This window comes from Medicago truncatula, chromosome 2 (genome assembly GCF_003473485.1).
Source record: "Medicago truncatula cultivar Jemalong A17 chromosome 2, MtrunA17r5.0-ANR, whole genome shotgun sequence".
NCBI classification, from domain to species: domain Eukaryota; kingdom Viridiplantae; phylum Streptophyta; class Magnoliopsida; order Fabales; family Fabaceae; genus Medicago; species Medicago truncatula.
This window is the reverse complement of record NC_053043.1, coordinates 35,503,471-35,573,923: the sequence shown is the minus strand read 5'-3', so window position 1 is coordinate 35,573,923 and position 70,453 is coordinate 35,503,471. Positions and strand designations below refer to the sequence as shown.

At 33.0% G+C, this 70,453-nt stretch overlaps 11 protein-coding genes and 1 long non-coding RNA gene across 12 annotated transcripts in view; 6 read left to right on the top strand and 6 right to left on the bottom strand.

Moving 5' to 3' along the window:
* LOC25487047 (probable glutathione S-transferase) overlaps positions 1-929 on the top strand; it is a 1,841-nt gene extending 912 nt beyond the window's left edge. The window contains exons 2-3 of the mRNA XM_013608897.3: positions 166-505; positions 761-929. Of these exons, the coding sequence (XP_013464351.2) occupies positions 166-505; positions 761-771 (351 nt within the window). The 3' untranslated portion in view covers positions 772-929. The remainder of the gene's footprint in view (positions 1-165; positions 506-760) is intronic.
* Positions 930-5,271: 4,342 nt separating this feature from the next.
* LOC25487046 (probable glutathione S-transferase) lies at positions 5,272-6,607 on the top strand. The gene is made up of 2 exons (XM_013608896.3): positions 5,272-5,665; positions 6,109-6,607. The coding sequence occupies exons 1-2, from the start codon at positions 5,351-5,353 to the stop codon at positions 6,445-6,447; spliced, it is 654 nt and encodes a 217-aa protein (XP_013464350.1). The 5' UTR covers positions 5,272-5,350; the 3' UTR covers positions 6,448-6,607.
* A 15,817-nt stretch (positions 6,608-22,424) lies between these two features.
* On the top strand, positions 22,425-24,569 carry LOC25487044 (probable glutathione S-transferase). Its single transcript, XM_013608894.3, has 2 exons — positions 22,425-22,907; positions 23,889-24,569. The coding sequence occupies exons 1-2, from the start codon at positions 22,593-22,595 to the stop codon at positions 24,231-24,233; spliced, it is 660 nt and encodes a 219-aa protein (XP_013464348.2). The 5' UTR covers positions 22,425-22,592; the 3' UTR covers positions 24,234-24,569.
* Positions 24,570-29,690: 5,121 nt separating this feature from the next.
* Positions 29,691-31,599, top strand: LOC25487043 (probable glutathione S-transferase). Its single transcript, XM_013608893.3, has 2 exons — positions 29,691-30,147; positions 30,899-31,599. Exons 1-2 carry the CDS (start codon positions 29,833-29,835, stop codon positions 31,241-31,243), a joined length of 660 nt encoding a protein of 219 aa, XP_013464347.3. The 5' UTR covers positions 29,691-29,832; the 3' UTR covers positions 31,244-31,599.
* A 1,875-nt stretch (positions 31,600-33,474) lies between these two features.
* On the top strand, positions 33,475-34,749 carry LOC25487042 (probable glutathione S-transferase). The gene is made up of 2 exons (XM_013608892.3): positions 33,475-33,967; positions 34,097-34,749. The coding sequence occupies exons 1-2, from the start codon at positions 33,653-33,655 to the stop codon at positions 34,439-34,441; spliced, it is 660 nt and encodes a 219-aa protein (XP_013464346.1). The 5' UTR covers positions 33,475-33,652; the 3' UTR covers positions 34,442-34,749.
* A 95-nt stretch (positions 34,750-34,844) lies between these two features.
* Positions 34,845-36,770, top strand: LOC25487041 (probable glutathione S-transferase). The gene is made up of 2 exons (XM_013608891.3): positions 34,845-35,787; positions 35,889-36,770. Exons 1-2 carry the CDS (start codon positions 35,473-35,475, stop codon positions 36,231-36,233), a joined length of 660 nt encoding a protein of 219 aa, XP_013464345.1. The 5' UTR covers positions 34,845-35,472; the 3' UTR covers positions 36,234-36,770.
* Positions 36,771-37,100: 330 nt separating this feature from the next.
* On the bottom strand, positions 37,101-38,879 carry LOC25487040 (glutathione S-transferase 3). The gene is made up of 2 exons (XM_013608890.3): positions 38,455-38,879; positions 37,101-37,704 (listed from the first exon to the last, which is right to left on the bottom strand). Exons 1-2 carry the CDS (start codon positions 38,767-38,769, stop codon positions 37,363-37,365), a joined length of 657 nt encoding a protein of 218 aa, XP_013464344.1. The 5' UTR covers positions 38,770-38,879; the 3' UTR covers positions 37,101-37,362.
* Positions 38,880-42,961: 4,082 nt separating this feature from the next.
* LOC112419419 (uncharacterized) lies at positions 42,962-43,730 on the bottom strand. Its single transcript, XM_024777079.1, has 2 exons — positions 43,721-43,730; positions 42,962-43,320 (listed from the first exon to the last, which is right to left on the bottom strand). The coding sequence occupies exons 1-2, from the start codon at positions 43,728-43,730 to the stop codon at positions 42,962-42,964; spliced, it is 369 nt and encodes a 122-aa protein (XP_024632847.1).
* Positions 43,731-49,051: 5,321 nt separating this feature from the next.
* On the bottom strand, positions 49,052-50,958 carry LOC25487039 (glutathione S-transferase 3). The gene is made up of 2 exons (XM_013608889.3): positions 50,555-50,958; positions 49,052-49,634 (listed from the first exon to the last, which is right to left on the bottom strand). Exons 1-2 carry the CDS (start codon positions 50,867-50,869, stop codon positions 49,290-49,292), a joined length of 660 nt encoding a protein of 219 aa, XP_013464343.1. The 5' UTR covers positions 50,870-50,958; the 3' UTR covers positions 49,052-49,289.
* A 606-nt stretch (positions 50,959-51,564) lies between these two features.
* LOC25487038 (glutathione S-transferase 3) lies at positions 51,565-53,089 on the bottom strand. The gene is made up of 2 exons (XM_013608888.3): positions 52,652-53,089; positions 51,565-52,160 (listed from the first exon to the last, which is right to left on the bottom strand). The coding sequence occupies exons 1-2, from the start codon at positions 52,964-52,966 to the stop codon at positions 51,816-51,818; spliced, it is 660 nt and encodes a 219-aa protein (XP_013464342.1). The 5' UTR covers positions 52,967-53,089; the 3' UTR covers positions 51,565-51,815.
* A 5,610-nt stretch (positions 53,090-58,699) lies between these two features.
* On the bottom strand, positions 58,700-59,455 carry LOC25487036 (uncharacterized). Its single transcript, XR_003009350.2, has 2 exons — positions 59,320-59,455; positions 58,700-59,206 (listed from the first exon to the last, which is right to left on the bottom strand). It is a non-coding gene; the product is annotated as an uncharacterized lncRNA (long non-coding RNA).
* A 3,008-nt stretch (positions 59,456-62,463) lies between these two features.
* On the bottom strand, positions 62,464-68,014 carry LOC25487035 (leucine-rich repeat receptor-like serine/threonine-protein kinase At1g17230). The gene is made up of 3 exons (XM_013608885.3): positions 64,301-68,014; positions 63,619-64,008; positions 62,464-62,787 (listed from the first exon to the last, which is right to left on the bottom strand). The coding sequence occupies exons 1-3, from the start codon at positions 67,242-67,244 to the stop codon at positions 62,771-62,773; spliced, it is 3,351 nt and encodes a 1,116-aa protein (XP_013464339.1). The 5' UTR covers positions 67,245-68,014; the 3' UTR covers positions 62,464-62,770.
* Between the last annotated feature and the right edge of the window lie 2,439 nt (positions 68,015-70,453).

Below are 70,453 nucleotides of genomic sequence, written 5' to 3'. Positions count from 1 at the left end.
TGTAAGTTCAGATGCAAAAGTTTGTACATCATCAGTATTTTTTACATGATCAAATCTAACATTTTACGATAAGTAGTAAGGTCGATCTTTGACTCTTATGTACGTTTCTCATTCTTGCATTTTTGTTTCCAACTTATTCGGTGTGTTAATTATCAATGTCAATAGATATATGAAGCTGGAAAGAAAGTGTATAGGACCAAAAAAGGAGAAGAACAAGAAGCAGCCAAGAAGGAATTCATAGATATGCTCAAATTGTTGGAGAAACAGCTGGGAGACAAGGCTTATTTTGGAGGAGACAGACTTGGTTTGGTAGATATAGCCCTAATCCCATTCTACAGTTGGTTTGAAACCTATGAGAAGTTTGGAAACCTTAATATAGAGATTGAGTGCCCTAAGTTCATTGCATGGGCTAATCGGTGCATGCAGATTGAGAGTGTTTCCAAGTCTCTTCTTCCTAACCAGCATAAGGTCTATGAGTTCATTGCAGATGCCCTAAAGAAATTAGGTATTAAGTAGATTGGAAATGTTTGACTACAATGAAGTATGCACTTGTCTTTTTGATTGGTTGCTTCACCTATTTTTATGGAATAATTTTGTAATAGAAGGAAGCACTTAGATGTGCTAAACTTTATGCTTTGAGGAAGAAAGGTTTTGAATAACATATGATGTAGTTTCATGTTGATCCCTTAATATGTCATTTCATATTCAAAATATCATCATGATCATTTTTCTTATGACTTGTATTTTCATTGTCAAATAGGATTTTCGTAATCATTGGTGTTGTTGTCGACAAAGGGTTTGGACCGGAGTGGGACAACATAGAAGTGGTGGTGATGGTATAGTGTGAACGTTTGGTGAAGACAGTGAGGAATACCCGTAACAATTCATATATCATTTATCGTCTAATATCTTATTTGTTTTTAATTTTCCATTTTTCCTCTCAACCATTAGATTGGTCCAAAGGATGATGTTTGCTCATAATTGAAACAGGAGAGAACCCCACACGAGAGCTCTAGATCCAAGTGACGGGCCACACAATGCTGCCCACTAAAAACAACAAAATAAAACAAGGCATCTTTTTTTATCAAAATCTATGTATTTATATCATTGCAAATCAAAATCTTTGACTTTTTTAAAGAATAACTTCTTCAATAAAAATCTTTAAAAAGTGTCACAAAGACACTTGTGAGCAAAGACTAGTAAAACAAAAGATAACAACAACACATCAACACCAAGCTAATCTTCCCAAAGAAATAAACATCTTGGCCGTAAAAGATTACTCTTTTCCGGCTTACACACATCTGATCACCTAATTTATAGTAATGTTGCTAGTATTTCTTTTTTATTTATAATTAAGAGGTTATTTTCGTATTAAAAAAATCTTCTTTTATTGGATTATTTTATTCAAAAAATATTCAGATTAGAGAAGGATATCTTTCACACAACAAGAAAGATCGAACTACCAATGATTGAGAACTTATGGTATAATTTATGAATGAGAGCTGCTATATACAGCAAAGAATATTTCCCGAATATTTGCCAAAGTATCGTGTACCGTGTACATAGGCATGAGAATTGAGATGAAGATTTAAATTCCGCATTTTATGAAATAAAGGCGGGTAGTAGTTTAATTAATAAATCACAAAAATTCGCAATGAGTTTAGGATGAGCTTCTTCGATGTTTTAGCATTTTTTTTTTTTATGAATTATATGTGAAACTGAATTTTTTTATCACTTTGTTTTATGTTTTTTGTGATTAATTGTTAGGCTTAAACGCACTTTTGACTCCAATATTTGTCATAATTGCGATTTTGGTCTTCTTTTTAAAAATGCCACATATTTATTTGATTTCATTCATAAATATATGACTTTTTTCATTTAATTTTAATTATAAATTACCTACGTGACATCCACTTCACTTAAGTGATGAGCTACGTAGGCGTTGACCAAGTCAAAATCAGAGAGGGCATATGAGTTGTAAAAGGGGTTAGGAGGTTGAAAAATGGTTTTTTTTAATAGAAGGCCAAAATTGCAACTATGACAAACATAGAGGATCAAAAATGTATTTAAGCCAAATTTTTACGTCTTATTTTTTTTACTTATAGATATTTATGCAAGCATTGTGACTGTGTCTTCAAAATATAACATTTCTCAAAATTATAATCACATTATTTGCATTGAAAAACTTAATTCTTTAGAATTTTAAAACAAGAAAAATGCTAACAACCAAATATAATAAAAATATTTAGAAATTTATGTTTTCAATCTTTTAAAAGTGTAAAAAGTACACTTGACAACTTTTTTCTTCTTCAGAATTTAGACCAATTTCCATGGTATGAAGCATGTACAAAGTTCTAACAAAAGTGTTATTTGATAGATTGAGGAAAGTAATAGGAAGTGTTATCTCAAATTCTCAGTCAGCTTTTGTCCAAGGAAGGCAGAACCTGAATGATATTTTTATCGCCAATGACATGGTGGATGATGCCTAGAAATTAAAAATAAAAATAAAAAATTGTTATTTAAGGTTGATTTTGAGAAATCTTTGGATTTGGTTGATTGGCATTATTTAGAAGCACGGATGGTTAAGATAAATTTTACTACCAATTAACGGAAATGGATCATGGAATGTGTTACTACAGCTACCGCTTCTGTTATAGTTAACACGAGTTCAACCAATGACTCCAAATTTTAAAGAGGTCTTCGTCAAAGCGATCCTTTGTCACAATTTCTTTTATTAATAGTTACCGAAGGTATTAATGTCTTGATGAAAGCAACAATTGAGGCTGATCTATTCACTGGGTACTTTGTTGCCCAGTCAGAAAACATCTTAGTCTCGCACTTATAATTCACGGTTGATGGGGGGGTTAGGAAAATATCTTGGATTAAATCGGATATTGTTTGCTTTAATAAAGATAAAAGAGGTCTGGGATTTACGAAGTTAAGGGAATCTAATATGTTATTGTTAGGTAAATGGTGATGGAGGTTGAAGGAAGAGCGTTTAGAGTGTTGGTGCCAAGGTTTAGGGAATGTAGCCTTCTTGTTCACGCTGACGGTGGGAGGGGTTTGGTGTGGTGGCATAATTTAGTAAGTAATGCTTGTGGTGTTGGAACAGTTGTAGGTAGTTAGATTGACGATAATTGTGTATGCAAGGTGGATGATGGTAATTCCTTTTTATTTTGGTGGGATCTATGGATGAAAGGTGTGACTTTGAAAGATAGGTTCAGTCGCATTTTTTATCTTTCTGATAACAGGATGGCTACGATGGCTAAAATGGAGCACTTATCGTGTGGTGAGAGTGGATAGGCTTGGAAGTGTCGTAGACCTTTACAAGTGTGGGAGAAGGAGCAGTTGAGGGAGTGCTTGTTTGAACTCTATTATTTTGCAGGATGTTGTTACTGATAGGTGGCAGTGGAATCTTTACACTTCAATACACTATTAGCAGTGCTTATAATTTTCTTCAATAAACTTCTACTAAACTTATCAATGAAGATGTCATCCATGTTTTTTGGTACAAAAATGTCCCTCTCAAATTCAAGCTTTTTGTGTGGCGCCTTCTTTTCAACAGCTTACCAATAAACGACAATTTGGTAAACGGAGGGCTACTTCCAGATACTTTTCAACAATGTGTGGGGGGGATGTGGTAATCTAAAGGACACCGCTCATCTATTTCTTCATTGCAATTTTTCCGTCAAATTTGGTTTGTGGTGTATGATTGGTTAGGCTTTGTATTAGTTGCACCATTTAATATTTCAGATCACTTAACTCAGTTTGGTTCCTTCAGAAAATTTTCTAGACGCAAGAAAGACATAATTTGTTTAGTTTGGTTTTCTTCGGCTTGGGTTTTATGGTAATTCACAAAATATTATCCACTACTTGTTTGACAACATAAAAGCACAATCTTTTGGTTGGTTGAAAGCGAAGCACGAAAATCTTGCTTTTGACTACCATTCGTAGTGTACTAATCCATTACATTTTCGGTAATGGTTCATTTTCATTCAGAGGTGTTCCTTACCTTCTGATGTAACTTGATTTTCCTCTTTACTTTTCTCTAGCACACCTTATGCGGAGCAAGTAAAGAGGTTTGATTATTGAAATTCCATTTTAACTTCTTAAAAAATAAATATTAATTTTTACTAAATTATATGTTAGATATTCCATCAAACTCATCATTTTACCATATTTTTTTTATTATTAATGAAAAATTACAATTTGTAAATTGCATAATCCAAAAACCAATTCAAATTAAACCTTGTTAAATTGTATTAGATTATATCAATTTATTTTAAATACTCATCCAAAACTTTTATTTTAAATACTCATCCAAAACTAGACCAAACCGTTTAAAAATTTATCCTTTGATGAACCTAATTTTTGCTTCAAAATCAATACAAACCGCATTGCACACACCGGAAGCAGATCCTCTCATGCCTTTTGTCCTGCTCTTTGATCTGAACCATCCATCAATTAATTGGTATTGTTGACTGAGATCAATGGTCCAGATCCAGGTCCTGCTAACATCCTAGTGAAAAACACTTCTGATTACGTCTTCCAAATAAAATTGATTCTTGTTCTTGGGGCATACGTAAAATTCATTCTTGTTCTTGGGGCATACGATGTAATCGATTGCATCACACGTCGAGTTGTTGAATTCAAATTTCAAAGTTGACTTTGTGACATTTTTTGTTTTTACTTTCTAAAGCTTTTTTTCTTTTCGACTGGTAAATATATAACTTTATATTTTTTATCTTTTGTGTTTTACCTATATTTATGTTATTGGCAAATTCATTCATTTTAAAATTAGACATTGTAATATGAGTGCTTATTTTGAATATTGAATAAAATCAAATATTTTATATATTACATAAATCAATTCTAAAAAAACAAAAGTTGGAGGGACTAAACAAAATAAAAAGGACCAAATTCTTTGTTTACAAAGACCAGAAACAAAAAGAATAACTGCATCTAAAAACTTATGAAATATTAAATACAATAATATTAAAAAGATAAATATTAAATGAAGAATAAAGAATAAAGAATAAAGAAGTTTTTGAAAAAATCTTCTTATAATATGATCAATTGGACCAACCGAATAAATTATCATAACTATTTATAACAAGATCATACACGAAACAGTCTTACACATTTTAATATTGCACTCTCTAGGAAAAAATATTTCGTATGTTGAATTGTACAATTTAGGTTGTAAAGTTAAGATTGTCTGCATCTCCTCACAGTCTCTATTCCTTCCTATAAATAATGGTTTTAACTCTTGTACTTTCTCACACACACATTTCTGCTTCCATAACAATCTATTCTATTCTCCATTCTGTGTTATTCTCTCTAACTAGCCATGGCTGATAAAGTGATTCTGCTAGATTACTGGGTAAGTCCATTTGGCATGAGGGTCAGAATAGCCCTAGCTGAAAAGGGTATCAAGTATGAGTACAGAGAAGAAGACTTAAGCAACAAAAGCCCTTTGTTGTTACAAATGAACCCTATTCACAAGAAAATCCCTGTTCTAATTCATAATGGTAAATCAATTTGTGAATCTTTAATGGCTGTTCAGTATATTGATGAGGTTTGGAATGAGAAATCTTCTTTGTTGCCTTCTGATCCTTATCAGAGATCACAAGCTAGGTTCTGGGCTGATTATGTTGATAAGAAGGTATATAAATTGGTCTACATAAATTTTTTCGTATATTTATAAAATAGGCTAAATTACACCGAATGTCCTTTAAATTTGAGGTTTGTAACAAATAATTTAACGGATCAATCTGTTACAAACCTCATATTATGTGTGACCAAAAAGTTATTTTGGTCAATAGAAGATAATTTAGAATAAAAAATGCTTATATTTTATATAATAAACATGAAAACTTTATTTTAACTTTTTTTTATAAAATTGTTATATAATTAGCTTATACCGGAGACTTATATGGTGAGTGTTTAAGCTATAATCACTTAACTAAGCTATTAAACTCTGATATTTATCATCATGCATCGTCACTATATTAGCAAGTATTAATTAGTTCTTGGTGGCTGTTGGTTTTCCTTGTTATTGCATTTTATGATCTAACTGAGTGTGTGTCAATTCTCAATGTCAAATAGATCTTTGATGTTGGAAGGAACCTTTGGGCCAAAAAGGGAGAAGAGCAAGAAGCTGCCAAGAAAGAATTCATAGAAGTCCACAAATTGTTGGAGCTAGAATTGGGAGACAAGACTTATTTTGGAGGAGATAAGCTTGGTTTTGTCGATGTAGCACTTATTCCATACTACACTTGGTTTAAAAGTTATGAGACCTTTGGCAACATCAGTCTAGAAAAGGAATGCCCTAAGTTCATTGCTTGGGCCAAGAAATGTATGCAGATTGAGAGTGTTTCAAAGTCTCTTCCTGATCAAGATAAGGTCCATGACTTAATTGTAGAGCTGAGGAAGATGAGTTATTAAGTGGGTTGGAGATGTTAAGTGCGTCTTTAGATGAACGATGAATTTGACAAAATTAGACGTTGCTTTGATTGATAATATTGTATTTGTTAAAATTATGATGGTTCATTGTGATTTAGTTATTCTTACGAATCCAAACACAAACACGTAGTAAATGATTTCACTTTTCTTTTCTCATGGAATAATTGTTATTATTATATGTAATAAAAAGGTACGTACATGTGTCCCCGTGAATTTAGCTCAGTTTGTACGAAATTTGAAGTCATTCTCAACAGTATAGTCAACTTCCATCCAAACCACCTTAAACCCTACAACACACTCGAATGAGAGCTCACAAAATACAAAAAGATGGTTCATCGACTCTTGGAGCTTTATCCAATATAAGTAGTCATGAAAAGGTGATGGCCTTTGATGTGGCCATAATCCACCATATGCTAGCAAGTATTTGTAGCTTATATCTTAAAAGGCTCCTCATTGTAGGTACGTTTTTTTTATAGCATCAAGTAGGCTTGGCTAATTGTATTGCTTCACATCTATCAAACATATCTCTCTATCAAGTCCAGACATTATACATGTCAACATGTAGCATGTGTTCGTCTACGTCAATTTCCTTGTATATATATGCAAGAACCAATTTGATATCAAATTTACTTCCCTAAAAGTTTCAACAAAATTCCAAGAATTTATTAAAAAATTGAGTCATTATAAATTTCACAACTTAATGACAGATCATCTTACGTTTTTCTAGTATGTTTTTGTGTTAATTTATTAAAAAATTTATTCATTATAAAGGAGTTTTAGAGAATTTGATCATGGTCTAAGATATATTTTATATTGTTTTCAATCAAATCATGTAATTATGTTTCTTCCCTAAAACAAACAATTTCATATGTGTTGAGTTTTTTCCTGAAAAATTATGTATTTCGACAAATAAGGCGCCTCATGGGAGTTTTGGAACACATGTAATGAAGATTATAAAGATTCAATAAGGCTTTAAAGACGTTACTAATTGAAGAAGTGATGCCCCAAGTCTCAAGACCAAGGCAGGAAGGAAAACACTATAAGAATAACAAACAAAAAAATGAAATTTTCGCACTTTAGGCCGAGGCCCTATGCCCATCGCATGACATAGAGATTGTTATACCCTGATTTTGGACCTAAAAATACTCATTCAAATTTCTTTTTCAACACTGATATTTGTCAATTTACTATTGTTTTACTCTGAATCTTTACTCTCTTTTCATCTGCCTATTTTACTGTCTCTGTCTCAAAGTATGTTCAATCATGATTTTCTTGCGTAAAACTATCCAAAGTGTCTTTCTTGCATTACAAGTCATTTGAAAAACTCTCTGAATCATTGCATTACTTTTCTTGCATTTTATTTCAAAAAATCATACAAAAAGGGTATTTTGGTCATTTCCTGCATTGGAGCCCATTTTAATCCCTGTAACTGTCTCTGAGTCTTTTTAACTTGTCTGTACAAATTATTGTTGAATCTTTGTTTAAAAAACCATTTCAAAAATTGTATCTGAGTCAGTTTAGTCCCTAGGGGCATTTTGGTCTTTTCTTGTCAAAATTTCGGCAGAGAGGTATTTTAAAATACCTCATTTTTGTAATTGGTTCGTTTTAGTCCTTTTTGTTGATTTTATTTTTGGTTTCACTTTACGTTTTGTCCAATTTTATTTTAATTGCATTTTAGTCCCTGAAACAGTTTCTAAAATTGCATTTTAGTCCAATACTTTTTAAAATTGTATTTTTAGGTCCTTTTTCTTAATTACAGTCCAGTCCTTCAATTTTTCTTTTTTTGCAGAGAGGTCCCTAAGTCCAAAAACAGGTGTCCTTCTCCCATTGGGTCTCAAGCACACATGGCAGCCTATAAAAGGCACAAATCTACAGATCCACAGAATCAGTGCCACATCACCAAAACAGAATTCCATTTTTCTCTCTCCATTCAGTTAGATCAAAATTCAGAAAATCATCAAGAACAAGCAAAAAACCCTAACTTTTCCAGAACCAGATTCATCAACAAATTCATCAATTCTCAGAGATTCATTGATGAATCTTCATCATTGAATTGATTCCTCTGCAATTCAAGGTACGAATTCCTCACCGGAGGCGAGGAACTCCAGCACCGATCACAGAGAAGAGGAAAGAGAAGAAGAAGGAAAGAAACAAAGAGGAATCAAACCACAACATCACAGTATTGAAAGTTCGTAGCGATTCATAAACACTCAAACCGAACCGGATCTTGGAGTGAGAACACAAAACTGAATCGGAATCAAGCATATGGAAGGAGTTCGAACCAGCATCTGAAGAGTGACACCAAATCCGACTCAAACAAAGCTCAATCGCGCCAGATCGAAGCCAAATCGAAGTTTTCCGAATACTATTATCTCCAGATCCAACGGAGGTAACGATTTCGTTATCCTTTTTTCGTTTCTCGCGTTTACTAGCTGCATGTGATGTGATTTTGTTTTCGAAAAAGTTTGAAAAAATTTGAATCTGAATCCTAAAGTGTAGATCTAGAGAGTTTCGCTTCGATTTTGAAAAAAAATAAGTTCAGATTCGTGATTAACACTAAAAAGGATATCTAAATCTTAAAAAAATCGAAATCGGAGAAACTTGCTCAACTCCGGCGGCGGCGCCACCACCCTTGGGCGGCCGGCCACCACGCCGGAGAAGCAAGGTTCGCCGGAGAAGATGAAGATCATCTCCCACCTTTTTCAGAATTTTTTTAGAGAGAAGTGAGAGCTTCTCTCACTAGGATGAGAGAAGAGAGAGAAAGGAGAGGAAGAAATGAAATAAACCGGTCCCCAATGCCTTTTATAAACAACTGAACCGGTCCGGTTTATTTTCGGTTCTTTCCCTTCCTTTCTGCGCCCTTAGATCTAGGGTTTGGCATCTTGGATCAATCCAACGGTTCATGTGCGTTCGGATCCAATGGACGTTGGGCTTGGGCCTTTTCCTGTGTTTTCTTGATTTTCTTGTTATGCACACCCTGTTTCTTGTTATGTGAACCCCCTGTTGTCTAATTTTTTTCTTGTAAAAAAATTCCTAAAAATTTCTATGTGTTTCTTGATGCATTTTTGATATTTTTGTGATGTTTTTTCATGTTAAAAAATGATAAAAAAAAAATATATGTGATATTTTCTTATTGATTTGTTCATTTTTTTGACTAAACTTGTGAATTTTCTTGCCATAATTTGTGCATGAGGTCTTGGCACGATATTAATGATTGATATGCAATTTCATGATGAATATGTCTCTGATCATATGTGTGTTTTACTGTTTGTGGATGTGAATTTTCATTTTTTCTTGTTTTGCAAGTAATGTGTGTTTTTGTCAAGAAATAAAGTGCAAAGTATCTCTAGAAATATGTCATAATTCTTGGCTTGAATGTGTTCTTGTTATTCTCACATTATGGTATAAAATAAAACCCTTTAAAATTGCTATGATGAGAGAATTATAGGTCATGTACATGTTTAGGTATTATGACAAGTTTTGGGCATATTTTACCACTTTATTACTCTCTTTTTTGCCATTCCATTCAATATCTCCTTACTTGTTTCCTATCATTTTATACCCTATTCTACTAACCATTTTATTTCTTGTTTCATTCACCTCATAAGCATTCTATCATTTCATCTCCATTTCTTATAGTTTAGGTCTTTTACTATTCATTTCTATGTTAAAGTTGGCATGTAATTTTAGGTAGTTTAATTTCCCTTTTTTTTAATTTCTTGCAAGACCATAGAATGTAAACTAGGGCCAATGTAACGGACAATGGACTCTCCAATGATGTACACCGACACAAGCACCGACACGCACACACGTTGTATGTTTACCGCTTTAGATGTATGCTTAGGAGACGCGATACTTAGAAAAATATCAATTTTCCAAAATAAGTAAATTCCATCACTTGAAAAAAATTTCCAAATAAACCTTGGAGTCAAAACTCCATTGAATTTTTCCTTTATTTTCTTAATCAAACTCAAATGAACTCTAATTCCAACTTAGACCCTTTTTTTAATAATAATTGAACCAACCACTCACCATTTTCTTCTCTCATGCCTTTACGGCCTCTTTCTCTTCTTCAAAACCCATTTTCAAAAAAAAACTTAAAATCAATCAAACACACCAAAAACATTTTTGAAAGAGAACTACATGGAATTTTGATCCCTTAAAAGGGTATGTAGGCAAGAGGTCAAAACCTCTCCAAGTCCAATAAAATAAAATCTCAAACATTTTCTCCCTCCATTCTTAACCTAAATAAACAACTTCTTTTTTCAATAAATAGCATTAAAAATAAAGCGTAGACATAAAATTAGGAAAACGGTTCCTATAGAGTACTATAGTCGTTACGGGTGCCTAACACCTTCCTGTAACGAAAACGACCCCCGAACTTAGAATTTCTAAGGGTTTTCTCAATTTTACCCTTCCCAAGAAAAAATAGAGAATATCAAAGATTGAAAGGTTCAAACCTAATTAATGACTTGATACCCCAAAATCGTGATAACAGAGATCATTTTCTCTCAGTCAGCTGGGGCCCTAAAAAACCACTAAAGTGGTATATAATGTTGACCTTGAATGTTTGTTTAGAGTTTTTGCAAGTTCATAGAAAGGTACATTAACATGCCGACTGGAGTGAGCAAATGGCCATGACCAACCTACTTGCTTTAGGATGATACATTATAAAAGAGTATGGTTGAAGGTATGAACTATCTTCTCTAAGCATGTCCCACTTGCGTGGAAGTGGTAAGTTAGTCAGAGCTAGGAAATGGAATCAACAATGATATGAGAACCCTTTCTGGAAAGGTACGTTCACTTAAAATTTGTTCAAATTTTAATATTATCTATTTTTGTTACTTGAGGAGAAGCAACAATTAAGTTTGGGGTTGTGATAACATGTTATCTTATGTTATTTCTAGTATTTTTTGAGTCAGTTTATTTGATAATTGGATCGTTATATGAGTTTGATAGAAGTTTTTCATGGTTTAAGAGATATTTTGCATTGTTTTTAATTGAGTCATGTAATTATGTTTCTTCCCTAAACCAGACAATTTCATACATGTTTCGAGTCTTTTATTGAAAAATCATGTAATTCGGAAAGCAAGGAAGCCCATGAAAGTTTTGGAAGACATGAAATGAAGATTATCAAGGTTCAATAAGGCTTTGAAGACATTACAAATTGGAGAATTCTGCCCCAAATCACAAGACCAAGGCGGAGAAGGAAAACATTCAAATAGCGACGAAAAAAAGGAAATTTCCGCACTTGAGGATGAGGCCCAATGTCCCGTGTATGCCTTACGTGCCCCTAAACGCATGGGAGAGAGAGAGTTTGCTATTCGTCAGCTGTCATGCGCCCATGCGCGTGCTGCCCTAAAAAATACAAATTTTTGTTCTATTTTCCCGCGAGTTGGGGAAAAAGCCATGAATTTCAACCCAAACCCAACATGAAATTTTTGTATAAGTAATGCTCCTTCCACACAAAATATTCTTTCAAAGCTTATGATCTAGAGTATGTTTCATTTCTTTTTGATTATGTATTTTTATACCATGATTAATTAATCACCTTTTAATTAAGATTCTAAGATGAACCTCTATTTATTTTTTGGATGATATTAATGAAGTCGTTTATTAAGTTATGATATGATTTAGATTTAATTTTCATATGTCTCTTGCTTAATTATTTCTTATAGTAGGGAATGTGACATTCCTAGACACTTAATTAGATTAGGGTAGACAACTTATGACTAGTCTTGGTCATAATCATTGCATATGAACTTTATTTTGATGTCTTTAATTAATCGGGGATAATTAGGGTATGCGGTTAGATTCTATGATTCGTGTGCATTGTGGTTCCTTTAGATGACAATTTAGAAATTTCAACATTTGTATCGTTTCAATTACCTATGAGAGTGTAAGTCCCCCCTTTAAAAACAGAAGAAACCTAGAAGAGTGATGACCCTTTACCATATTGCACATATGACGTTTAGGGTGATGAGGAGAAACATGACATCTTGAGGGATTCTATCCTACAAACTAATCACTTTTATATAAACCTTATTTCATAATTGATAGACATATTTGCATTAAATCAAACAAAGAGGTGGAGGGGATTCGAAGAATCCTAATCACCGCTAATCATCTGAATCAAACTCATTTTACTATTTCTGCAGACAAATTAACTCGTTTTACACAATCAAACAAAACTTGCAAACTCCTCCCATTTTACTGCTTTTATTAGTAAGTCGAGAAAAATTCTTAGTCGAAACGACAATTTATGTGGAGACAATAACTTACTACTTTTGTAGTTGTTAAGATTTGTGCATTTATCAAATTTGTAATCACAAAATGATAATCACGAAAGTGAAACTAGCAACACCATAACAAGGAGGAAGATCACCATCACCATATGATCATCTCCATCTTATGCATGCGTTATTCTCTGACATAGAAAATCTTTGATTTTGTTCAAAGTTTTAACATAAAAAAGCAATTAAAAACATCACAACGATTTCAACTCATCAAACAAAAAGACAATAACAATAACCCCACAAATAAAATCATTACCATCATGTATTCACACTGAAGTTATGTGGAGTGTGCAAGGTTGATAATTGATATGGTGAAAATGAGGGTAAGGGAATGTGAAGTAAAGAGTATCCACACTATTTTATTTCCTTTTATGTTGTAAAAATGGAAAGAAAAAAAAAATCATCTTATATATAAATTTTGAAGTATTGTTGTTGATGATTGTTAATGTTGAACTGTCTGATTTCAATTTCTCAAAATTTAGATTTGAATGAGAATGGAAGAGTGTGGAAGGAGTTTTGGTGATTGACTAATGGAATCAAAGTTTAAACTCCTCCTAAAATGAAATTTTCAAAAACTAATTCGAGAATTTTTTAGTTTGAAGAGGAAAACACATGACAATGGGATGAATGTTATTGTGTTTCTGATTTTGACTTGATGTCTTAGATAAAAGTTTGATGATTTGAATTTTTTCCTCATCTTGAAAGATTCTTTTATTGATGAAAGATGATGAAGATTTGACATTTGTTTTGGGATTTCATCTTTTTAAAATTTATGGTTAGGTTGATTTATGAGATAGAAAATAGGGAAAATGACTTTTTCATGAAGTTCTGAGATTTATTTTGATGAAGTTTCAATTTTTTCTAATGATATTTTTTTTTTTTTAATCTTTAAGATGTAAAATTTCGCAATCAAATTAGTCCTGCTTATGTGAGATCACATGGACGAACACATCAACATTTGACGGTACATGTCAGCGTATCTAAAGTTTGAGTTTGACGAAGTGACTCTATTAATAAACGTGAAACAAATTGAGAGACGGTTTGACTCTTTTGAAAAATCCAAGGACCAAATAGATGGGTTGATATGCACAAATTCAAAGACCAGCAAACATATTTCCCTTTAACAAGAAAAAATAAAATGTGTCATGCTCGTTAATGCTGCTGTGACACTTGTTAAAGAAAAATAATAATTATATACTCTTTATTTAAAAAAATACTAAAAATAATATTATTTTTAAGCTTAATTGTATGTTTAATCCCTTATGTTTATTTTAATTTTTAAGTTGGTCCATTATGTTTTAAAAGTTTTAAGTTGGTCCCTTACGTTTTAAAAGTTTCAAGTTGGTCCAAAACGTTACTCACGTTGGAATAAGTTAGTCTCTTCAGTCACGTAACGGTTAAAGATCCGGGTTGACAATATGGGTGATGGAACTTAACTTATTTAGAAAATTAGTTTAAAACGTTATTTTAATTTTTTTGTTTTATTAAACTCAATATCATGTCGTGGAATGGACTAACTTATTCCTATATAAGTAACGTTTTGGACCAACTTGAAACTTTTAAAACGTAAGAGACCAACTTGAAACTTTCAAACATAAGGGACCAAATTGAAAACTAAAATAAACATAAAGGATCCAACATGCAATTAAGTCTTATTTTTAATTAAAAGATTGACTACATCAATTTTAATATAATTCAATTATATTTGATTTCAGTATTCGCACTAGAATTTTTCAAACAAAATTCATTCTTTTTTTAAGGAAAACAAAATTCATTCTTGTTCTCCTTAAAAAAAAAATATGGAGAATGTTAACCGGTATTCTAAAAGTAATGGTTAAACATTTAAAATAAGTAGGTTTTCATAAAAAAATTGTGTAATCATTACTTTATTAAAAATAATATTTTATATTTTTAAGATTAAATTTTTATTTATAGATTCTTTAACGTGGACTTTATGATGACACGGGTTAGCCAAACCCAAAAAAATATAATTTTTGTTCTAACGGCATGCAAACGTAATTGATTGCATCACAATTCACACAAGTCGAGAGTTGTTGAATTCAAATTTCAACGTGGACTTTATGATGTAGTTGATTACATCACACTTGCACAGCACGTGAGCACGCACAACATTGTCAAAAATATGTTGCGATATGTCCTTTTTTTCGTACAAAGTTAGAATATGCTTTTAGTCAATACTATATCCTTTACTAATAATATCGACCATGGTAGTGATAACTTTTTTGAATTTTGTCAACAGGTGTCTTAAAAGTATGTTTGAATTGATAGTTTATGAGAGAAACAAGAGGGAGATTTTATTTTTCTTTTTTAAATCACGGAATATATAATATGTTTTTTTAAAATAAATTAAATGTGATTGAAGTATTATATAATACTTTTTATCATGTTAATATGTTAACTTTCCAAAAAAAAAAATTCATAGTATCAGTAATTTAAAATTGAAAAGTGAACACTCCCTATATTCCTCTCCTAAGCCCTCCATCCAAATACACCCTAAGATAATGGTTAAGAAATCTATAAATAAAAATTTTATCTCAAAAATATAAATTTTGACTTTTGATTAAGTAATAATTGAACTATTATTTTTTATAAAAGTTGTTTGTTTTGTTTGTTTAACCAATTTTCTGACTCCTTAAAAAAAAACCAATGTTATGAAGACACTGTTTGATATTCTTTTCTTTTTTTAGAAAAATGAAGTATTGTTATTTTAAGGGAAAAATCTCTATGATAAATATTTGGTGTTAATCTGTTGTTTTCTAAGAGAAGAGATTTGATGATTCAATGTTTGACTGATCGATAAATAAATAAATTTTGATCAAGAATTATTTTATTTATGAATTAAATTCAGGTTCTCTTATGTAAATTGTCTTTTGATGAAGCTTATTGACTGCTTGAACTCAATTATTTGGTTAACTGTGTCAAGCAAAAATGTAAAAATATGTTATATATTTGGTTAACTGTATCAAAATTTTAATATTAGTTAAATATGAAATTAATTTAATTTTAATTAACTATTTCAAATCAAGTAAAAAAATAGAGGTCACAACATAATTGAAGTCAAGAATTGATTAAGTATTTTAGAGAAAATAGTTAGAGATGTTCTTAAAAGAATAGAAATTAAGTAGGGACTAGTTTTAAGAAAATGAATTAATTAAGCGGAGGTTCTACCAAAAAAATAAAAAGCGGAGGATTAAAATAAATTGAAGAAAAAAATATTAATAACTAACATTTAATAAGAAAAACAGTTTTTATAAACTTAACTCATTTGGTAGAAATATTGCATTATATGTACATATGAACCGAGGTTCGAAATTCAGATACTCTGTTTAGTCCTTTTAAAAGATGAATTTTTAGATCTATCAAAAAAAAAAAAAAAGATGAATTTTTACCACTAACTTAAAAATAAGAGAAACATTTTGTATTCAATTTCTGGTGTTTTCGTATCAAATAACTTAGTTGTTAGAATTTCACCATTTTAATATGAATATGTTATATTTTGACATTATTTTAAGGAAAATGTCATATTTACATGTCAATATCATTATCAATAATTCTTTCAAAAAAAATATATCATTATCAATAATAAATAAATAGAATATGCTATGCGATTGCTGACTTAAGCCGTGACATCTAATCTCAATAAATTAAAAAGGTAGCGTGTCGGTGTCCATCATATGTGGAATAATATGGAAAGTTTCAGCTCGTGAATTTATTTGTTCGGCTAGTAGAGTTACATATAATATAGCTTGATTAATTATAAGTTTGACACCCTTTTTATACCATCTTTGTACACCCTCATATATGACACTAGAAGAAGAAAGAGTGAGAGAAAAAATTGAGGAGTGTGTGGTGATCACGTCGTCCCATGTCATTTTTTATATGGATGTACTCCCTCCGTCTTGAAATATAAGTAAAAAAAACTCATTTTCTTTGTCCCAAAATATAAGTAAAAAAGACAAACTTTTATTCTATTTAATATTGTTTTTAAAAAAATCATATTTTCCAATAAAAACTTTTTCTTATTCTCATGAAATTAAATGCAAATTACATTTAATTTTCTCTCTCTTTTATTTTTTTCATAACCAATTGCCAATGAAAATTGTTTTTACATCTTCCCATGAAACTTATTCCAAAGAAAACACAAAAAATTATGCTACAAATTCTTATGCTTTAGTTTTCATAATAAGTGTGATTTTTGTTTTTTTGCTTATAATTTAGGACGGAGGGAGTATAAGAGGCATAGTTTTAAAACTCGGCTCGGTCATCGACTCGGCGGGGGTACTGGGTCAATGGTCGAACCACTGAGTCATTGGTCGAACCGCATGACTGAATCGGAACCACTCGGATGACTCGGTTAGATAACTCGGTCCTTAGATTAAATTTATATAGTTATTTAACCGGATTAACTCGGATTGAATCGGTGACTCGGTCACTTTAGAAACTAAAATAATCTAAGAGACGCGGGTTCAACAGTTATTATATGATCAAACACAAATTAATTCTTATATATATATATATATATATATATATATATATATATATATATATATATATATATATATATGTTATGAAACATTTACTTATACAATATATTATGAAGATAAAATAAAAAGAGAATACATGTTTCTATTTTTTTATAAGAAAGACAAAATACAAGTTATGCAAAAAAATTGACAAAATTCAAATTATGCAAAAAAAATTATAAAATACAAGTTAAAATGTGAATTGAAATGAAGTAGTTTTAGTGTAACGAAAAAAAAAATGGTGTAGTTTTAGTTTATGATATTTTGAAATAATATACAATCAAAATGAATCAACAATTCATCACAACAAACAGCAGTGGTGCAGTGGATTATTAGTGCCTTTGAGAAGTTTGTGACTGTTTGGTCGCCTGTTCGATCCACAGCAAGGCCAATTTTCAATTTTTTGGTAAATTATATAATTATTCATTAAAAAAGAAATTTATAACCTGGTTGGCTCATTAAACCGCCGGTTCACCGGTTTTAACCGAGTTTGTCCGGTTCATGCCGGTTCGCACCGGTTTGATTGCATGACCGATCCAACATACCAACCGAACCGGTTACCCATCCGGTTCACGGTCGGACCGGTTCGACCAGCCGGTCCGGTCCGGTTTTCAAAACTATGATAAGAGGTATATATCATATGGGATAATCAACCTATCATTGCTCTATAGTTTGTAGTTGGAATTTAAATTTTGGAAGCTTCACTAATTCATTTTAAGAGGGGAATTGACCATTGGACACAAAAAAAGATATGTGAAAAGATTAAGAACTTCTGAACTTTTTAAAGCAAACTAACGAAATAGTATCTGAGTGTAAATTCTAGCTTTGTGATTAATATCTATGTATTGATGATCATGTCATTTTATATAATTTAGAGATTATGTTCTAATTTTTAAATTGGGTTTCTAATAACAAGAAACACCAAAACTCAAAAAGAATTATTCTTTATTAAAAAAGCTACTGGATCTATTGTCGATTCAACTCAATCGATAGATGGAACAGGGAACTAGCTCAGATGTTGCCTCCTCCTTATGGTGTTGCTCATGATTCTTGATCAACTAAATGAAATCAACACACAAGAAGGAGACCCAACAGCAGTGGCGGAGCCACGTGTGGACTGGGTATGGCCATGGCCTACCCATTTATTTTGTGAAAATACTATAATGCCCCTGGATTAATTTTAATATTACTACCATGCCACTCAAACCACTATCCCACTCTAATTCCAATATTTCTCCAGAACGGGAAAGAAACGAAGAAGCAATATTTTCTCTTCTCCTTCACGTGCGCAACCTCACCCACCACCACCCTCACCCACCGGCAATCCCGCGACCGACGAACTCTCCGGCAAACTCAAGGCCTCCATCTCTTCTCTCTGCATCAATCTCTGATTCTTCTCTTCATTGATCTCAATCTCTCTACAAACCCTAAAACTGTAAGTGTATCTAATCTCTGAATTTGATTTTTAATTTGGTTTTCAATTTCAATTTTCCCATAACCCTAATCAAAACAAAAGGGGATTTTTTATTTTTTATTTTTGTTAATAATACTGCTTAGGTAAATCAAATATTTTGCCTCAAATGTCCTCTCTTTTAATATCTTAGGTAAATCAATTGGGAAAAAAGAATGGGAACTGTTGACGTTGGACATTTGGTTAACTAATTGAGAATTAAGTATGCTTAGATAATAATTTCAAAAGATGACAAAGTTATTGCAAAGTTTTTCTTTAATGTTAGATTGGATTTTTTATGTGTGTTTTGGGGATTCTGGTTTTTAGAAGCTAGATAAAGGTTTTTAAGCTGGGAGCTAGACTTCTGTTAAAAGGGAAACACTAGTCATCTTATCAAAAGTCATTAGTATCTTGAAATTTTTATTGCTTGTGCCGATTCTAAATATTGGTAATTTAACAATCATTCAGTTCTAGTTTAATTATTTTTATGAGCAATGGAGTGGCATGTGAAAGATTGATTTATTACTTCCATTGTGTACATATGAATCTCTACTTTTATGATCACTGATTTAAGTTTGTCTTAGGATCATTGTGTTGAAGATAACTCCATTTGATCTTGTCAATGATATTGTTTCTCATTAGACATTAGCAGTAGCATTGTCAACTGTAGATTTGTTTCATTATGAGTCTTAACACTATTCTTACATCATTTTGATAAATTTGTTTCCTTGCAACAAAAAAGTCAAGATGAAGAGTCAAAAAATCTATTCATTTTACAAGAGGAAGCGTAAAGTGTCACTTTAAACTGGTGGGTTCTAGTGTGGGTGTGGTGTGGCTGTGCTGGCTGTTTTCTCTGTTACACGGTTGCGGTTTTGGGGTTTTCTGCTAGCATTCTGGTGGGTTCTGGTGTGGTTGTGCTGGCCGCACCTAGCTGGTGTGGTTTCTATCTGTTTGGGTTGGTTTTTTCATCAGGCGCGCCATCTTTTTTTTTCTTCCTTTTCTCAGCTGTTTTGGCCTCTGTTCTGTTGCTGTTTTTTTGGGGTCTAGGTGTGTTTTAAGTGGGCTAGCAGTGTGTTTTTGGTGGCTATAACTCTTTTGGGTTTTGGTTTGGTGTTTCGCATATATTCGACACCTTGTAATTGTTCTTCTTTTTACCCTGCTTGGTGCGTCTTACACCGGCTTGAGGTAATAATATTGACTGTCTAAAAAATTAAAAATGATCGACTTTATTTTGATGACGGCCATCCCAAACATTTTTGTGTGGCTCCGCCACTGCCCAACAGAGACCTACCTGGTCTCGCCTCTTATTTTATTGTATATTTAGTGGAATTTATAGTATAGTTAAGGTTGATCACTAGTCCTTTCATTCACTAAAACCTCCTAAGTACCTCCCCTACATTGGCATCTTTCATTGAAAAATGCGTATGGTAGTAAGAATAAGAATGAACAAAAGGATAAGTCGATTAGATTAGGAGAAAAGAGGAGTATGCATCGACCTAGTTAGTTGTTCATAGTGAATCCAGGAGGTTCTTGGACTAGTTTCTCATGTACATAACATAAAAAAAGACATCCTTATAAATAATATGGAAAAGAGTCATATTTTAACTAATAACATCAAAATTTAATGAAATGTTAGGGTAATTGAGTAAAAATTGTTGGAGTATCAATTATGAGTTAGAAAGTCTCATATCAAATAAAAATTGATATGTTGAGCCACATATAAATAAGAGGGCTATAGAGCAATGAAATGTGAACAATTTTAAAGGGTCTATTGGGGCACCCATCAAATCTCAAATCAAATGGTAGAACAAAAATTGAGAGATGTATGGATAGAAACATGAGAATGAGAATAAAATGAAAAATAGGACCTCAAAATAACAATAACCATGAGAATAATAATAATAAAATAAATTATAAATCAATTGTTTTATTTTATTTAATTAAATTAGTAAATATTTTTTTCCTGTGCCACATGGCATGTAACGATTGGGCCACGTGGCACTCGGTTATTTTTTTACCTTTTTTTTAACAGTCAACTAACAGCAAGGACCAAAACCAAATTTTTTATAAAGTGCAAGGACTAAAACCAAACAAAAAAAAATGCAGGACCAAAGCCATAAAATGGTGCGACTGCATGGACTAATGACACATTTAAGCCTTTATGAAATATGACAAATTTGTGGGTCCAGCCGATTAAAATATCATAACTAATACTATTTAGGCTTAAATGTGCTTTTGGTCCCTTAACTAAAAAAAAGATTGTTTGGATACTTTATCTTTATCTCTGTTACCTGTTTTGGTCCCTTCTGTTAAAAAAATTCAAAAAACTGTTAGGGTTTATATTATTCATCTTCTTCCTTCTCTTTCCATCATCTTCATCATGATCTTCATCATCAACAACACACCAATCCAAAAAAAAAAAAAAAAAAAATCTTTTTCATCATCATCAAAGCCCATCATCTTCATCAAATCAACAAATCCTTCAATCTTTCCTCTTATGTGTTGAATCTCAAACTCAAAGCTTCCTTCTATGAATAATCATCTATTGAATCTCAAACCCAAATGATCTTCAATTTTCTGACTTCTCTCTCTTCCCTGCAATTCTTTACCGAACTCTCTCTCACGTCGGCCTCCGCCTTCTCTCTCCCCTTTCTCTTCCATTCTTCTGTTTCTTTTCGATCTCCCACTCTCCCTCTCGTGCAGTCTCCCTTTATGGGTTTAAAGGATAAAAAAAAAGATTTTTATAATCAAGTGTTCTTGTTGTTGGTTCGAGAATGGATTGTTTGGTGAAGGTTATGATTTGGTTGTACGGTTGCAAGAGAATGAATTTTTGGACATGGAAAGGTTTGAAGAGGTTGGATTTGAATTTAAAAAAAATTGTTGTTTGGTAAATTAGAGTGATTTTTTTTCTTCTGGGTTGGTATGTTTTTAATGATGAATATCATGAAGAAGATGATGGAAGGAGAAGGAAGAAGATAAATAATATAAACCCTAACGGTTTTTTGAATTTTTTTAACGGAAGAGACCAAAACAAGTAACGGAGATAAAGATAAAGTACTCAAATAATTTTTCTTTTTAGTTAAGGGACCAAAAGCACATTTAGACAACTCATGATACAACAAAAATATGCTCTATTCAGCTACATTTATAAGGGAAAAAACTATTTTTTTAATTTCATTGAATATCTACTGTATATGGTTAAATACATAAGGTATTCAATAAATTTAAAAAATATTTTTTTGATTATAAATGCGATCGGATGAGTGAGAAGAAACAATAAAATATATAAATATAATATGATCTTTTCTCGTGAGTTGATATTTAACTTGATGCATACGTGAAACAGTCCCGAGTCCACCCTTTCAAGAAAATGATTAAACAAATAAAAATATTAACTAATATCCCTAAGACACTGGTTAATAAGACTGATATAAAAAATTTATATTAAAAAATAATAAAAAGTGAAATGTTCAAGTTTATAAGAGTTAAAAAGTTGTTATTTTAAATTAAAAATTTATTTTTAACTTTCTTAACTAATATTTCGTTAACATAACCCTTAAAGAAATTAAAACAGGTGTAGCAATCTCTAGAGAAATCTAACATATGTCGGAACATAAATCCTAAATTTCGCCTAGAACATGGTCCATACCAAAGTTAAGATTGTCTACATGTCCTCACAAACTCACTGTTCCATATTCCACATTTTCACACGCTACATCTCCACGCTTTTCACTCCACATCTCACTCTATAAATACAGAGTTCCATCCTTTGTACTTTCTCACAGCCACACATTTCTTCTTCTTCCATAACAATTCATTCTTTTCTTTCTACTAGCCATGGCTGATGAAGTGATTCTGCTAGATTACTGGGTAAGTCCATTTGGCATGAGGGTCAGAATAGCCTTAGCTGAAAAGGGTATCAAACATGAGTACAGAGAAGAAGATTTAAGGAACAAAAGCCCTTTGTTGTTACAAATGAACCCTGTTCATAAGAAAATCCCTGTTCTTATTCATAATGGTAAATCAATTTGTGAATCTTTAATTGCTGTTCAGTATATTGATGAGGTTTGGAATGAGAAATCTCCTTTGTTGCCTTCTGATCCTTATCAGAGATCACAAGCTAGATTCTGGGCTGATTATGTTGATAAGAAGGTATATTAATTTACCCTTTTCTATGATTCATCATTGCATGTGATTGTTTGTTGGTTAGAATTTGTTTATCATTGGTTTTGTTGACCCTTTTGTCCCTTGTTGATGAAAGTTTTTATTCTTTTGCATTTTTAGTATTAATTCTTTAATTAATTCTTTTGCATGTGATTGTTTTGGCATTTCTGAAATTTAACTTTTTTTTGAACTTATTTTGAATGACTTATTAGAGGTTTATAGCATATTTGAGACTGTTTTTCTGAGAGTTTACCAAAACAACTTATTCACATGTCTATGATCTGCTTTTAGCTTATTAAAATGTGCTTTTCGGCTTAGTTTCATAACTCAAAGATAGCTTATGAAAGCAACTTATAGTTTATATACACTTATAAATAAGTTTACATAAATTAATTTTTGCTTTAAAAATAGTTTATATATGAGCACTTCTATGATAAAACTAGCTACTTAACTAAGCTATTAAGTTATTGTTAAAGAGTCTCAAATCGTCTGAACATGTATTTATAAGTGGAGGGAATTTTCATCTCATAAATCGATTTTTTTGGGGTTGTATTAAGTCCAATCACAATTTCTAAGATGGTATCAAAGCCTATGATAAGATCTATTAGGTCACCTGCTATCAGGTTTCCGTTATTGGCTACCCACCATTTAGTCTACGAACCAAGCCCAATCACAACGGACAAAAGATGACATGAACATATGCTTATAAGATGGCATGAACCAAGCCCACTTATAAACATATGTTCAAATATGTTCATATTAAGGGCCGTAATATGGATCAATTATATGTATCTCAACTATTTGAAGATAGTTTGAAATTTGGAACACTTTTCTTTTGAACAATACAAGCTATTTGATGTTTTTCAGCATGCATGGTCACTATTAGCAAGTATTAGTCTTAGGTAGCTGTTGTTTTTCTTGTTATTGCATTTGATGATCTAATTGTGTGTAATTCTCGTTGTGAAATAGATCTATGAAGTTGGAAGGAACCTTTGGACCAAAAAAGGAGAAGAACAAGAAGCTGCCAAGAAGGAATTCATAGAGGCTCTCAAATTGTTGGAGCAAGAGCTGGGAGACAAGACTTACTTTGGAGGAGACAAGATTGGTTTTGTGGATGTAGCACTTATTCCATTCTACACTTGGTTTAAAGGCTATGAGACCTTTGGCAACATCAATGTAGAGAAGGAATGCCCTAAGTTCATTGCTTGGGCCAAGAGATGCATGCAGGTTGAGAGTATTTCCAAGTCACTCCCTGATCAAGATAAGGTGTATGGCTTCATTGTGGAGATCAGGAAGAAGTTTGGCCTTGAGTAGGTTGGAGATGTTAGGTTAAGTTTATGTTTAGATGTGTGGTGAGTTTGGCGAAACCATGATGATGCCTTGATTTTGTTGAAGCTCGAAAGTGTAGCTTTTGTTAAAATCACGGTGGTTCATTGCGGTATTGTTATTCTCACCATGAATCAAAACATGTAGTACTAAATGATTTCAGTTTTCTCAACCTTTCTGTTGGAATAATTATGTAATAAAAAGGCACTTTGATGTGCCAAACTTTGTGGTTTTTGTAGGAAATTATTCTGAAGTACTTGTGAATTGTAATGGATCTTTGATCTGTTAGTTTTTATACATTGTTATGCACTCTTTCATGTGAAACTATTTTATGAGAGATTTCTCTTGGTTTCTCTTTTGATTTTTTAATCTCTCTTGATCAAGGTATTAAGCTTGAAATTTATCCCTCCTCACTTCTTTCTCTCAGCCGTAGCCACCACACCTTCCACCCTTGAGAAATTGAGTTTTTGGAGCTAGTATGATCTAGAACTAAGAGTAGAAGAGGATTATGAGCCTTAAAGCAATTGAAAAACTTATGGAGAGCTTGGTTTTTCTATCCTTTCCTCTCTTGAGAAAGATTTAAGCTAGGGTTTGGGTAAATAAGTGAAATTTGGAGCTTGTGGCATCAATTGAAAGTTTTCTTGAGGTGAGTTTCCAATAAGCTTTGTTTTTTAGAAGTTGTGTTGTTTGAGAATAGAATGAAATTAGGATTTGGAATTTAAGAAATTATTAGGGAAAAGTGATTGAGTTATGAAATTAAGTTGTTATATAAGTGGTTTTGAAACTGATTATACATGTTTGGCTTGGCAGAAGTCATTATCCTTGAATATTATGCGATGGGTGTTAAAATTCATAAGGACCGGTCATGGTTTTTGGCTCGTATCTTTTGTTGTGTAATCTATAATTGAGTGATTATTGAAGTTTCAGATTCAACACTTAATTCCCTTCAGTTTGGATATAATTTTTGTTTTTTTTATGATTTCGATTAGAAATGAATTCAGAAAACGCGTTTAAAGTTTGGATTTTGGTGCTGAAAACTGCTTACGGGTTCGGCATGGATTTTTCCGGAATAAGCTGAAATATGAGTTTAAGTTGGTTATGAATGATTCCATAACTGATTATGAATGCTTACATGGCTGAGCAAGAGTTTGGTTGAATTCTAAATTCAAAAGTTAGAAGCAGAAGCAATAAGCCTAAATAAGCTGTTTTGGAGAAAAGTGATTATGGAGCTGGCCGAATCTTATTTGGAGCTTATGAAATGTTAATATCCGGTTAGAATTTTAACCCTTAGAAAATGAGACTTTTATAGAAGTTCTTCGACTTAGGCTCTGTTTGATAAAAATAGCGGATAGCTGATAGCTTTTAGTTGATAAGCTAACTGAAGTGTTTGGTAAAAATAGCGGTTCAACTAGCTGATAAATGTAAAATGACATAAAGAGTATTCTTAATTCATAATAAAAATTATATCATTAATTTAAGTATTTGTAATTTTGTAAACTAATTTTTCTTTAAAAAAATACTTTAAATTTATTAATTTAATATATCATATGTATTATAATTAAATTAAATTTTATTCACTAAAATTTTATCTTATATTTATTATCATTGAAGTGTTTCCACTTTATAAAAAAAATAACATTTACCTCAAAAACAAAAAAAAAGGTAGCACTAATAGAGTAATACTAATAACAGAGAATAAAGAAAATAACACTTACCTCAAAAAAAAAAAAAAATAACACTAATAGAATAATAGTATTTTGTTTCGTAAAAGAAAAACGAAGGTATATATTTTTTCAAAAAATATAAATAAAAGCCAGCTGATATATATACAAAAATTAGAATAAAGAGATAGTAGTCTTTATTACGTAGCTTATTATAAAAATTATAAAGGATAAAAATACAATTTAAATAAAATAATAAGGGTAAAATTGGAAGAAAAAGTGAGAAGCTATAAGCTATAAGCTCAAACGCTACTTGGAATAGCTTCTGAAAAATAGCTTATAAGCTCGTGAAATAAGCTATAAGCTCTTGGTGAAAAAGTGTTACCAAACAGAGCTTTTTTGTCAAACGAGCTTATAAGCTAAAAGCTAAAAGCTCTTTTTTGGGGTTAACCAAATAGACCCTTAGATAGCCGATGCAAGTTATAAAAGCAATGGAATTAGAAACATATTAGATATACTCGCTCCGTCCTAAAATATAAGCAAAAAAATCTCATATTCTTTGTCTCAAAATATAAGAAAAAAGACCAACTTTTATGCTATTATTATGTTTTTTCAAACAAATCATCTTTCCCAATGTAAAATTAAATGTAAATTGCATTCAATTTGTTGTCCTTTTTATTTTCTCCATAATTTTTAACCAATGAAAATTATTTTTACATCTTTTCATGAAACTTATTCTAAGGATAACACAAAAAATTATACCTCAAATTACTAAGTGTTAGTTTTTTTAATAAGTATGAATTACTGTTTTTTGCTTATAAATTAGGACGGAGGGAGTATGTTTTATGTTAAAATAAAAAATATCATGGCTCTTCCTAAAGGAATAACTTCGTGGCAACAGTTAATTAAATAAAATCAGTTAAGGTGTATTTAATTACATGGATTTTTATGTATGAGTGTTTTAGCAAGCTACTCCATCCGTCTTAAAATATAAGCAAAAAAATCTCATATTCTTTGTCTCAAAATATAAGCAAAAAAGACCAACTTTTATGCTATTATTATGTTTTTTCAAACAAATCATCTTTTTTAATGTAAAATTAAATGCAAATTGCATTCAATTTGTTCTCATTTTTATTTTCTCTATAATTTTTAACCAATGAAAATTATTTTTACATCTTTTCATGAAATTTATTCTAAGGAGAACACAAAAAATTATACCTCAAATTACTAAGTGTTATTTTCTTAATAAGTGTGAATTACTGTTTTTTGCTTATAAATTAGGACGGAGGGAGTACACCTTAAAATGTATTTAACTACTTTTTAGTTATAACTTGCTAAAACACACCTTAAAACAATTTTTTTTTTAAATAGAAAAAGAAAATACAAGCTTTTGTTTTCGAAATTAATTATAAACTGAATATTTTTATCTTTCAAAAAAAAAAAATAACTGAATCTTTTTATTAGTTAATGCTCAAAAGCTTGGTAAAAAAAAAAGTTCATGCTCAGAAGCTATATCGTTCACGCCCAGGAACACAAATTTTCACGCACAACATGTTCACGCAAATTATGCCAAATAATTAGGAACACAATCATTTCCTTAAGTTGGTTACAAAACTACTTCCTCCGTCCTAAATTGTATTACGTTTTGGGCATTTCACACATATTAAGAAATACAATTAATATTGTGTGAAAAAAGATATTATGAGTTGTTTTACAAAATTGTCTTTAATAAATGATATGAGAAAAATAAATGAAAGAATTGAAAGAAGAAAGGGTAATAAATAATTAAGGTTATAATAGAAAAAGTATCATTAATGTTGCATTGGTATTTTAAAGCGACATATAATTTAGGACAATTTTTTTTTCCCTAAAGCGATATACAATTTAGGACGAAGGGAGTACCTTTCTTTTTAAAATTAATTTGAGTATAGACAAAAGGGTGTTATGGTAAATAACTAGTAGGTGCAGCTTGCTAACTTGCACCACTTTAGTGTTTTTAGGTGGAAGCAAGTTAGCATCCCCCTATATATATATATAGAGAGAGAGAGAGAGAGAGAGAGAGAGAGAGATAGGATCCATTGACACCAGGTGTCAACGGATTCGTTGACACCAAATCTTGAACGTTCATTTCTCCTAATCTAAAGGTCAATAATTATTCATCAAAATCTTATTGTAGGCATTTAGTATTTCATATCTCCTTTCCTAAAGATCCTCTTGATTCCTAAACTAGATTTGTCTTCTTCACAATTATACATCCTCTACCAGCATCATATTATCAATCATTAGTTACCATGTAATTTTTTTTTTTGACATAAACATTGAATCTGAGTTTGACACCATTGGTCTCTTATTCCAAATAAAAATTACATCTTCTCCATTTCAATCTAAAATTTGGGAATTCTATCAATGAGGGAGAATTACGATTTATTCAATAAAATTCTATTTCAAAATTATGATTAATCATTATAGTGGATTATTTTTAAAGACTCAATTGCCAAACCTAAAATTCCACAAATGCAATAAAACTCATCAAAAATACCCTTAGAATCGTAGATTCAATAATTTCCTCTCAACCTCAGGTTGCTATTGTTTTCATAAATTTGGTATTATATGTTTTATTGCCTGGAAACCGTACGTGGAATTAACAAAGGGGTAGAGATGTTTACAGGAATAATATTAAGATGGGTGGGTATGTGATCATCGTAAAAGAAAATTCCAAAATAAAATGACCATGTTTTTTAATGATTGAAAAAAATAAATAATAGTATGTGATTAGAAAAAGGACGCTCATGAAATAGAATCATGAATTAATTATCAATCGTTGGATTAAATGAAATAGACTATTGAGATTTGGTGTCAACAAATTCGTTGACACCAGGTGTCAACGGATCATGACTCATATATATATATATATATATATATATATATATATATATATGGGGTTTGCTAGGATACACCTACTAATTTTTATTAAGGTGTGTTTTAGCAAAGATATAACTAAAAAATTGTTAAATACATTTTATGGTGAATGTTGCTAAAACACACATTCTAGAAAATAAGTGGGTATATGTTAGCAACTTCTATAGACATTTACTAGGATACACCCACTTATTTTTTTTAGAAGGTGTGTTTTAGCAAGTTATAACTAAAAAGTGGTTAAATACACTTTAAGGTGTAGCTTGCTAAAACACTTCCACATAAAAACTAGTGGATGTGTTCTAGCATACACCCACTTATTTTCTAGAAGGTGTGTTTTAGCAACATTCACTTTAAGATGTATTTAACAACTTTTTAGTTATATCTTTGTTAAAACACACCTTAATATATATATATGGGTTTTGCTAGAAAACACATTTTATGAAGGTGTCTTTTAGCAAAATTATAACTAAAAAGTGGATAAGCACACCTTGAGGTGTGACTTGCTAAAAGACGCATTGTAATAATATTATACATTGAATTAACCATAATTTTGCTACGTGAAAGAGTCCACCCTTTTAAAAAGAGTAATGATATTTGTAAAATCAACTATTCATATGATAACTTCTTTTTATCTCTTTCTATTATTCAATAACAAAAGAAAAAGAGTAAATTTATTATGTGAATATGAGAGAAAGAATAATTCAAAATTAAGTTGTCATCATCAAATAGTTATACATATCATTTTTCTTCGAAGAAACTGATTAAACAAGATAAAACGGTTGTAGCAATCTCTAGACAAAATCTAACATATGTCGAAACATAAATTCAAAATTTCACCTAGAACTAGAAACATGGTCCACACCAAAGTTAAGATTGTCTACATGTCCTCACAAACTCACCGTTCCATATTCCATATCTCACTCTATAAGAGAGTTCCAACCTTTATCCTTTGTCACAGCCACACATTTCTTCTTCTTCCATAGCAATTCATTCTTCTCTAACTAGCCATGGCTGATGAAGTGATTCTGCTAGATTACTGGGCAAGTCCATTTGGCATGAGGGTCAGAATAGCCCTAGCTGAAAAGGGTATCAAGCATGAGTACAAAGAAGAAGATTTAAGGAACAAGAGCCCTTTGTTGTTACAAATGAACCCTGTTCATAAGAAAATCCCAGTTCTTATTCATAATGGTAAATCAATTTGTGAATCTTTAATTGCTGTTCAATATATTGATGAAGTTTGGAATGAGAAATCTCCTTTGTTGCCTTCTGATCCTTATCAGAGATCACAAGCTAGATTCTGGGCTGATTATGTTGATAAGAAGGTATATTAATTTACCCTTTTCTATGATTCATCATTGCATGTGAATATGTGATTGTTTGTTTATTTATCATTGGTTTTGTTGACCCTTTTGTCCCTTGTTGATGAAAGTTTTATTCTTTTGCATTTTTAGTATTAATTCTTTGATTAATTTTTTTGCATGTGATTGTTTGTGCTTCTTTTACATTTCTGAAATTTAAGTTTTATTTATTTATTTTATTTTACATTTTTTTAAATTATTATCTGTAAGTTTTTTCATGAGAAAATATAGGAGTGTGCATTCAGCATAACTTAGAGCTTATTTTGAACAATTTATTAGAGGTTTATAGCATTTGTGAGAATGTTTTCTGAGAGTTAAGCAAAACAGCTTATTCAAATGTGCTTTTTCGGCTTAATTTCATAAGCTCTCAAAGATAGCTTAGGAAAACAACTTATAGTTTATATAAACTTATAGATAAGTTAATCTAAGACAAATTAACTATTGTTATAAAAATCATTTATATTTGAGCACTTATATAATAACAAGTAGCCACTTAACTAAGCTATTAAGTTATTTATCCAAACAAGGGCCTTAATATGAATCAATTATATGTTTCTAAGTATTTGAAGATAGTTGAGATTTGGAACACTTACGAGCTATTGGATATTTTTCAGCCTGCATGGTCACTATTAGCAAGTATTAGTCCTTGGTGACTGTTGTTTTTCTTGTTATTACATTGATGATCTAATTGTGTGTGATTCTCATTGTGAAATAGATCTATGAAGTTGGAAAGAACCTTTGGACCAAAAAAGGAGAAGAACAAGAAGCTGCCAAGAAGGAATTCGTAGAAGCTCACAAATTGTTGGAGCAAGAGCTGGGAGACAAGACTTACTTTGGAGGAGACAAGATTGGTTTTGTGGATGTAGCACTTATTCCATTCTACACTTGGTTTAAAGGCTATGAGACCTTTGGCAACATCAATGTAGAGAAGGAATGCCCTAAGTTCATTGCTTGGGCCAAGAGATGCATGCAGGTTGAGAGTATTTCCAAGTCAGTCCCTGATCAAGATAAGGTGTATGGCTTCATGGTGGAGATCAGGAAGAGGTTTGGCCTTGAGTAGGTTGGAGATGTTAGGTTAAGTTTATGTTTAGATGTGTGGTGAGTTTGGCGAAACCATGATGATGCCTTGATTTTATTGAAGCTCGAAAGTGTAGCTTTTGTTAAAATCACGGTGGTTCATTGCGGTATTGTTATTCTCACCATGAATCAAAACATGTAGTACTAAATGATTTCAGTTTTCTCAACCTTTCTGTTGGAATAATTATGTAATAAAAAGGCACTTTGATGTGCCAAACTTTGTGGTTTTTGTAGGAAATTATTCTGAAGTACTTGTGAATTGTAATGGATCTTTGATCTGTTAGTTTTTATACATTGTTATGCACTCTTTCATGTGAAACTATTTTATTGTTTGGTAAATGTTGTTAAGGCAGGATATAAAATACTATCCTATATTTCACGGGAATGATTTTCTCATTGTTCCTCTTTTGATTTAAGGAATTTCTTCTTGTATAAAAAATGGTTAAGAACACTTAGATACCAGTCGTTCATTTAAGAGCACTTGCATTTTTGCCTCAATAGATACTTTTTTGAAGAAGCCTCCATAGATACTTGTTTTTCAACAATTTTTATATATTAAATATAGGGTTAGTATATATTTACTCCCCTTGTAATATAACGAGTTTTGATTTACCCTTATGTAATATTCTTTAGATTTCAAGCATGTAAGATGAAGATTTTTTGATTTTGAACCGTAAGCCCATCTAATTGTGCAAATAAGTTGATGTGGAACACGAACTATGATAAAAGGATGACGTGATAAACTGATTTGGCTTTTATTCAGTCATAGGTGACTCAACATACCACATCAACTTAAGTGTCAAATCATATATTATGAGGATTTAAAACCAAATAATCTTCACGTCACAAGGTTATAATCTATTTTTTTTTACATAGGATAAATTAAAACTCACTAATATAACGGATAAACAAATATTAACCCTTAAATATATTTTTATCTTAAAGATAACCATGGTATTATAGCACAAAAAGTACCTTAGGTTGAGTGTAGTTAGCCAAAAATTATACTGTTCATTGTCTAAATATACATTAAATATATTTAGAGTACTTGATTTAATAACACTACCAACTGGAAAATACTTGGGTGACATAGAGTTGGGTGATATTGGTGACATTGGCCAATCACAATGCCGCAATGCTTGTGTTTCTCTCTCTTTCACAAGCATTGTGGCATTTGTGATTGGTCAATGTCACCAATGTCACCCAACTCTATGTCACCTAAGTGTTACCCCTACCAACTACATGCACCATACTAACATATTTTTCTCTTTCTTCATATATTAAATATAATTTTGTGAGTCACATATGTTAAATGATAATAAATATTATATTTAATTTATTTCAGAATAAGTATTATATGTTAGAAATATAAAATGAGTGTTCATTCTAACTAGAAATGGAAATGAATATCCATGGTACAAATATTATGATATCTACAAGCGCCACCATATCGGTAATCCACATGTGTTGAAGTATCCACGAATACTGCGGATATCCATGGAGTTTTTAAAAATGTTTTTTTAATTACCTAAATATTTCAATTTTAAACACGAATTTTAATTTTATAAGTCTTACATAATCCATTAAATTTCATAAACCATACAAATTTCATAGTCCTTACATAATCTTTACAAATTCTCGACATTCATTCCAATTTTCAACTAATGGACATTTAAAAAAGAATAAATGACTTATGTATTTCATGCTTAAAAAAAAGTCTATAAGTTGTAAAACAACTTATACAAATTTTCTACTAATTAAAAACTAGGATTGTTTCAGAAAGCCTAAAACTCACGTTTAAATAGGAGATTGTCATGTATGAGAATTCAGGTTAAGCTGAGCTATTCAACTTAACGATATTTACCGATCAAATTAAAATAAGGGGATCAAAAGTATATTTAAACCAAACATAAATTACAAGGTTGTTATAAATTATAATTAAATAATTGAAATGACGTGATTTAGTCTTGAGTAATGATATTTGTACAATCTTTTGAGACAATTTTTTGGACAACCTTGCTATTTTATATATTTATTGGTCAAAAACAATAGAGAGAATATTGTCGAAAAAAAAAAATAATAGAGAGAAAAATGAAGAGAGAGAATAAAAATATAATGTGAATATGAGAGAGAAAATTGTCAAATACCAAAATAATTGTTCAAATATCATTTCTCTTTTAAAAAACTGAATAAACATATCAAAGACTTTGTAGCAATCTCTAGAGAAATCTAACATGTGTCGGAAAATAAATTCTAGACTTCACCTAAAGAAGTGATTGTCTTTCTATACATATATCCTCCCAAAGTCACTTCCATATTCCACATTTTCTCACAGCCACACATTTATTTCTTCTTCTTCCATTCCTCTTTCTGTTATTCTCTCTAACTAGTCATGGCTGATGAAGTGATTCTGCTTAATTACTGGCCAAGTCCATTTGGAATGAGACTCAAAATAGTCTTAGCTGAAAAGGGTATCAAGCATGAGTACAGAGAAGAAGACTTAAGCAACAAAAGCCCTTTGTTGCTACAAATGAACCCTGTTCACAAGAAAATCCCTGTTCTCATTCATAATGGTAAACCAGTTTGTGAATCTTTAATTGCTGTTCAATATATTGATGAGGTTTGGAATGATAAATCTCCTTTCTTGCCTTCTGATCCATATCAGAAAGCACAAGCTAGATTCTGGGCTGATTATATTGATAAGAAGGTATATAAATTTACCCTTTTCTATGATTCATCATTGCATGTGATTGTTTGTTGGTTATAGTTTGTTTATCATGGTTTTGTTGACCCTTTTGCCTCTTGTTGATGAAAGTTTCAATTCTCTGTCAAATAGATCTATGAAGTTGCAGGGAACCTTTGGACCAAAAAAGGAGAAGTGCAAGAAACTGCAAAGAAGGAATTCATAGAAGCCCTTAAACTCTTGGAGCAAGAGTTGGGAGACAAGAATTTTTTTGGAGGAGACAAGCTTGGTTTTGTTGATGTAGCATTTATTCCATTATACAATTGGTTTAGAGGCTATGAGGCCTTTGGCAAGATCAGTGTAGATAAGGAGTGCCCTAAGTTCTTTGCTTGGGCCAATAGATGCATGGAGATTGAGAGTGTTTCCAAGTCACTCCCTGATCAGGATCAGATCCATGATTTGATTGTGCAGATCAAGAAGAAGGCTGGCCTTGAGTAGGTTGGAGATGTTAGGTTAAGTTTATGTTTGGATGAGTGATGAGTTTGGCGAAAACACAATGATGCGTTGATTTTGTTGAAGCTCGAAAGTGTAGCTTTTGTTAAAATCGTGGTGGTTTATTGTGATGTTTGTTATTCTCAACACGAATCAAAACATGTAGTACTAAATAATTTCAGTTATCTTAACCTTTCTGATGTTATAATTATGTAATAAAAAGGCATTTTGATGTGCCAAACTTTGTGCTTTTTGTAAGAAAGTAGTTTCAAACACTTGTGAATTGTGATGGATCATGGATCTTTGATCTGTTAGTTGTTGGTCTTTTAATTAAGTATAAAAACTAAGAATGATGTATTTTCAGAATAATGAACACAATGAGTACAAAAATGATAAAGAAAACAATGTTTTGATTTTTTTTTTTAATTTCTGAAAATACTTTATTTTCAAGAGTTTTAAAAGAAAATGATGAGGAAAGTATTGGTTCTAAGACATGCAATTTTTAAACAAGCATAAGCATATACTATACTGATCCTGCAGGCCAACAAGCTACCTCAATTCATTAGGTATTAGTTCTGTATTTTGTATTTGTTGCTTCTGATTTGTTGTTAATACTTGTGATGACCAACTTATATAATATTATCATTTTGGAAATGCCGAGAAGTCTATTTAACATTGACACTTTAGATTGAAGACGTAGTCGATGTTCAACATGTGTTGGTATATGACTTGGACACAACCATTTTTATTTTCTTAAATTATTATCGGTGCCTACTTGTTAATATCAATGTCGTGACCAATGTTCGTGTCTGTGTCCGTATTTAATAGCAAAGAAATGGTCTCAAAGGAAACAATATGCATAGTAATATCCGTCCAATTCCCAACTAGTTGTTTTATTTCCCTTGTTTATTGTTATTTCAAGCTTCTCAACATTTTCTATAAATTGAGAACCCAAACCAAATAGCTGAACCATTCACTTCTGCATCAAACATCAATTTTATTTGGTTGTTGGAAGTCTTGTCTCTTGTGTCTCAACAATGGCAGATGAAGTAATCCTGTTAAATTTCTGGCCAAGTCCTTATGGCATGAGGGTCCTAATTGCACTAGAGGAAAAGGGTATCAAGTATGTGAACAAGGAAGAGGATTTCAGTAACAAGAGTCCTTTACTCCTACAAATGAATCCAATTCACAAGAAAATTCCAGTTCTAATCCATAATGGCAAATCCATTTGTGAGTCACTAAATATTGTTGAATATATTGATGAGGTTTGGAATGATCATTCTCCTTTTTTGCCTTCTGATCCTTACCAAAGATCCCAAGCTAAATTCTGGACTAACTATGTTGACACTAAGGTACTTCTTGTGCTTCAATACATGATTATATCTCTAAGACAAGATTTAGGTGCATTTTCATATGTAAATTTTGTACTAACTTACTATTATGAATGAAACAGATATATGATATTGGGATGAAGTATACAAAAAGTAAAGGAGATGAGAAAGAAGCTGCAAAGAAAGAATTGCTTGAGGGTATTAAAGTGATGGAAGAACAGTTGGGAAAAAAACCTTATTTTGGTGGAGACAACTTTGGCCTTGTGGATGTGGCACTTGTTCCATTGTTTTGCATGTTTTATACTTATACTTTTGCTGGAAAGTTCATTGATGATGAAAAATATCCCACTATCACTTCTTGGGCCAGAAGGTGTATTCAAAAAGAGAGTGTGTCTAAGGCTATTCCTCAAGAGGAAAAGCTGAAGCGATTTCTAGATGAGAATAGACTTTTACATCGCGGAGATTAGAAGAAAGGACTAGGTGGGAAGGAAATATTTATTTTCTCTACCGGGAATGATATCCAGACACCGATCTTTTCCTACAGATTCGACATTTGGTTAATCACATTTAAAAATATGGTTAGTTTAGTGAGTAGATGGTTAGTTAAATTCACAATGAATATTGTGGTTAACTCAACTACATCACTAACGACGATTTCACAATTTTCAAGGTCATCTAAATGAATCATATACTAAACTGATTTAACCATAATTTTACATGTGATTGACTAGGTGTCGTAGCTATAGGGAAAATAAGATTTCCTTGAAACATTTTCGTTTCTCTATTCACTTGTTTATTGTAAACTGTAGTTGTATGGTTGTCTTCAAAATAAGATTTCGAATTGTGACTGCAGTCGTAACTGTAACTATGACTGCAGTAATAGTTATGAATAGTAATTTAAAGTAATGTTTCATAATAATAGCATAACAAACTGGCATTTAGGTTTGCCATTGGTTTTGCTATTTATGTTCTTCTGAAAGAATGTTTTATATTTGAAGCATAGTGTAACCTTCTCCTTTTTCTTTAACTCTTTGTCTAATTTTTTTAGTTGATGTAGATCAAAATTCCATAAATTCATACTTTAGGTTTAATTCAAGGTATATTAGATGACAGAACACTATACAGTTAGCAGCTATAAAAAGGGATCAAACCAGTATGAACTTGCATTACCTGATTGCAAATCTTTCAAATCCGAGCACGCAGGCAAAATACTAGACACAGTCATCGAATCCAGTTTCACCCCATTCCATCCCATTTTGCGAGAAATGGCCAGAGCCTCCCAGGGAAATCCACAGCTAACATAGCATGAGGACAATGCGCTTCAAGTAACCACGTCTCTAACAACCAAATCATCAAAAACACGTCTCGTACCCTCAACAAATTTACATTTACCATAGGCATGAATCAGTGCATTACATCACTATAATATGAACAAAATTGGCAACTTAAAACAACATTCCTTAACAACATTCACCCTCCAATTTCTAAATGTTATGCCGTAGACACACTCAAGTGTCTAGAACCATTATAAAGTAATCAAAGCTAACAAAACAAATGCAAGAGAAAAGTACAGAAAAACTTATTACAATATCATATTTAATCAAAGCCAAGTGCTTTCTTCATGCTCACAACATAATCATAAACCTTCTTCTCATCAGGAAGTGTTTTTGAAACACTCTCTTTCTCCATGCATCTCTTGACCCAAGCCATGAGTTTAGGACACTCCACTTCAAATTTGAAGTTGCCATAAGTTTCAAAAGTGTAAAACCAGCTGTAAAAAGGGATCAAACCAATATCAAGAAATCCAAAAGTAGCACCACCATAAAAAGTCTTGTCACCCAAGATTTCTTCTAGTGTCTTAAAGATAGAGATCAACTCCTTCTTCCTTTCCTCATGCTCCTCCTCTGAAAGCCACATTGTCCTCCAAGTAGCATACACCTACATTCAAGCCGTGTAGACGTATTTGACTGTTTGCAATATATCAAGACCTTATTTTGATAAACAACTTTTTTTTTTTTTGAAGAAGCTAAATTTGCCCACTTAAATTGACACCGGGAGAATCGAACCTGAGACCTTGAGGAGGAGCACACTCCCAGGTCCCAAACCAATACCACTAGGCCAACCCAAGTGGGTTTATTTTGATAAAAAACTTAATTAAGCATTTGTAGCATAAGCACTTATTATAGAAGTGTTTATGTATATGATATTTCTATAACAAGATAAAATAAAGTCAAACTATTTTCAAAGAAGTTATAAGATGTTTCCATAAACTATATCTTGGAGAGCTTATGGAAATAAGCTGAAAGCAACATATCAGAATCTCATAAGTTGTTTTGGTAAATTATACAAAATAATCTCACGAGTATATATGGCAATAGATAAACTCAAAACCGTCAAACCAAATAAAACTAAGTACTAGAAGATTTAAAAGCTTAGAAATAAGGTACCAAAAAGCAAAGATATATCTCACTTGGCTCTCTTTGCTATACTAAAAGTAAATACATCAACAAGAAAATTCAATTTCAGATGCTAAAAACAAGAGAATGAAATTTAATTTCCAATCTTCTAATCTACAGTAAAAATGGATAATAGCAAATATAAAACACCTAAAAATCAATCTCAAAATTTTGAACAAAACCCACCAAAGTTAAGGATGAAAATCATAGGAAAACAAATAAAAAATGTCACCTTTTTGTCTATATAATCAAACCAAAATCTAGCTTGAGCTCTCTCATACGGATCAGAGGGCATGAATGAAGCTTTATCATTCCAAACTTCATCTATGTACTGCACAATGATTGCAGATTCACAAATGGATTTTCCATTATGGATAAGAACTGGAATCTTCTTGTGAATTGGGTTCATTTCAAGAAGTAAAGGACTCTTATTTCTGAGATTTTCTTCTTTACACTCGTATTTAACACTTTTTTCAGCTAATGCAATCTTAACTCTCATCCCAAACATGCTAAACCATGTATCCAACAGAACCACTTCGTTTGCCATGACTCTTGAAGATCACTAAATCCTATGTTAATTAAATTAAGTTGTCAAGTATGAACTAGTTATAATGTTTAGTCATATGCTAATATTTTAAGTTTGTGATCAACAAATCGAGGAATAAAAATTGAAGGATAGGGATTCCACGCATTAAACGTGGGTTGGCCATCCAGTTGTAAACTCAGTTTTGTACTTTAATTATATAAACTTTTTTTTTGAGTTAGGAATATTTAGTGAGTGTGTATGCTTAGTGTCAATTGAACATAACTTAGTTAATAAAGACATCACATATCATTCTCCCACTTGTTTATTTTAAAGTTAATTATTAGGAAATATACAAGAATGATAAAAGTGAATTCTCATTGATAGAATCATTATTACAGAAGGTAAATATACATGAACTTGAGCTACAATGTAAGCTAGTGTGTTTGTACTCTACTGAATAACTATGTAATACTTATTACTTGTGATACAAGTAAAGAAGGAAAACTATGTAATGTCATCTATATTCTTTTCATTAGGCAATAGCCCCCCACAAGATGGATATTGATAAATGTTTATCTATCCCAACTTGGACAGGAGAATATTGGAAGGCTTGGGAAGCAAAGCTTTAGTGAAAAAAATCAGCCACTTGATCCTGAGAAGGAACTGGGAGCAACTTGAGGATGCATGCTTGAAGTTTTCCCTGATTAGATGACAGTCAATTTCCAAATGCTTAGTGCGTTCATGGAAAATTGGATTGGCTGCTATATGAAGAGCACTCTGATTATCACAGTAGAGTACATGTAATTTAGGACAAGATATGTTGAGATCCTGAAATAAGTATAGAATCCATTGGAGTTCACAGGTAGCAGATGCTAAGGCCCCTTTTGATGAAGACCTAGAAACAATAATTTGTTTCTTAGTTCTCCAAGAAATTAGTGAATTTCCTAAGAAAAAACACTGACCATAAATAGATCTTCTGGTGTCAATACAACCTGCCCAATCTGCATCAGAAAACCCTTGCAGATTGATAGAAGAATTTCTAGGAAAGAACAAACATATTCCTGGACAACCTTTGAGGTATCTTAGAACCCTTAAAGCAGCAACATGATGTGTTTGTGTAGGTTGTGAAAGAAACTGGCTTAGCAGTTGTGTAATGAAGGTAATGTCAGGTCTAGTGGTATTAAGATAAAGTAACCTGCCTACTAGTCTTCTATAAGATTATATATCATCATAAGAAGGACTAGAATCATGGTGAAGTTTGAGAGAAGAATCAGAGGGAGTGGAAACAGGTTTGGAGCCTATAGTTCTTGAATCTTCAAGTAAATATGGGCAGTACTTTCTCTGACATAGAGAAATACCAAGCTTTGAATGTGGCACTTCAATGCCAAGGAAATATTTGAGCTGACCTAAGTCTTTAATTTTGAATGAAGCATCCAAAATAGACTTGATGAGAGTAAACTTAGTGAGGGAGTCACCAGCTAGGATCATATCATCCACATATACTAGAAGAATAGTGAATGAATGAGAAGTTTTCTTGACAAACAGTGAATGATCAGGTGAAGCTTGAACATATTGTTGATGTGAAAGCACAAATATTAATTTCTCATACCACTTTCTGCTAGCATGTTTCAAACCATAAAGGGATTTATTGAGCTTTCATGCTTGGTTTGCTTTGTCAGATTTAATACCAGGAGAGATAATCATATAAACATCTTCATGTAAATCTCTATGAAGGAAAGCATTGTTAACATCAAGTTGATGTAAATTCCAGTTGTGTATTGACGACAAAGCAATGACAAGCCTGACAGTTGTGAGCTTAGCAACAGGAGAGTAAGTGTCAAAAGAGTCAAGTCCCTCAATCTGATTGTAGCCTTTAGCTACCAACCTTGCTTTATATCTCTTAATGGATCCATCAACATGATGTTTTACTTTGTACATCCATCTACAACCATGGGCTTGACATTTGGTGGTAAATCAACAAGTTCTCAGGTACCAGTTTTCTCAAGAGCTTGAAGTTCAACTTGCATGGCTTGTTTTCAACAGTCATGCTTGCTTGCCTCAACATATGATTTTGGTTCGGTGGTAGTGTGAAGAGACATAACAAAAGAAGATGAACTATTAGATAAATTGTGATGTGAAATGTAATGATGTATATGATACGTGGAAGAATGAATATTATTGCATATATAATCTTGTAAGTAAGAAGGAGTGGTGGTTTGTCTGGTGGAATGTCTGGGAATGACAGGAACAACAGGTAAAGGTGGTGGAGATGGGGGGTCAAGATTATGGGAAATAAGGAAAATATCATCTATGATTGCTGGTGATTCAGGAGTATGAGAAGTAGGTATAGGAGTTGTAATATCAGATGAAGGAGATAGTGAAAAATATTCCCAATCAGGTGGTGTGGATGAAGAAGTAAGATGATAGGGAAGAAAATTTTCATGAAAAGTGACATGTCTGGATACAAATATCTCTCTAGAATATAAATCATAAAGGGTGAATCCCTTGTAACCTGATTTGTATCCTAAGAAAAGAGATTTTATAGCTCTGGGTTGTAATTTTGTTCTGTGAGAATGAAGGGTTGAAGCATAGCATAAACATATAAATACTTTGAACAAATTGAGGTTAGGTAACTTGTTATGCAATACAAAATAAGGTGATTGATTATTAAGTACAGGTGTAGGGACTCTATTGGTGAGGAACACAACATGAAGGATATCATAAGACCAGAAGGAAGGAGGGAGTTTGGTTTGGAAAAGTAAGGCTCTACATACCATGTGAAGCATAAAAGTCAGAAAGCATGAATTCAAGACCATTGACAGTTCTAATGAATTTAGGGGTAGTATGAAAGTGTGTTTGAATCATGGTTATGAAGTTTTTGACATGTGTAGACACTCCAGCCTTAGTTTTAAGTAAAATCACCCAAAGAAATCTGTTATGGTCATATATAGTAAGGAAATATTTGTGTCCATGTACAAAAGCAATGAATAATGGACCCCAAATGTCAAGATGAATAAGTTCAAAATTGGTAGAAGCATGATAATTACTAGAAGTAAAAGATAAATGTTTATGTTTAGAAAAATGGCACAAATCACAGACATCTTTATTATTGTTATTGATAATGTTGGGATACAAAAGAGACATAGAGTGAAGTCTTTGGTGAGATAAATGACCAAGTCTAAAGTGCCACAAGGCATTAGATGGAATACTATTGCTAGAATTACATGAACGAGGTAAAACAACATTACAAGATTTATTGGAAAAACTAAAAGACATAGAATTTGAAGTACATGAAGATGGAATGTATTTGTATAAGTCATCCAGTTGCTTAGCCAAACCAATCATCTTAAAAGATAGCGTGTCCTGTATGATGCAATGATCAAGAGTAAAGTGTAAAGAATAGGATAAAGACTCACAACTTAGCAACAGAAATGATATTAAGAGTAAATGTTGGTGAATAAAGAACATGACTGAGATAAAAATTGGAAGTAAAAGAAGCAATACCAGCATAATAACCAAAATGGAATTTCCATTAGGTAAAGAAACATGATCAGGTTTAATTCTATAAAATGAACTGAAACAAGAGAGATAGCAGGGAAATTTGTTCATTAGCTTCTGAATCAAGTAACAAATATGAGGGTTTTGGTATTATACTTGCAGAAGATGACTCATGTGCACAAATACTGGTGGAAATCAAGGGGGTAGCTGCAATGTGGTTAGAAGTAGCTTGGGATGAAGGAACAACCAAGTTAGCTTGTTGTAACAAGGATGCAAGTTGAACTAACCGTTCTTGAGAAAAACCAGTGTTGGAACTTACAGAAGCACCTGCACCAAGAGAGGAGGAGTTACCAGCATCATTCTCTTCATGAGTAGCAACATTAATTCTAGGTTGAGCTTTTTTAATATTGGGATAGCCATGCTTCATATAGCAGAAATTCACAGTGTGGTTGGTACAGTTGTAGAAGGTGCAAAACCTAGCAGGCTTATGTTGAGAAAAACTCTTGCCATGACCTTGAAACTTTCTAGTTTCAGAAGCATTGATTTGAATAGAGGAATCATCAGAAACACTCAAAGAAGAAAGAGAAGCATTGTTGCTTTCTTCTTGAACAACTAATGAATGTTACTTGTTCAATGAGGGAAGAGGGTCAAGGAGCAAAACTTGTATCCTGACAACAGGAAACTGATCATTGAGACCTGTAAGAAACTGCATGATCTAGTCGTCATTCCTATGAGTTTTAGCAACTCTAGAAGCTTCACAACGACATGTGTGAATCCATGAACAACTAGGAATGGGTCTGTGTGAAGCTAATTCTTCCCAAAGTGCCTTCATTTCAGTGAAATAATGCAATATAGATTTAGAACCTTGCTTGAGGTTGTTAATGGTAGAACGCAGATTAGCAATGCGTATACGATCAACCTTAGAAAATCTTTCTTGCAGATCATGCCAAACATCAAAGGCAGTATCATAGAAAACAATAGTTTGAGCAATGAAATCAGAAACAAAATTAGTAAGCCAAGATTGTACCACATGGTTGCATCGTTCCCAAGCTGCGCGGTTCAAATCATCAGAATCTGGAATTGGAATAGAACCATTGATAAACCCTAATTTGTTCTTCGTTCCCAACGAACGTTGAATAGTGCGATTCTAAGCAATGTAGTTCGAACCGATGAGTTTAGTAGTGATAGAAAGTGAATTATGACCTTCACTTGGATGAACAAAAACACAATGAACAACGTGTGAATCAATTACAACGAACAAGAAGAAGATCAAGAAGAAAACAAGAAAAGAGTAAGATTGAAGATAAACTCAATCAAACAAAAAAAAACAGAGATTTCAACAAGAAATGAAGATCAAAGTGCAAAGGAAGATTGCTAGCACCATGAATCAAACAAAGAAACGATCAATGAAGATGATCGGAAGAGAAAGCACAACGGAGAAAAGTGGTTAGAGGTTGTTGAGGATCGTAACTACCTTTCCCCATGGGAGAAGGCGCATGATACCATATTAGAAAATAGACAAGAATGATAAAAGTGAATTCTCATTAATAAAATCATTATTACAGAAGGTATGTATATTGTTGGAAAATACATCAATAATTGATTTTCCTATGTTATTGTTCCCTATGATATTATTTTCTAGTCAAATCTAGAGAATTTCATTGTCATTTTTCCAATGTAACAATTTTCTAGGCTAGTCTAAGAGAACATTAATTGTATTCTCTCTATAAAAACCAGCCTTTGGCTGAGGAATAAATCATAAAAGTATTAACCTATTATCTTTCAATATGGCATCAGAGCTCTTGGTGTTTGGGGGTCTCGCTTCCGCGTAATTATAGGTACTTATGTTGTACCTCTATTACCAAGTATATCATCACTGTGTGTCCGATCACCGGATGCTAATAACTGACCAGACCATCAGAACCAGAACAAAAAACCGAGTCAAACGTCGAAAATCCCGCCGTCGTTCACTGCTACACGCGCCTCCACGCGCTTCTTCTATACCGGCGTGTGAGGTCTATTCGCAGCAACGTTGTCGCCGCGTGCGTACCACGCGCCGCCTTCCAGACTTCCGTTTCTCGCCGTATTACATCAGTTTCTTCATCGGCGCTTTCCTGTTCTATTTGAGCGGTCAAAATTCAGATTGGAGACACTTGGTTTTTTAGTTTTCTTTAATTTACAGTGTTGATTATAGTTTGCCAGCAATTTGGCTTTGGTGGCTGTTTGTTGCTCTCTTCCTTTAAAGATGGCAGAGGTTATTCATGATAAAATGTCAAACAATCCTTGGAGTGATCACTGTAAACGGGAATGGCATACGCGTGAAAATTGTTGGAAGTTCAAAGGCAAACCACCTAACTGGAAGAAGAAAGGTGATTGTGCATTTCAGGCTAGTAATTCTGATCAAGGGCAGCAATCCTCTTCAACTCAGCTTCAACTCACTACGGAACAACTAGACAAGTTGTACAAACTCCTCGAGTCTCCAACTCTTTCTTGCTCTATAGCAACAAAAGGTAATTCTGCTTTTCTTAGTGTCAGTCCCAGTCATACTTGGATAGTAGATTCAGGTGCCTTTGATCACATGACAGGTGAGTCCACTTTGTTTTCTTCATATAGTCCATGTGCAGGTAATCAAAAAATAAAAATTGCAGATGGCTCTTTTTCAGCCGTTGCAGGTAAAGGGTCAGTTGTGTTGTCTCTAGAGTTATCTCTTTAAAATGTTCTTCATGTTCCAAAATTATCATGTAATTTAATGTCTGTCGGTAAATAAGCCGAAGATGCAAATTGTCAAACTAATTTTTTCCGATCTCACTGTGTCTTTCAGGATTTGAACTCGGGGAAGATTATTGGCAGTGCTAAGAAGAGTGGAGGACTCTACTACCTTGACGTTGGATCTGCATCACAACTACCTTCAAAACCAATAAGTTCTTGCTTTGAATCTTTTCTTGTTTTGAATAATAATGATGACGACGTTATGTTGTGGCATTTACGATCAGGTCATCCTAGTTTTCGTTACTTAAAACACTTGTTTCCTAAGTTATTTCATAATAAGAACTTTTCTTTGTTTAAATGTGAAGCATGTGAATTTGCAAAGCATCATCGTTCCCAATTTCCAATACAGCCTTATAAACCATCAAAACCTTTTTCTATTATTCATAGTGATGTTTGGGGCCCTAACCGTACAAGTACACTTTCACTCAAAAAATGGTTTATCACATTTATAGATGACCATTCAAGAGTATGTTGGGTGTACTTGTTAAAGGGGAAATCCGATGTTTGTCAGGTTGTAAAGGATTTTATTACAATGGTGCAAAACCAATTTCAAACAAATATTAAAGTCTTTAGAAGTGATAATGGCAAAGAATATTTTAACACTATTTTGGATGATTTTTTTCTTAAAAATGGGATTGTACATCAAAGTTCATGTCCCAATACTCCTCAACAAAATGGAGTTGCTGAAAGAAAAAATAGGCATTTATTGGAGGTTGCTAGAGCCTTACTTTTCTCAAGTAAAGTACCAAACTACTTGTGGGGCGAAGCTGTTTTAACAGCTGCATATTTAATTAATAGAATGCCTTCCAAAGTTCTCAACTTTCAAACCCCGATTAATACTTTCAAAGAATGTTTTCCTAGTACTCGTGTTTCAACTGGTTTGACATTAAAAATCTTTGGTTGCACGGCCTTTGTTCATGAACATAAAAATGTTGGAAAACTTGAACCACGTGCTATAAAATGTGTTTTTGTTGGATACTCTCCAACCCAAAAGGGATATAAATGTTTTGATCCAAAAAACAAGAAAATGTTTGTCACTATGGACGTTACATTCTTTGAAAATAAACCTTTTTTTGATAACACTCATCTTCAAGGGGGGGATATAAAGGAAGACTCCTTTCAAACTGAGGACATGAGTTTTTCAAATAAATTGTCTTTGCCTGTATCACAAAGTTCTAAGACTTATACTTCTGCACCAATAGAAAATGGACATGATTCTTTATCTGATCCTACTCATGTTATGAGTAAGGAACTTGGTGAATCCGAGCCTACATTTTCTCATGTAGAAAACAATGAGAATCTTGAAGCACTTGATAATGATGATCTAATTGAAATGCCACAAAATAATGAGTCACTTAAAGAGAACAAATTTGAACTAGGAAACAGGATTTGGAAAGAGAAGGTTCTTGTGAAAAAGCACCACAAAGAAAGGGATGAGTCCACATCTCAACACTGTCATGAATCTGAACCGGGGAATGATCAACCTCCTAAGAAAAGGAAAGGCAAGTCTATCTCTGTTTCTGAGAGTCATATTTTGTATCCTGATATAGATGATCATGTTGCCATTAGAAAACCTGTTAGATCTTGCACTAAACACCCTATGTCCAATTTTATATCATATTCAAATTTGTCTTCACCCTTGTCTGCCTTCACCTCAAAATTGTCTAGTGTAGAAATTCCAAAAAATGTATAGGTTGCTCTAGAAATTCCAAAGTGGAGGGAAGCCGTATTTGAGGAGATGAAAGCTCTTGAAAAGAACAAAACCTGGAGTGTCACGACATTACCAGATGACAAGAAGACGGTTGGATGCAAATGGGTGTTCACTGTGAAGTATAATTCAGATGGGTCAATTGAAAGGTACAAGGCTCGCTTGGTGGCTAAGGGATTTACTCAAACCTATGGTATAGACTACTCTGAGACATTTGCTCCAGTTGCAAAATTGAACACCGTCAGAATTCTCTTGTCTCTTGCTGCTAATCTGGATTGGCCTCTACATCAGTTGGATGTTAAGAATGCTTTTCTCAATGGAAATCTAGAAGAAGAGGTATATATGGACATTCCTCCTGGTTTTGAAAAGAAATTTGAATCAAATGTATGCAAACTAAATAAGTCTTTGTATGGATTAAAGCAGTCTCCAAGAGCTTGGTTTGAAAAATTCACTCAATCCATGAAGAAACAAGGGTACATTCAAGGACAGACTGACCACACCTTGTTCACAAAGTTCTCCCACGATGGAAAAATCGCTGTCCTGATTGTTTATGTTGATGATATTGTCCTTACTGGAGATGATACAGTAGAAATGGCAAGAGTAAAAGAGAAATTAGCAGTAGACTTTGAAATTAAGGACTTGGGATCCATGAGATATTTTCTTGGTATGGAGGTTGCACGATCAAAGAAGGGTATTGTGGTTTCATAGCAGAAATACATTTTAGACTTATTAAAAGAAACAGGAATGAGTGGATGTCGTCCAGCAGATACCCCTATGGATCCTAATGTTAAGCTTTGGGGAGAAGGTAGTGTTCTGGTTGATACCGGAAGATACTAGAGATTGGTTAGGAAATTGATTTATTTGTCACACACCAGACCTGATATTGCTTTTTCAGTTAGTGTAGTAAGTCAGTTCATGCATTCTCCTTTCGAGGAACATCTTGAGGCAGTCTATAGGATACTGAGATATTTGAAGGGAAATCCCGGAAAAGGCTTATTTTTTAAGAAGACTAGTGAAAGAAATGTGTCTATCTTCACCGATGCTGATTGGGCAGGTTCAGTCACAGACAGAAGATCAACCTCAGGATATTGTACCTATGTTTGGGGTAATCTTGTGACATGGGGAAGCAAGAAACAAGGAGTTGTAGCAAGAAGTAGTGCAGAAGCTGAGTTCAGAGCTATGGCTCAAGGTATTTGTGAAGGATTATGGATCCATAGAGTTCTAGAAGAACTTAAGATGAAAATTGAGCTTCCATTAAAATTATACTCTGACAGTAAAGCCGCTATTAGCATAGCTCATAACCCAGTTCAACATGATAGAACCAAGCATATTGAGATTGATCGACATTTTATAAAGGAGAAGTTAGATGCTGGAATAATATGTCTACCTTTTGTTACTTCGAGTCAACAAACTGCAGATATCTTGACCAAAAGCTTGGCAAGACCCACCTTTGAGCATTTGATAGACAAGTTGGGCATGATAGATATCTATGCACCAACTTGAGGGGGGGTGCTGGAAAATACATCAGTAATTGATTTTCCTATGTTATTGTTCCCTATGATATTATTTTCTAGTCAAATCTAGAGAATTTCATTGTCATTTTTCCAATGTAACAATTTTCTAGGCTAGTCTAAGAGAACATTAATTGTATTCTCTCTATAAAAACCAGCCTTTGGCTGAGGAATAAATCATAAAAGTATTAACTTATTATCTTTCAATATATATATATATATGAACTTGAGCTACAATGTAAGATAGTGTGTCTCTACTCTAGTGAATAACTATCTAATACTCATTACTTGTGATACAAGTAAAGAAGGAAAGCTATGTAATGTCATCTATATTCTCTTCATTAGGCAATATTAATTTTTTTACTATTAGACTACTTTAACAAAAAGAGTGTGTTTGCTTACCTTTCAAAGAAAGTAGTTTTCAATAGACACTTTAAAACGAAATCATTCTATAGTTTTACTAGCAATGATATGTAACAAAGCTTGCATTTTATTGTTTGGAAAATGTAAGAGGTGAAGTGAGTAATAACTTTTTTATTTAATTCTTCAAAAGCCGTTTCAATTTACTAAACGTGGTCATCGATGGTGATTAACATGGTGGTCAAAATGCTCGTCAACGGTGGTTAAAGTGGTTGTCAATGGTAGTCAAAATGGTGGTCGAAGGTGGTCAAAGTTATAGTCAACAGTGGACAAAGTTGTGTTTAATGATGGTTAAAGTGGTGATCAATGGTGATAAAAAAACGTGAGCCATTGTAGTTAACAGGTGGCATGTTCACTACATTGGAACAACTATAGCAACAATATACATTAAATTGAATTAAAGAAAACAGTTAACAGCCAAATAGTATAAGTAATTTAGTTATAGACCAAATATAAGTGTTCAACTTAAAACAACCATAGTGACATTCAATACTCCTATGTTCCAAATGCCATACTGTAGACACACTCAAGTGTCTAGCAAACCATAGTATAATATCTTATATCTAAGCACATGACACAATAATATCATATTTAACTAGCAAACATTATTAATTTGATTCATTAAGTCCTGATCTCTAATCCAAACCAAGTGATTTCTTCATGCTCACAACAAAATCATACACCTTCATTTGATCAGGAAGAGTTTTTGAAACACTTTCTTTCTCCAAACATCTCTTGGCCCATGCCATAAGCTTAGGACACTCCACTTCCATTTTAAAGTTACCATATGTTTCATAAGCATAAAACCAGCTGTAAAAAGGGATCAAACCAATGTCAAGAAAGCCAAAAGTAGCACCACCGTAGAAAGGCTTGTCACCCAAAGTTTCCTCTAGTGTCTTGAAGATTGAGATCAATTCTTTCTTCCCTTCCTCATGCTCTTCCCCTTTTGAAAGCCACATTTTCCTCCAAGTATCATACACCTACATTCAAAAAACCATTATTTTTTTTTTGTTTTTTTTTGTCTAAGTTTTGTTAGAACTCTAGTATTTTGAATGTATTTCGAGCTTAGGTAGTTGTGCGTCATGAAAGGGTTTGCAGTTTTTCTGTCTTATGAAAATAAGACGAATGCAACATATTAACATGTCATAAATTATTTCAATAAGTTATCTCAAAAAAACTCATAAGTATTTATATTTAATTATTTATAAGGTACATTCAAATAATTTGATCTAAATAAGATTCAATTACTAGGAGATCTTTATGAAGGAAAAGTACTAGGAGATTTAAAAGCTTAGAATAAGGTATCAAAAAATCAAAACAACACCCTAAAAGCACAAAAATTACCAAAAGGCAAAGATATAAAAGTAAATATTTTTTTTTTAACAAATCAAAATAGAATATATTACTTAAATGTTTCATCCCATACAAGGTGTGCTAAAAGTAAATATACTTACAAAGATGCCGTTCAACTTCAAAAGCTTAAAATATGAAATTCAATTTTAACTCTTCTAATCCAGTGTTAATCATGGACAATTAACATATAAAAGCTGAACAATTTTTTTTTTATTTTGAGAGAAATATAAAAGCTGAACATGAATCTCAAAATATTACAGTATAATGAATAAACTAAAGTTAGATGATAGGTTAATTAGAGTTACGAAGTTGGTTAGGTAGTTAGGGAGTTATTTACTCCAACCCACTCCTATAAATATCTCACTATACTGTACCATTTCATTATCTTTTATCATATGAGTTTCTCTGAGTATTTTTCAGATGAATACTCTTATATTTGCTTTTTTACTGATCACTATGATCTTTGTCTTTGAGATTCCATAATTACTGACACAACCCACCAAAATTAAAGATGAAAATAAAAAAGAAAACAAATCAAAGAAGTTACCTTTTTATCAATATAATCAACCCAAAATCTAGCTTGAGCTCTCTCATAAGGATCAGAAGGCATGAATGGAGCTTTATCATTCCAAACCTCATCTATATACTGGACAATAATAGCTGATTCACAAACAGGTTTTCCATTATGAATAAGAACTGGAATTTTCTTATGAATTGGATTCATCTGAAGAAGTATAGGACTTTTATCTCTAAGATTTTCTTCTTTGTACTCATATTGAACTCCCTTTTCAGCTAATGCAATTCTAACCCTCATACCAAACATGCTAACCCATGTATCCAACAAAACTACCTCGTTTGCCATGATTGTAGAGAATCACTAAATCCCAAGTGAAAGTGAATTATAGGTTGTTACTTGTGAACAATATAGAGCATGTTATTTATAAAGTTAGTGGTTTTTTTTACCTAATATTCGAAGGATATAGAATATTCTGAAATGTTCTAGTTGGACAGGGACATTTACTAGACAATCACCGGATCAAGGTTGTGTGCGGTGAGAAGACTCTGACTGAACACATGTAGACCGTCTGATTAAGAGCGGGTTTGGATTTTAAGTTTGGATCATCTGATTTTGATCGAACGGTCTAAATGTGTTGACAGCATGCAGTCAACTGTGTTGAATCCAAATCCACAGTCACCATAGTCAACAAATTGAAACCATAGTATAAAAACAGAATTGAATAATGTTTGTCGCAGTTGCTCGGTGGATCACTTTTATAAATGTTCCACCATGACTCGATATTTAAAATTATCAGAAATTTAAATAATGATGGATAAAATTATTCATAAATAAGAACTCACGACCCTTCTTATATTTATGGTTAAGATGGTGACTTGATTAATGCTGGTTTCATACGAACTACACGTTTATTTTATGTTGTTTTAATCAAATTGATATAGATTAAGTCATTATTTCAATCGTAAACATAAAAAGAACCATCAATATCTACCACTAAAAGACGACGAATGAGTCATTTATAGATCATACAAGTGTTCAACTTCAAATAACCATAGCAACAAATAACAATCATCCCTCCTCAATTTCAAATGTAATATTGTAGACACAATCAAGTGTCTAGCAAACCATAGTACATTGATCAAAGACCACTAAACAAAAGTCAATTACACAAACCTTATTACAATCATATTTTATTCCAAATGTAATATTGTAGACACACTCAAGTGTCTAGCAAACCATATAGAATATTAATCAAATCCAAGTAAATATTTAAAGCTTGCACACAAAGTCTCTAATCCAATCCAAGTGCTTTCTTAATGCTCACAACAAAATCATACACCTTCTTCTGATCAGGAAGAGATTTTGACACACTATCTTTTTCCATGCATCTCTTGGTCCAAGCCATTAGTTTAGGACATTCCGTTTCCATTTTGAAGTTGCCATATGTCTCAAATGCATAGAACCAGCTATAAAAAGGGATCAGACCAATATCAAGAAACCCAAATGTGTCACCACCATAAAAAAGTTTGTCACTCAATGCCCCCTCTAGTGTCTTAAAGATAGAGATCAACTCCATCTTCCCTTCCTCATACTCTTCTCCTTTTGAAAGCCACATTTTCTTCCAAGTGTCATAAACCTACATATACATAATACATTCAAGATCAATACTGAATATTTGTATTGTCCATCATTTAATTTAGGGATAATAGCACTTTAATCCTTGAATATATAGGAAGTAACCACAATAGCCCTTCAATGCATCGAAAATTCAAAATAGTTTCTGATTTTTCACTTTATTAGTAAAAATAGTCTCAAACGTTCAAATAATCCTACGTTGTTGACATTAACTCTATTCATATAAGGATTTATATGACAATAACTAAGTGCAGACAAGATATGATGCACAATCAAAAACTATTTTAAAATTTTGATACATTGAAGAACTTTTTTGAATATAACTTAAGAAGAATCTAACTTCAATTTTTGAATGAATAACTTTACTATACTTATATTTTTGACCGAACTCTAAATTATTATAGTCTCGTCTCATTGAAGGGTTAAAAACAATACAACCCACCAAGATTGATTATGAAATTAAGAGGTTAACAAACCAAATTAAGAAGTTACCTTTTTGTCACTATAATCAACCCAAAATCTAGCTTGAGCTCTCTCATAAGGATCAGAAGGCATGAATGAAGCTTTATCATTCCAAACTTCATCTATGTATTGCACAATAATTGCAGATTCACAAATGGATTTTCCATTATGGATAAGAACTGGAATCTTGTTGTGAATTGGGTTCATTTGAAGAAGTAAAGGACTCTTATTTCTGAGATCTTCTTCTTTGTACTCATATTTAACACTCTTTTCAGCTAATGCAATTCTTGCTCTCATACCAAACATGCTAGCCCATGTATCTAACAGAATTACCTCGTTTGCCATGATTGTAAAAAATCCTAAGTTGCCGAGTGAGAACTGGCTAGTGCTAGTTATTTATGAAGTGGGTCGTTTTCATATTTTTTGACAAAATGTGTGACCATTTTTTGGATAAGATTTGTATGATATAGAAAATTCTGAAATGTACTTTTGTTGGAAACATTTTCTTACAATTTCATAGAAGATGATATTTCTCATCATCTTAGCATTTTCTTTTATAATATATCATATATCACCGAATTTTAGTTCAAAAATATGATGGATGGACCAAACTATCAGATTTAAAAATATGGGGAACCAAATCCGTAAACTAGTGAAAATAAATGACCATATTAAGCCTAAAAAATAATACAAAAATTAGACATTGCCAATTCTATAGGAGGGACAAATTACTCTATGAAATTTGACCCTTAAGTTGATGACGTATCGGATAGAAGTGATGACGGGTCAGTAACAATGCAACCATGAAAAACAAGATTTAAAAATATTTTTTTGGTAAATTAGTCTTTGTCATGTTTATTATTGAAATTCAAATTTTCAGCAAAATTACTCAAATTAATCCATTAATAGTTTGAGCCCTTTAAATCACTCTTTAACGATTTCTACTCCCTCATAGTTTTTTTTTTAAAGAAACTCCCTCATCGTTTTTTTTTTAAACAACAAATTTTATTAAAAACCAGATCCCTGCTCAAGATGAACAGAGACCGGTGATTCATAGAATACAACTAAAGGAGCCGTATATAGGCGGAACACCTGAAAATACACTCCAAACAAAACACCCCTACACCCATAAACATCACCCCCTCTAAAACCGACTCTTCACAAAACGACCCCTGAAAAACAATACCCATAACCAGCTGTCGCCACTACTCATCCCCAGATAAACCCCTCTAAATGAAACACACCATCCGCAACTCCTAAGCCGAGCCACTATTCCATGAATCAATCAGCTTCCACCACCACACAACCTCTGGTCAACCGAAAGAACATCATAACAGCCCAAAAACCAAACATGAACCGAAGAACTGACTATCAATCTCGAATCAAAAGCGATTGGCCACCAGACTTCAAGATCAAACCAGACGGGCACCCCTAACCCCCAGTCCACCAGAGAAACACCGAGCCCGCCAGACAAGAAAGCAGCTAGACACCAACTCCCGATCTCGAAGCAAAAGTAACCGGCCCCGTCAGAATCCAGCACACAACAAGTAAAACAGACAACATGAATTGCGGTGGTGCAAACATCAATCAACATGGAAAACAAGCTCAGCTCAAAGGACATGCAACCTGAACACCTAAGCAACCCAAACAACTTCAAACAAGAGGTAGCGACAACGAATATGGACCTGAATACCAGAGGCAGCCTCTGAAAGGAATCCTCCACAAAAACACGCACATGCACACCTAAGCAACATCAACATCCCCTTTTACCGAATCACCACGTCCACCACACATCACCACCACCACCAACCCTGCATAACCATCACCACGACCAACACTGCAACACCACATATCGGGTTAGAACGACGCCAAACCACCGAAAAAGAAATATGGGCTAATGCACCCAAAAACTAAACAGCAATAACAACACCAAAACCAACATTATGGAACAAAAACAAAACGAAACTAAAACTAGACACAACCAAAAGGATCAGCAAATACAAGAGCAAGATAGCAAGGCTGAAAGTAAACTACACTACCAAACCACCTCTCCAAGAAACAAACAGCAACACAAACTCATGACCAGAGGGAGACGAAACCAAACAACAAAACTTGGGCAGCGACGCCGGTCTGAAGCGGAAACACAACCCCAAATCAAAGAATGGCGTCCGCCAGTGGCAAGAAGAAAGCGACCATTGTCGGAGTAAACAACAACCAAAACCAAAACTCCACAAGAACCCACTAGCACAACCCAAAAAGACCCAAATTTTGAAAGGTACATGAATGACTACTACCGCCATCACGGAGTGTCTACGCACCAAACCCTTTCAAGCAACTTCAGAAAAGCACAAAAACAGCAGACGGACACCAAAACTTCTTAGAGAATCATCGTGAGACAAGATCCACCGAGAGAGAATGATAAGTGCTAGAAAGTTGTATTTTAAGTGATATATTTTAGGCACTTTTGTTACTTGTTTTGCAAGTTATTGAGGGAAAAGCCGAGAAATAAGTGATTATTGCCCTTTTACGCTTTATCTATCTTACTTCACCCATTTGTGCAGGATTCGAACTCAAGATATCAAGCAAAGAGAAGAAAATGGAGAAGAGTACAAAAAGGTAGAAAAATGAGATCCCTCGCCTCCAACTCGCCATGGCAAGCATCAAAGGCGAGCAATTCCAGTAAGCATCAAAGATCTTTCGCCACCAACTCGCAATGGCGAGTGGAAGGCGAGTTAGGGCAGTTTAGCCTCTCACAGCTGACGTGGCACAAACCCAATGGCGAAGGAACCTCAACTCGCCATGGCGAATGAATGAGCTCGCGAGGCGAGTTGATGCAGAGTCAGAATTGTATAAATAGCCCACTCAACCATTTCATTGATATAGTTTTTTTACTTAGTTTTTCTCTGAGTTTTTCACTTGTAATATTTCTAGAGAGAGAGATAGGGCTTGTTCTTCATAGAGTGAGAGTGATAGAGAGTGGATTCTTCATTCTTTGTTGAGAAATCACAAGTTGTAAATGAATCTTTCTCCTTAAATTCATTCTTGCAAGGCTTCCATGACAATGAGTAGCTAAATCTCCTTTGTTGGGATTAGAGGTACTTGATCTTAGCTTAACATGTAATCTTTTGATCTATAAATATATGGTTCTAGCATTTGATTTGATATTGATGTTATTCTTGCACTTTAATCTTTATCTTTGATTTAATTGTGATTGAGAAATACTTTTGAATCTAGGTTTAGAATAACCATCTATCAAAACATAGGTTCTAGACATGGAATCGATGTTTTGATAATCACTTTGTGTATCCAAACCTAAAGCTTTCTTAGCATTCAATAGATCGAGAAATCATCGATTGGACGATAAGATCGACGATTGAATGATACAATTGATTTCACAATATTGTTTGGACACGAATAGTGTTGTCGAGGGATACGTGATAATATCAAAGAAAAGCTAGAATCCATGTATGATCATTAGGTTACGTGCGACGCTTGATCAAGGAACTCTAATCCTAACAAGTTTCACGCCCTATTAATCTCAATTTTATCGTTTGCAAATGAGTTACTAAAACAAACAACCAATTATCTTTTTAACTTGGAATGGTATTTGGTGTCGAACGGTCCGCGATATCGCACTAGTCCCTGAGGAGACGATATAAATACTTACAATTGTTTGATGCAAAAATACTACATCAGAGAACAACACAACAGAATAAAACACCACAAGAAAACCAAACACAACGACCACAACAGAAAAAAGATCGTCGAAACCAACACAAACAAACGAGCAAAACACAACAAAAACCTGCGGCACCCAAAGAGGACGGTGGCGCAAAAAACCACCACCCTCTCCTCCGGCACCCAACAGCCAGGACCAGCACCCCACACAGCTCCACCACTTCATCACATCACCACATAAAACTCCAACCGAACCACCACCCCCATCACCACCAAAAAACAACCATCTCCACCACAAGCCACCATAACTCGTGACATCCGCCTACACAGAGCATCACGTCCCCTCGCCACAACACCTCATCACCACATAAAACACGTGAGCAACAAAGATGAGGTCGCCGGCGCAGCACCCAGCCGTGCCTGAAACCGGATCTAAAATGAAGAGATAAAACAGAAACCAGATCTAGAGACAAAACAAACATAACGTTGGAATAAAACAGAACCAGATCTGAAAACATTGAAACAAAACAGCAATAGATGAGGTCGGGTCAAAAATACAAAATTGGAACACAACGATGAAACAAACCAGAAAAAAAAAGACCCAAGAAGGGAAGAAGCAGCCTCCACTGCATCAGCTCCGACACAGCGGCGTGACCCTTTCAGAAGGTCGAAGGCGGTGGTGCAGCCGCGAGAGGCGTGCGTACCACCCAACAGATGGCTACATCTTGACTAGCCGTGTACGGCGTATATGGACGGAGGGAGAGGGACCTGGATTTTTCTAGAGAGAAGACATATGGCTAGATCTGAAACCATTATACATCTTGACTCCCTCATCGTTTTTAATTACTCATCCATAAAATAACTCATATTCATCTTTTTTTTTTTCTTTCAGAAATGATAAACAAACACAAAACTTTAGACACAAATACAACACCATATACAACTGTTCACTTATACCATATATTTTATTATTATTATTTTCTCTTCTCTCTTGTCTTTCTGCAATCCACCTTCTCTCTTTCTTGCATCCCTACGGTCTCTCTCAACTTGCTACGGTCATCTACCTTTGAACGCCGCCGCAACCTCCGGTCATCTTCCTTTGAACGTCGTCGCAACCTCCACCTATCTCATGTGCTATCTTTGTGTGTTTTGTCCCTCGAGTTCTCACTGCTCTCTCTCCCTCGAGGTTTCTCACAATCAACGGTGACCACGGTCGTCACAGATTTGATGTCCGATGTGGTGGTGATCTGAACGGGACTCCGGCGACGAGAGGGAGAAGATTTCGTCGTCGTCGCATCCAGATCTGAACGGGTTGATGGTGGCGAGGACGGTGGTGGTTGCCACTGATGAGGACAAATGATTGTGAGGATGCAGGCTGCGGTGGTGAGGACGACGGCGGGAGAGGAAGGCGGTGGTTTGGAGAATGGTGCTGTCTGTGGTGAGGAACTGAGAGAGAATGCAGAGAAGATGAGATTGGGAAGAAGATGGGTCTATGGGATTTGACAAAACTACCCCTGCTTAATGGTGGAAATATCCAAACTACCCATGGTGTCGTATTTGTGTCAAATATTTTGTGTCTAGTTATCATTACTCTTTTTTTTTAGCCCAAATAAGTCTAATGTATAATGGTTTGTCATTCTATTTCATTAGGTTTGTTTGGTTCAAGCAAAGGAAGAGGAAAGATTTTAATGAAGAGGAATTGGGATATGGTAGATTTTAATTACATGAATGTTTTGATGCCATCAAATGACTAGTGGAGAGAGATTATATTTTAATTAAAAGAATGTTTAATTCACAAGGGGTAAAAAAAATTAAAACTAATTTACATGTTCTTTTATCGAGTCTTATGATGTGTATGATTCATACCTCGAACACAAAATTTTCTCTCAAAACTTATATTATAACTCAAATTTCTCTCACTAATGCAAGAAACACTTTTAAATCAAGTAGAAATGACTTCTTAAGTCAGATCTGCATCAGACCTAATATCAAATGACTCAACATTCAACAATTATTGAGTCAAATTATGAGTCAACCAAAACACAATTTCTTAGGTCGGGTAAAGCATTATCGACTAAATATGAAACGTTGAAATTAAAAAGACATCATTCAACCGTGGCCAACTAATTTTTAAAATTAAAATAAATTAGCTCCACACATGCTTGCCAAAACAAGCTATTTTGCCCGTCTCAATGACATAAGGACTAGCTTGTTTTTCGATGTAACAAAAAAAAAATGGATAAAAATATATGACAACTTAACAACTTCAAGAGAATATAGAAAGCAAGAGAGGGAGGGAAACATAGAAGTAGAAGAGAAAAAAATTCATCATAGAAGACATGAAATCAAAATTAGAGCTATATATTAAAAGAGTATAGATGAAGATGGAAGAACGAAAAGTGAATAAGATAGCCTTTGTATTGTATTCTTTAAGGTGTATCATTTACAACCAAATGTGTCTAATATAGAACATAAATATGTGAATCATCACAGTAGCATTAAAAGTAAAGGTTTGGCCGGTGCACATGCCTCCTCTACATACGAGTCGGATTAGTTGTCCATTTTTTATGGGTTGAAAACCGGTGCGAAAATAAAAAAATAAAAAAAAAAGTAAAGGCCACTAGCAATTAGTACGGCCAGCCTAATAACAAGTACTAATTTCATCCACTAATCCTCTAATGAGAGTTTTCTAGATCAACCAAATGAATTGAAATTGACAAAAATTGTATGAGTGCCAACATTATGACGTACATATAAATTATTCAATTACAAGTAACATACAATTATGTTTTTAACTTAATTGTTATACTTAGATGCACTCACAAATACGACGAATGCAATTTGGTGTTGAAGGAGGGTAGCATGTACTTCTTGGACAACCAAAGCTAGTCAAGCAAGGAACAGAACCTGCAATGGCCAATACGATCATAAAACAATTTTTTTTTTTTAAAAAGGTTGGTGAAATATTGCGTGTAAGAAAAATTAGAAATTAAAATTTGGTATGAAAAATGAAGACCTACCACCGTTGATTAGACCACCATCGGTTAGAATAAGTAGAAGAGAAAGAAAGATAATCAAAGCATAAAATAATCTGATGTTTGGATTCATACTTTCTCTTTTTTGTATATGTAATAAATAGAAAATCATTGGATCGCTTTATAAGAAAAGAAATCCATGCCTTTTAACTTTAATTAAATAGTTTTTATCATTTACAAGTTATAAGAGACCATTTATAAAATTGGAGTTATTGTTAAATGTATCTAAGGAACGTTAGTGTGTCGTGTTTCCCTTTCTCTCGATCAATCAATCAATCCCTTAACTTCGGTAAAAATATCATATAAAATTTTGATGTGCGTCAAAGTTCTTTTTTCTTTTTTTATTGAACATTTATATATTTCTTTATTTCTCTCTTTTAGTCTTTTATGTTAAACAACGGAAACATATCAGAAGAATAACAATAATAATGATTGATGTGACAAAAAAAACAATAATGATGGTTGATGACAAAATGTCTCTAGCAATTAAAAGTATCATATGATAATTTTTTTATGGACAAAATTATAGGTCTATTGAAATAGAAAAGTAAGAGAATATTAATAAGTTCTACCTCAATTGGCAAAAAAATATTGAAATTGTTAGACCGAACATCATGATCGAGATTCGAACGTCGGCACCTTCACTTATCTGCATGAGTTTATAATAATTTTGTCATTTTATTTAAAAAAAATAAATAAATAAAAAAATATGAAAGGTATTTATTGAAACCGTGTGTTTGAAGAGCATCCCAGATTTTCTATAATATAGAGAATTACATAAGTAAGAGAATTAATTAAATAATTTGTTACGTAGTATGCTAATAAATTTGCTATGCTAAGAACCTTTCCGAGTAACTAAAATATATTTACAATTATTCCAATTATTATTTAGTTAAATATCAACATCCCACTATACTTGTAGTCGGTACAATATCATATATTAGGGTTCAGTATTGTTAGGACCGGACATTGAGGAGTGCAAGAGGCACTTCCGAACCGAGCCTCTAAAAACTATGGCCTCAAAAAAATTATAATACTCACCTGTTACTTTTTTTTCCTTCAGTAGACGTATGATTTTTTTTTAGACTTTAGTTCAACTTTCTGGACATAAATTTGATGCTATTAAACCACCATCAATTTGAATAAACACTTATTCAGTCAATTTGAAAAATTATTTCATTGAAAGAATCACAACAATTATTTCTTTTTCGCATAAACCATTTGTCTTCCCCTTTCTTACGACATAGGAGTGACATTCCAAACGACACCGTTAGGTAAAGTTCACCTCTCTTTCACTTAATTTTATTTTGTTTTGTTTCGTATTTAAAAGTTCTTCTGATTCTGATTTTTTTAATGAAGATTAGGTACACAAAAAGAATTGCATTTTGATTTTACGGGGGCCTATTTTAAAAATAGAACCAAGCCTCATATTTCATAGGAACGGGCCTGAGTATTGTATTGGTCATGCCTTGAGAATGATCCCAAGAGTAATATTTATAGTCTCTTGGTGGGTTGGTTATCGCGTGACTTAAGCTTCAAGCAAGTTGTGCTTCTAGGTCTTTACTTACTTCTAGATGCTTCCAGAAGCTAACTAAGGTGGCACCTCTGGAAGGGCACGTCTAGTCTTCAGGAGCCCTTCTGGAGAGCGCCTGAGCCTTTATAGAGGACTTTCAGGCCCTTAGGAATATATTAACTGTCCACATCCCCCAAGCACGAGCTTTAGGGCAAGGCGAAGTGGTGAATCTATGAGGATTGGTCATAAACTATTTCATGCTTTCGGATGTTTGTGAGGGATGATGCCCTTTGGAACAGTATCCGGGCCCCTTTAGGGGGCGTTTTGGCCTTTGGGGACATGTTGATAATTCACTCCCTCAAGTTGAAGTATGTAAATAAAATGCACCCAGACCATCCGTAGATTGGGATGTCTCAATACCTAAAAAATAAGAGTTTAGCAAGGTCTTTAGTTTGTGATTTGTTAGAAAGATGTTGTTTCAATTGGAGTATTTCTTGTTAATTGTTTCAATTGTTGTCACTAATGATGTATTGGATTAGCGAGAGTCTTCTATTCCTTTATGTTTTAAACTTTTGTTTTTGATATTGATACATACTTTACGTTGTGATTTTCTGTAGAAATAAAGTTCATGAGTTTATTATTGTTGTAACCATTCATGTATCGTTTGTGCAAATATTGAATTTGCAAACTTTAGTTTGATCTCACTAAAGATTTCAGTTTAACCAGTTGAAAATATGCATGATTTAGAGATCACATTAGATGAAATTTCCATGTCACTCATCTATATTGATCTATGTCCTAAAGTGTATTGATATGGTGGTCGTTGGGATTTAGTTACGTTATACGTCATTGAAAATAACCACGATGATTCCATTATTGATGTATGAGGTGAACCAAATTGTAAATAGGAAATCTAAAGATAAATATCATTCAGACGCGCCCCTAAATAACTTTAATATAATTGTTACGATATGTAGTCCAAGTGGGAGATTGCTGGAATGATTTATTATTTAATTATATTTTGTGGGAAAATATCTATATAGTAACTAACGTCCCATCTTCACTTTTTTTTTTTTTATTACGAAGTGCATTTAAATTATGAACGGTGTTTTTTTTAATGAAATTTTGGTTTTGATCAAATTATGAGAGGCTATCATGAAAGGTTCATCTGTGTTGTGTGTTTCAAATCGCCGTCTCTCTCCGTTTCAAATTTTTATTTTGGAGAGGCTACCATCAAATATTCATCCAAGTATTTTTAATAACAGAGTAATTATCTTTGATAGACCAAAAATGTCGTAGATACTAATTTATATGCATGTTCATCTGATTATTTCGCACTAAATTATATGATTTTAATACTTATAGAACACGTTTCTTATTGATGAATTAATAAATTAATTACAAACAAGCCTGACTTATAGATCATATCTTATGTGGTCTTTGTAGTTCAACTATACATATTTAAAAGGTAGGTTGGAGGAGGTTGAGAGAATGCGTGAAAGTGAAAGGAAAGTAAAAATGAGATATGAGTTAAAAGTAAAAAGGGATATGGTTGAAACAAAGATAGTCATCATTAATTTAAGGTTCAAAGATTTTTGTATGCTCAACTCACTATCTAAGGCATCAAACAAAGAGTGTCTACATTGAGAAGAGTTTTGGTATGTTAATAGAATCATCACAAATACTATATTAGACTTGTTTGATACCCTTTGGATGAAAACTTGTCAAACAACATAGTAGAGGAACTTGCACATGAAGGAAATGATCCTGATTGTGTTAAAGTATTGCATTTTTTACTTTCTTTAAGGTAAAGTTATTTATTCATTTGAGCTAGGGGACATCATTGATCAAGATTCAAACATGTGGAAATGTATTGCTCAAATAACTCTCCTTTGAGGACATAGTGAAGCTTCTTCAAATTCACTACTCAAGACTATCATCTGCATGCACAAAACATGACAAGTCAATATGTATTCTACATATATAAATAAAAATTTCATCTATGAATTTCAATAGGTCATTACTTCGTAAAAAATGTATGAGGTGAATTGTTCCGATGTACACTATTCCATGAAATTTTTAGCGGGCAAATAATATAGGAAGAAAGGAATATATTCTCTTATGTGATTTTTTATGCAATCTTATGTGAAATTTTGATACAATAAAATATTGTCACAAGTTCGTATCGAAATCAAGTCGAGTTTTGAGCCGAACCAAATCTTATTGAGTCGAACTGAGCTCAGACGAGTTCGGCTTGACTCGTCTCATTTCCAGCCCTAATTTGTGAGAATTTAATGTTTCTCTCTCTTCAAATGCAATGTATGGAGTCCCTCCTATCTCTCCATCAACTTATCAATCGTTAGATTAATCCAACGAATGATATTTGACTGGAGGGAATCCAAGTCTAGAGACAAATAAAAAATTCGCTTACTTTTGTCAAGTGAACATCTCATACTAGTATCTACTCCCTTATATCAGCTATCAAAATAATACATTTTTCCCTAATTCTAAATATATTTTAGAAAGAAGGAAAAAAAATTGTCCGAAATATGAAACTCTCAAACCTATAATCCCTTAAACACCAAAAAAAAAAAAAAAAAAACCTATAATCCTTTTAATTTAGTACTAATTTGTTTTGAAAAATGAAAAATCGGAGTTGGACATATCTACGTACAAAATAGATGCATTACATGTACTATCTACTAATACTTTTCTTAAGGGATAAAGCTAGTAATACAAATTATTATCATTGAACACTTGAGTATTCTAACCTTTGGAAGAAGAGCTTTTATATTCATCAAGTGGACATTCAGATGTAGGAGAGTTTGGTGATTGGTTGACATATTCTCTAGCATCAATCAACATTGCAATGACCTCTCTCATTGTAGGCCTATTAAGTGGAGATGAACTTGTGCAAAACAGTGCAATTTTTAGAATAAGAGACATTTCTTCAACAGTTTTTTGTTCACTCAAATTCAATCTTTTGTCAAATAATTCAGATGTAGGTATGGATGCTTGAATTGATCTCCTCACCCAACTCACTAAATCACCACCTTGCTCCAATGGTTGAACTGGTGACCTACCAGTTACTAGTTCCAGCAAAACTACCCCAAAACTATAGATGTCACATTTTTCAGTCACCTTCATTGTGTAAGCATATTCTGAAAATAAATATAAATCAAGCAATAATTAGAATGCAGAAGGTACAATGACTCAATCATGATTCTAAATTGTGGTCGCAGTCGCAATTGTCTTACATTACAATCATGTAACTGCGACCTATATATTGAGGTCATATGGCCTATACAGTCGAAATTATGGTTGCGATGCCATTAAGACGACTTCAAAATCTTTTATATTGCGACAATTATTGCAGTTGCGAAATTATACTATCCCTTGATATGTTTTCTAAGTATAATTGATGTAGTACCTTTGTATTGAACTTATTCGTACCTGGGGCAATGTAGCCAAATGATCCAGCAACAGCAGACATAGATTTTGATAATGAAAAGTCGATCAACTTTGCTAATCCGAAGTCTCCAACATGAGCCTGAAACATATGATCAAGCAAAATGTTGTTCGACTTAATATCGCGATGAATGATTTGAGGTTTACAATCATAATGAAGATAACATAATCCTTCTGCTGCTCCTAGAGCTATTTTATATCTAACATTCCAATCCAATACACATTCTTTTGAACTTGAATGAAGTTTTTCTCCAAGGCTTCCATTTTCCATGTATTGATACAAGAGAAGATTTGAATCCTCATGAAAACAAAAGCCATGCAGCTTCACTATGTTCCTGTGCCTGATCTTTCCAAGAGTTGAAATCTCTGCAAGGAAGCTTCGGTCCATACTCGTTCCTTCTCCACCTCGTGTATTCAGCTTCTTGACAGCGATAACTTCACCATCATTCATAACAGCTTTATAGACAGTTCCACAAGCTCCTCTTCCTATAACTTCACCTTCTGAAAAATTTCCAGTAGCTTCCAAGAGATCATTGTAAGTGAAGCCTTCTTTTGGAAAGTAATAGTTATCTAATACATTAGACTTTGTTTGTTCTTCGATAGAAACAAAAGAGTCGCTGCGGTGGCGCCTCATCATAGTCCAACATATACAAACTATGAAAATAAGAGAAACAAAACCAATCACTCCAGAGACAATGCTCACTATCTTTTCCCTTGATAAACCGTCTTTCATTGGCTTTGCATGATGAGATGAAGCTAAAGATGGATGACAGTGATTAGTACCTACACGGCACAAACCATTGTTCCCCGCAAAATTCGTCAAGTCCATCTTTCTGAATGTAGTTGTGTCAGGAACAGCTCCTATCAGCTTATTGTTAGATACATTGCATGTTAAAAGACTAGGCAACTCACCAATTGATGAAGGAATTTCACCGACAAGTTGATTATCATTCAAGTAAAGTGATTCTAGCATTTGCAAGCTCCCTAAGCTATCAGGAATCGTACCAGAAAGATTGTTGTGACTCAAGTTAAGTGCTATTTGAAGAGCAGAAAGTCTCCCCAAATGAAAAGAGATGCGTCCTGAAAACCGATTGCCACCGAGCTCTAAATCAGTTAGCCGAATAAGGTTTCCCAAAGTACCCGGTATTTCTCCAAAAAGCATGTTATCAGAGACTTTTAGTAGCTCCAAATTCACAAGATTTCCAATTGAATTTGGAAGCATACCAGTAAACTTGTTCCCTCTAAGATCAAGCCTCTGCAGCTTCACACAGTTTCCTAATTCGTCTGGAATACTTCCACCTAAACGGTTAGACGAGACATTGAATGTGACAAGTTGTGATAAATTTCCAATCTCAGAAGGGAGATAACCAGAAAAATGATTATCTGACAAGCGAAGCCTCACTAAATTCCGAAGTTGACCAATTTCAGGGCTAATAAAACCCGAGAATCGGTTCTGATGGAGCTCGAGCGCGGTAAGATTATGAAGTTCATACAATTCAACAGGTAAACTTCCTGTCAAAAGATTGTCTCCCAACATTAACTGCACAAGTGACTTGCAAGTTTTCAAGCTATAAGGAATATTTCCAAAGAGCCTATTTGATCCAAGGCTAAGGAATTGAAGCTGCTGATATTCACAAAGATGGATCGGTATCTTACCAACAAGGTTATTTTCGGATATATCAAGAATAGTAAGGTTCTTAACAGCTCCAAGACGAGGTGGAATCACACCTTCAAGTTGATTATCAAATAACTGCAAATCTTCCATGAGTTCCAGATTTTGAAACTCCAATGGAATTCTACCAGTTAAGTTATTCAATGACAAATCTAAATTTCTTAGCAGCCTCAAATTTCCAAGTTCCTTTGGAATATGACCCTGCAAATTGTTTTCAAATAGGTGAAGCAAGGTAAGATTAGAGATTTGACCTAACTCTTTAGGAATGATACCAATCAAATGGTTTTCCGAAAGATCAATCTCAACAGCATTAGTACAGTTTCCTAACTCAGGTGGAATTGTTCCATTCAACTGATTAGTATACATGTACAACCTCTTCAACCGCGATAGCCTTCCGATATCTTTCGGGACATCACCAATCAACGAATTTTGATGCAAAGCAAGTAATTCAAGGCAACTAATGTTTCCAATCTCAGGAGGAAGCTCACCAGAAAAAGAGTTTTGCCATAAAATCAAATTTGTAAGATTCTGAAGCTTTTGAAGCTCTTTTGGAATAGAACCTACTAACTGATTCTGTGCTAACCCTAATGTCTCTAAACTATCACACTCACTAATTTCTGAAGGTAATGTTCCTGAGAGACCATTCAAACCTGCTCTTATTACTCTAAGCTTCTTCAATTTACTGATTGATTTCGGAATGATTCCGGTTAAGTTGTTGCTATAAATCACTAACTCTTCAAGTGATATTAGTTCTCCAATCTCATTTGGAATTTCACCATACATGTAATTTTCACAAAGGTAAAGTTTTCTAAGTGTTTTGATTTTCCAAATAAGAGATAGAAATGGTCCATGAAGCCTATTAGTACAAAGGTCTAAAACCTCAAGTTTATTACATTTATCAAAAAAAGGTTCAGAAATTGGACCAGAGATGAAATTTTTGGAAAGATTCAACTCAACTAAATATGGAAGATTACATATAGTAGGTGACAAACTACCAGAAAGATTAAGGTGGTAAAGATTAACAGAAGTTACCAATGAATCAGTGCAAGACACACCAGTCCAATTGCATGGAGTTGAATCAGAAGGATTCCAGTTAACAAGATTGTTATCTGAATCTAAAAGAGTAATTGTAAACTTCAAAAGAGTTGAACCTTCTTCATTGATTGAACTTACAAAGAAGATTCCAAGACTAAACAATAAAATCATGTAAAAGTGAAAAAACACATTTTTTGAGCTGAAACTTAACTCCAATCCCATTTTTTCAAAGGAAAATCAACAAAAACATAAAACAGTTGTCTTAAAAATCAAAGCAAAACATAGGAAAACAAAACAAAAACATCAAATACTTGACAAGAACAGAAGCTAAACACATATAGTGTGTGTGAACATGAAAAATTGAGAAGTTCAAGACATAACAGAAGATGACATAGAAAATTGAAATAAAAACAAAAGATACCGTGTTGTTAAAGAAATGAAATGACCCTTTTGGTTAGGAGAAAAATTAAATAGACCCATGAAAACAATGAATACACAACAGAGAGATAAATAAGAGAGAGAAAGTAAAGCTATAAACTTTGATTGATGAGAGCATGAAAAAGTTTGGATAAACCGTGAAATATATGATCATGATTATTGAGTCAACTCCATATTGTGTTACACTACTTTACAGCAAAGTAGCATAAACAAACTAGTTACTATTGTTCTTGTTTTTGTTTTTGTTTTCATCATTGAAACTTGTTACTTTGTTTGTTATGTTTTTGGTCCATGTTGTTGTAATGAAATTAATCAGAACCATAATGTGTGGTTTTTTTATGAACAGTTACTATATCATATGTGTTTGACTAAATGGTGTGTGTGGAATGAAAAAAAGAGAATAAGGACGTGTGGATTTGTTAGGATCATCACAATTCTCCGCCATTGTTGCTGAGCCTACCATTATGGGAATTTAATTTTGGTTGGGTCATTGATGTAATCATTTCCAATATGAATGAATATGAAACTATGTGAAAGTTAGTGCCATAGTGCCTAAATTCAGCTCAATTCTATACAGTACTATTTTCTCCACCGCCACTCATTCAATCACTTGGTTTTCTTGTATGCGTGTACATTAGTAGTATTGTTATTATTTATGAGATGAGATATCACATGTTGGTCAACATGATATTATTGTCAATATATACTGCTTAATTGCTTATATATATGATGACATAAGGTTACTTAGGTGTAAGATAAGTGATTTTGACATAAGTGTAAAATATTAGTAATTATTAATAATAATTCAAGTGATTAGTAAGTACTATAATCATGGTTGTTAGGATTGAGATCTTGCATATAAGATTGAAAGGGAATAGTAAGTTCATAAAACATAAGATCACAACTAAGATTGAAGGATCTTATCCAATTAATTTTGTAGAATCAAAACGAGATAATTTAGTCTTTATCTTATCCTCTTTTTAAAAAAATTACTTTGTTCTACTAAAAAAATATTAGGCTTAAATACCTTTTTGGTCCTCTAACTATTTAATTGGTATTGGATTGATCCTCTAACAAAAAATTGATTTATTTTGGTCCTCTAAATTTCTCACCGTTACTACATTTAGTCATTTCTGTTAGTTTTATTCAAATAAACGTTAGGGTTTGTGTTATGTGAGTACCTGACCTCCTGTTTCACACATACATATGAACTATAACAATTACCAATAATATCAGTCACTATTTAATCATAATACCTTAACAAGGCATATGACCAAAATGATACTAATAAATAAAGTTAGAGGACTCACATAACACAAACCTTAACGTTTATTTGAATAAAACTAACAGAAAGGACTAAATGTAGGAACGGTGAGAAACTTAGAGGACCAAAATAAATCTATTTTTAGTTAGAGGACCAATCTGATACCAATTAAATAGTTAGAGGACCAAAAAGGTAATTGAGCCAAAATATTATTACTTAAATTTAAGAGCAAAAAGGTAAATTAATTTTAAAATTCATCATCGCCTTCCATTATGAATCAAACATGTTTTTAATTAAAATCTCTCCCCTTCTCTCTTTTGAATCAAACATATATTTAAATAAAGAGAAATGATATTTGTAAAATCACTTTTGACAACTTTTGAAACAACCCCCTCTCTCATACTCACATGTGTTTTTATTCTCTATCTTCTTCTTTCTCTCTCCATTGTTTCTGTCCAATCACAAGAGGAGAAAAGTGGTTGTCAACAAAGTTGTATAATATTAGTTGTACAAATATCACTCCTTTTAACTAAAATATCTTCATTTCCCTCACCTCCTTTCCCGTTCGTTGAACCAAACTGTTCCTAAAGTGGAGGAAGATATTGTATTTGTTTTAGATTTGACATTGATCATTTGCTTGATAATATATATATATAGGTTTTGCTAGAAGACACCTTTTATGAAGGTGTCTTTTAGCAAGTTATTCTATGAACATTTGCTAAAAGACACAAACTAATTTTTATGAAGGTGTCTTTTAGCAAAGTTATAACTAAAAAGTGGAAATCACTCCTTGAGGTGTGGATTGCTAAAAGACACCTTCATGGGTGGCTTCTAGCAAAACCATATATATATGAAATATGTAAGTATGAATTATGTTATTTTATTTTAAATTGTTTGGCTTTTGATTGTGAATTTTGATTGAATTGTCTTTGGTGTAGTGTTTGAATACTATGTGCATTCCATACTTAGATTAATGTTGTAATGTCTGATGACAAAGATATTATTTTGGTGGACCTTTAACATCATTTTAGTTCATTTGTGATAGGTTATAAGTATAGCATGTGAATTGGTATGTCTAAGTCTTTAGGGGGTCTTGATTGTTATGTGCATTGTTTTTTAACTTTATTTGAAATTAATTATCTTCTTGTGTTGAATCGAGATGTTTTGAAATAAGGATTATTCCTTTATTATTTGGAATCGATTAGTAATTAGGTGTTGGATAATAGACAAAAATAAGTCCTTTTAATTTAAATTAAGTTGATAAATTATACGATTGGATTATTACTTATTGTTAAATCTAATTCTTTTGAAAAGTCGTAAAGTGTTTAAACATATGTCGTTTATCCAAACCCGTGAGACTGAACTATTCTAATATTCTTAAAATTCGTATCGTACTACTCATAAAATTAAATATCCTTTTTGTTTATCTTTGGGACAACGATTCCAACCAAACTATCAGGCGTTGTCGTTTGACGATATGAATCGCCATTTTAGAAGGTAAGCAAAGTGGGGACCACAAAGACCTTATGGAAAGATAGGTGGGAGACATGTACCAACGACTAAATGATTTGCTATATTGATTGTTGGTAATTCCTCTGGACAACTGATATATTCGGATACTCGACTAAATTGATTCGAGATCAATATAGAACACTCTAATAAAAATTTCAAGAAATACCAAGATGATATCTACCGTTTAATAATTTGTTAGTTATAAGTTGCGCAACTT

Excerpts from the sequence above, each read along its gene's own strand:
- LOC25487035 (XM_013608885.3), bottom strand. The coding sequence starts at position 67,244 with ATGGGATTGGAGTTAAGTTTCAGCTCAAAAAATGTGTTTTTTCACTTT. Across the intron at positions 64,009-64,300 it reads ATTTGGCTACATTGCCCCAG|AATATGCTTACACAATGAAG; the intron begins GTACGAATAAGT and ends ATTTATTTTCAG.
- LOC25487040 (XM_013608890.3), bottom strand. The coding sequence starts at position 38,769 with ATGGCAAACGAAGTGGTTCTGTTGGATACATGGTTTAGCATGTTTGGG. Across the intron at positions 37,705-38,454 it reads TTGATTATATAGACAAAAAG|GTGTATGCTACTTGGAGGAC; the intron begins GTGACATTTTTT and ends GCTTGAATGTAG.
- LOC25487041 (XM_013608891.3), top strand. The coding sequence starts at position 35,473 with ATGGCAGATGAAGTAATCCTGTTAAATTTCTGGCCAAGTCCTTATGGC. Across the intron at positions 35,788-35,888 it reads CTAACTATGTTGACACTAAG|ATATATGATATTGGGATGAA; the intron begins GTACTTCTTGTG and ends TGAATGAAACAG.
- LOC25487044 (XM_013608894.3), top strand. The coding sequence starts at position 22,593 with ATGGCTGATGAAGTGATTCTGCTAGATTACTGGGTAAGTCCATTTGGC. Across the intron at positions 22,908-23,888 it reads CTGATTATGTTGATAAGAAG|ATCTATGAAGTTGGAAGGAA; the intron begins GTATATTAATTT and ends GTTGTGAAATAG.
- LOC25487039 (XM_013608889.3), bottom strand. The coding sequence starts at position 50,869 with ATGGCAAACGAGGTAGTTTTGTTGGATACATGGGTTAGCATGTTTGGT. Across the intron at positions 49,635-50,554 it reads TTGATTATATTGATAAAAAG|GTGTATGATACTTGGAGGAA; the intron begins GTAACTTCTTTG and ends TTTTGAATGTAG.
- LOC25487046 (XM_013608896.3), top strand. The coding sequence starts at position 5,351 with ATGGCTGATAAAGTGATTCTGCTAGATTACTGGGTAAGTCCATTTGGC. Across the intron at positions 5,666-6,108 it reads CTGATTATGTTGATAAGAAG|ATCTTTGATGTTGGAAGGAA; the intron begins GTATATAAATTG and ends AATGTCAAATAG.
- LOC25487038 (XM_013608888.3), bottom strand. The coding sequence starts at position 52,966 with ATGGCAAACGAGGTAATTCTGTTAGATACATGGGCTAGCATGTTTGGT. Across the intron at positions 52,161-52,651 it reads TTGATTATAGTGACAAAAAG|GTTTATGACACTTGGAAGAA; the intron begins GTAACTTCTTAA and ends ATGTATATGTAG.
- LOC25487042 (XM_013608892.3), top strand. The coding sequence starts at position 33,653 with ATGGCTGATGAAGTGATTCTGCTTAATTACTGGCCAAGTCCATTTGGA. Across the intron at positions 33,968-34,096 it reads CTGATTATATTGATAAGAAG|ATCTATGAAGTTGCAGGGAA; the intron begins GTATATAAATTT and ends TCTGTCAAATAG.
- LOC25487043 (XM_013608893.3), top strand. The coding sequence starts at position 29,833 with ATGGCTGATGAAGTGATTCTGCTAGATTACTGGGCAAGTCCATTTGGC. Across the intron at positions 30,148-30,898 it reads CTGATTATGTTGATAAGAAG|ATCTATGAAGTTGGAAAGAA; the intron begins GTATATTAATTT and ends ATTGTGAAATAG.